Source organism: Gallinula chloropus, assembly GCF_964237585.1.
Source record: "Gallinula chloropus genome assembly, chromosome: 1".
Lineage (NCBI taxonomy): Eukaryota > Metazoa > Chordata > Aves > Gruiformes > Rallidae > Gallinula > Gallinula chloropus.
Window position 1 is genome coordinate 157,279,895 of NC_140085.1, and position 72,089 is coordinate 157,351,983.

At 44.1% G+C, this 72,089-nt stretch overlaps 1 protein-coding gene across 1 annotated transcript; it reads right to left on the reverse strand.

The window, feature by feature from the left end:
• Positions 1-30,188: 30,188 nt before the first annotated feature.
• Positions 30,189-60,434, reverse strand: RAP2A (RAP2A, member of RAS oncogene family; the record flags this gene model as incomplete). Its single annotated transcript, XM_084267185.1, has 2 exons — positions 30,189-30,426; positions 60,121-60,434. 2 exons carry the CDS (start codon positions 60,432-60,434, stop codon positions 30,189-30,191), a joined length of 552 nt encoding a protein of 183 aa, XP_084123311.1.
• Positions 60,435-72,089: the final 11,655 nt, after the last annotated feature.

Here is a 72,089-nt window from a genome sequence, read left to right on the forward strand (position 1 = left end):
TCCTCTGCTGCTCCGCTTGAGTTTCTGTCTTCCTTTAGAGCTCACATTTTTTCCCCTTTTGCAGCACAAGGTCAGCCTGCAGTTTAACAAGAGCTTTAAAATCCCCATTGTGGTATTTGATGGTTTTCCCAGAGCATCTTCCCTGTCTTTTATTCTACTCCTCCCTTTGCTCCATAATTTTTTTTTCTGGAATGTCTGCCTCCCATCCATTACAGAAGCCATTTCCCACTGAAATTATTTATTCCTAGTTCATCCTCTCAAAAACCAACTGCTTTCCAGATCTACTTTTCCTAGGAGAGCACCCCAAACCTGAGTTTCTGAGAACAAAAATGGTTTCTGTCAATTATCAGCATTGCCATCGCTTTGGCTTAATTGATATTGTTTCTTTCTACTTTTCTCCACAAAGAGGGGCTAAACCCACTCTGCTGCACTGCCTGTTGCTCCCATCAACTTTCTGGCACTGTCAGTGGTTTCACTGAAGCCAGAGGGATTTCCTTGCATTCAGCTGAATGAAATAGTGTGTGTTTGCAGGGTTGAGAAAAGGAAAAAAAAAAGTGACAATATCCAAAAATCTTGTGATAATTGATGAGTATAGACTTACACCCCACTAATATAATCCCTGTGGAGGGGCTACTGGTCTGAAAGGGGATCACACAAGCTAAAATAGCTCCACACTGCCTCACTCCAAACTGCTTGGCATTTTTTGGTGTTATCTGACTGGCAGACCTAAGCAAGGGTGCCCCAAAACACAACACGTTTATGGGGAAAAGAGCCTTCTGAGCTGTCTAGCCAAAGAGAATAAGGGGTTAAACCCCAAGAAATCTTTTTATTTGAGTATATCTAAAAACCCATCCTGGTTGCTCCTTCAGGAAACGTGGCAGTGCATCAAAAGAAGCCATATGCCTGTGCTCGCTCAGCTCTCCCAGCGATAAGTACGTTACAAACATATTACTTTAGGGCCAAAGAGATAGTAAATGTGTGTGAGAGTTTCACATGAGCTTCAGAAGGGCTTAAAAAATCACAGGATTGTAATGAGCTCCTCCTCCTGTAAGCCACTTGCTTACTTACTGACTTCTTGTCCTGCTCCTCAGATGTCATCTGGAAAGAGAAGTGCCCAAAGACCATGTGGTGGTCCCTGTTTGAATGTCCAAGGGATGTGTGGCAGCCAGGGGAGGGAAAGATGAAGGGTATTCTGTAGGGTTTTCCATCACAACTGCACATTCATAGGATGACATTGTCCCCTTAGTCAGCATGGGGCCACTTGGGTGCCAAGGGGATTGCCTGGAGGTGCTGGACATCACCCCAGGGCAGTCAGAGGCTGCCAGGTAGAAATCATACCTGGGTGAAATATCAACACCAGTGGCCTGAAACACTCACTGAGTTTTATCTGGTTGCTCATGCTGTTCCTTTTCCTCTGGTTTTATTCAAAGGTCTGTATTTCTGTTCAGAGTTGTAAGGGAGAAGCTTTCTTTAGCTTTGGCGCCGTTCTTTGTAAAATCATATCCAGAATAGGTATCTAATGAGGTCAGGCGAAATACAAGTGTATTCATGTGCTCAGATGTCTGTGACTCACCCTGACCATTCATGACACAGCCCTTGCTAAGGGTGTGACTGTGCTTCAACTACCAGTACCATGCATTGTACCTATCTATAGGTAAATATGAGTCAGCATATTCATACATGTGTGTAAATATATATATACACACATATACACACAAAGTGCACAAGTCTATATTTAAATAAAACAAATATATATGAAACTAAACCAGATGTATATGAAGTTGGTGTTTGATAGCACCATAGTCAAAAGGGTTATATCTCCCCTGCAAAAGTGCACGCTGCTGTCTGCTGGTACTGTGAGCAATTTGACTATTGGTTAGACGGTTTTGTGTGTGCACATAGCTGATGAAGTAAGAAAATTGCTGCTTTCCCTGCATGAAAGGGATTCTCTGATGACCTTTCATTGGAGACCTGGTGGCCAGGACACCTACCTCAGCCTCACTCACTCTTCTGCACCAGTAAATGTTCCTTCTGAGGGACTGAGGAGCTCCTGGGAGACCTCAGCTCTGCCTGTTTGTCTCCCTTGGTGCCGTAGAGGTGTCAGGAGGGAAAGAGACAGTCCTTTCCAGCAAAGCCCAGGGTTATGGTTGCCATTGGTGTGGTGGGAAGGCAACACAGGAGACCTCAGCCAATCCGGAAATCTCAGTGACAGCATCCAGCAGGTTAGGCAGGGCAATTAGCCACACCTCATTAGTGTTTACCTATCCCAAGCAAACATAGTACCCCGGGGTCCCGTTATCAGGGGGTGGTGGTGGGCATAGCTCCCCCAGAACTGTCTTTGGGGGCCTGGCTTGCAGCTTTTTCCACCTCATATGGCACAGGAATTGGCTGTGTGGCAGAGCAATCCTCCTTCACTCATCGTGCTCCCAGGGGATAGAAGTCTCCAAATTCCTCTGTGTGGAAGTCCAAATTTCCAGCTTGTGACATATTCCAATTGACACTGGTTTCGTTCCAGATTGGAAAGAGCTTGAAGTTTCCCCATAGACTGCATTCCTGGTGGAAAAAGAATCTTCTCAGGGTCAGCAAAAATTTATTTTAATTTAGAGCTGGATCTTTTTCATCGGAAAAAGTTTTTGCAACTTTTACTTAGAAAACATCAGAAAATGTGTGTTTCTCTACAGGTACCCATATTAAAAGGAAATATGTCAGAAGGTAGCATTTCAGGCTGCTCAAAATGTTTACTGTTTAGGTTTGGGTTTTTTTCTTCCCCCATTTGAAAAGTGTTCTAGAAGGATATTCTGTGTTTATCAAAATGCTTTCAGGTAGAAAATACCCAGTAAAAACGGCCCCCACTTGGTTTTGGTTTCTAGAGGCCTCCCTAAGGACTTGGTCCCATGGGATGTCCTGGGTCATCCCTGTGGCAACCAGTGCTGCCTCCTTCTGAAGCCCTGGGCAGAGCAGGCAGCTGCACGAGCACCAGCAAGGAAGAAGTGACTGCAGCCAAGTTCCACCTCAAGCCATCACTGCACCTGTAGCTGCAAGGAAAGTAAATGTTGGTCTTGCTGTTCTCTGGGACGCTGGGCTGGCCAGGCATGGAGCTGGGGGCACAGTTTTTACAGGTCAAAAGCTATTAAAGCTATTATAAGTCAAAAGTCAATTAACATCAAGAAATGTCCTTTGTAACACAGGCACCTTGATGAGCAGCACCCTGGCTTTGGCAGGTAGTTCTGGCAAGTACCTGCGTACTAAGCCCCATCTCCTGAGCTTTGGTCTAACAGGGGCTCTGCTGTTAAATTAAAGTAGCAAAAGCAAAAAGCCTTGAAGGAGTACAGCGAGTCTGAGGAATGGGTGTCTCTGGAGCAAGGAAAGGAAGTGAGGGGGCACAGGACTCTCCAAAATCCTTCTTCCAGCTGTCCAGATCTACACGAGGAACCGCTGTGTGTGTTTATGGAGACAGAGCTGGAGATGTCTGCATGGGGTTGGTTCTTTTGTTCTGATACAGTGGGTCAGTCCAGGAAAAAAAGGGCATTGGGGAAATAACCACAGCAATACTTTCCAGATTTTTTCCTACTTCTTTTTCCTTCATCTTATTCTGAGTTGTCTTGATTAGTCAAATCAAGTAGGGTTAAACCCTTAATTCTTTACGTACCTGTTGCCTACATTACTGCTGCCCACAGGGGAGTTATGGCAGGGCTGGGACAGAGCCATGGAGCTCAGAAATAATTGGCTAATGTAGCAGCAGAAGATCACACAGTTCATTTTGATCCTCACTTTGTTGAACAAGGGCCAAAGTATTTCAGCAGTCACATGTAATGAGATGCAGGACAGTCAGGAGGATCAGCCCCATGGAAGTGCTGTGACATACCAGTAGTCTCTGTGCATCTACGTTAGGCTGTAAATACCGTTTTTAAGACACAGCTTTCTTGTGAAGAGTTGGAAGACTTGGAAAATCTTCTGTTCAGACTGAGAATGTCTTAGGCAATGGCAAAAGCCCCGAAAATACCTCCTGGCACACTGTGCACCACTGGTGAGATGTAGAAGCTAGGACGTCCAGGCAGTGGGCACCTCGCAGGGACAGTGAGGGTTGATAGTGTTTCACCTCCTCCTCCAACTCCTGCCTGCACCTCCCAGCACCAGTATCTGTGTGGCCTCGCAGTGCCACTGGTCTCACAGGAGACCAACCAGAGGAAGTGTTTATAAAGCTACAAAAGTTGAGTTAAGCATAACTTCCATGTTAAAGTAATGTCTCCTTAAATGTTGTCTGCCAGTGGCTTCCAAAAAGGAAAAAAAAAAAAAAAGAAAAATAACTCTCTACAGTGGAAAGGAGGAAAGGGTTACTAAAATTTGTGCTAAGCTTGCATATAAAATGTATAGATTTTTCATGCTGGCAAATTCAAAGACTGGGTACTTCAACAAAGTTGTTCAATGTTGAGGTACAGAGCACCAAAAATAAAGGTAGGTCCCTGCCCACAGAGCAGAGCTCAGCCCTTCCTCCACGAGCTTGAGAGCGTGCAGTTCCCTGTTTGCTACAAATGCAGGTCTGGGTTTCAAGTTCCTTTGCTCATCAAAATAAGACATTACCTTTGAGATGGGTGTTTTTATGAAGTTGGAAGTAGTGCCTTTGCATTCACCTACTAGCTTAAAATAACCATGGGCTTTCCAACCAAATTACTTCCTTTTTTTTTTGGATGCAGTTTTGTCCAAGCCCAGATTTACTGGAGTAAGGGCGCTGCTCGTTCGCAGAAGCTGACATACTTGGACTAGGGTAAAGGTGGTCAAAGCAGCCTCTCTCATTCCTCTCATTTACTTATCTCCAGTAATACCGGGCTGCCCTCCCTAGAGCAAGGTGTGTGCCTCCACCACTGTCTTGCCTTGCCACCAAGGCCTAAGAGTCCAGGGACAGGCAACAAATTTGCTCCCAAGTTTAAAACAAGCAATCTGTAGTTATCCCACAGGTCTTCAGACACCAAGCCAGTGCAACTGCCATCTGACTGGCCTTTGGTTGGCTTATGCTACATTTTAGCCTCATGTTCTGCCAATGTCTTCAATTATTTGTTGACTCAAAATTTGTTTTACAGGCTTGTAAACTGATGAGGTTGCATTAATGAGTATGTAAACAACTTGGATCCCTCCCTCCCATTTCTCACATCATCTGGATTCCCGTGTTATCATATCTATCTCTGATTTGATAGATCAGAAATCCTTACTGTCAGGCTGGCAATTTCATGGGCCAGTTCCCTTAGCACTGGGAATGGCGATTACCTGGTCTTTCTAGCTGGAATATATTAAACTGAGTTTAGCTTCAATCTGTAGCAGGGTAATTTCCATTTCTCTGAACATTTCCATTAGTCATCCTGGCTCTGACCCTGCAGTCTAGATAATTATTCTTATTGAATTGCAGAGACAAGCTAGTCTCTTATTTTTTGAGACCTAAATAAATTGTTACTCCTTTTAACCTAAGCAGGAAGCTGAATGTCAGGATCTCACAGATAATTTCATTTAGGAAGGTAAATCAACAGGAGGAATTGAGTGGCTCTGCAGCACTTTTGTTTGCTTGCTTGCAGGGATGTGCAAAATCCAGAACGAAAGGCTCTGATGGGTTCCCAGCTGCCTGGCCCAGGCTCAGATGAACAGCGCTGGAGCTGCCAAGCTGAGGCAAGGCTTCCCACAGGGCCAAGGGACACTGTCACTCTGGCCACCCCACCAGCAGCCAACTGGAATGCCTCTGGTCCCAAGCACTCAAGCTCCCACACAGCATTTTATTCATCTCTGAGAAAATTTGCCTATTAGCATTTTCTTTCCAGATCCCTAACAGGAAGATTAAGCTGCTGATTCCAGCCTGGGTTAAGTAATCCAATAGCCTTTGTTTTTGTCTGACCCCTCACTTGCTGCAAGAGTGGGCCACTTCTTGGTCTAGTTGTAATCAGCATTTTCACATTGTTAAACACTTCTAGGAGGATGCAACAGCTACAGAGGACTCTGCCGTTTCTTGGTTTCTTTGCAAGGTCTAACTAGACCCAACTGTGGTTATTTCTCATGCTGGCCATAGACAGTCTCCCTGGTCCAGGGCCATGATGCAACCATACAAACACCTGAATCAATTCAGTAGGAGAGGTGGCACAAGGCAGGAGCAAGAGCCATGGCAGGATACAACAGCCATGACCACAGAAAGTAAAATTCCACATTATCTTGTTATAGTTTACTTTTGTTATCTTTCCATTAACTCAAACCAAATCTGCTCATGTCCACTTGCTTCAAGGCCATCTTCTACGAGTTGTTCTATATCCAGCTGTATGGCTAACTAAATAGGTTAAGGTAATGTCACCCTTGGTTGGCTTAATGACAAGTAAGCTGCTGCATCCAAGAATACCTGGGGCTGCTGACTATTAGTAGGACTATTTTCCAGTTAGTAACTGTGAACGTTAAGTCCTTGCAATTATGTGATTCCCAAGAGCACCTATTTCTGATGAAACTGCAAAGCTTTTCTCCCACTTCTAATTCCGGTACTAGGAGTGTGCGGCACAGGACGCTGAGCCCCTCTCACAGTCCTTGGTTCCTGAATCATCTCTTGCAAAATTAGCAGATAGTACCACACTCTTCTTTTTATTTTGGTTTCTGTGTTTTCTTATCAGCTGGCATCTTGGTTACTTGTTCTTTCTGTCTGTCTATCCATTATGTTCTGTCTATGTGTCATGGTCGTTGCTGTTGCTCTGCTGTTGCCTGTACAATATCTATATATTCTTCCCTCTGTTCACTCACTGACCAGCTCCCTAATCAGTGTGCATACACTGTGGTTGTGTCTGTCTGATCTTGTCCACATTCCCACCTGCGGCAGGCCCAGTCCTTCACCCTCTACATTTCTGGCTACACAAAAGCTTTTTCAACAGCAGGATTTTCCCTCTGTTTTTCCTTTTCTTATTCCTTTGTCCATTGACATCTCTGTTTTTAAATTACTTTCCTAAAACCAGGTACATGGCTTTCCTAAGTCTCCCATAACCTCTTCCTCTGATTTATTTTTAAAAAACTCTTCTGTTACTATGCTTGCCAGCATTTATCCCACCAGACCGGTAGCTTAGGCATGCAGGCAAAGTCCCTTTGCCAAGAGGAGTCCTGTTCCTGGAAACCTCTACTATTGCAGCAACAAAGTGGTGATGCATTAGTGCCCTGCTGCCATGAGGGATGACACATGAGTTTTCTTTGTCCTGGATCAGCAAGGGAGTGCAACTATTCTTTTTCAGCATTACTATCAATAATTTATAAGAATTTGATTATTATTTGGTGTGAGCTAATCAAGCAGGAAAGTAGATTAACTGCGTTAATTCCCTTTCATTTTGCTTTTATCAGAGTTTACTTCTTCAGCAGTTATTTGCTGAACCTGACCAAACCAATGCATAGTACCCGCTGCTGTATGTGCCTGTGGCTTTTCTGGTTTGAGGCTGTCGAGGCAAGGTGTAGATGCACAGGACACAGCATCCTAACTCATCTGCCCTGGATGTGGCCAGAGGTGTCATGGTAGGACTCTTGTTGGGATTGCACAGACAGCTGCACTTCTTGGGTTGGCCAGAAATAACCCTGTCAGGAAAGAAGTGATCCAAGGAGAACAGGAGCAAACCCAACTTGGTATGACGATGGGAAACCAAACCTTCAGGCCAGAAGGCTTTTGCAGACATAGATTGAGCTGTTTGAGTCGTCATAGGCCCTGGTATTTGACTGCTTCCCCCACTTGCTGGGGTTGTTGCCATGACGTCGGGACCCCATCATAGGGTGTGTGAACACTCATTATCCCTTCATTATGCTAAAATCCCTGGGGACATTGCACTGAAAATGGAGTGGGTGTGCTCGCACAATCCTTTGCAAGGCTGCTTGTGTGGTCGCCCATGATCTCATCATCTCCAAGGGTTTTCCAAATGACTGTGCCTGTAAACCCAGGCCCTTTGTAAACAGGTGGAGGCTTTGCTGCAAGGTCGATCACAGAGCCAGCCAAAGCTGAGGGTTACCCCTCCACATATGCTTGTTCCATCCTTGCTCAGGCTGGAGCAGCTACCACTGCCTAGCCCCACTTCCCACCCCATGGCTCTCATGCTAGAGCACGAGAGACCCTCTCTGCTTGTGCCCCACATATTGTGCTGCAGCTGGGGCAGCTCAGGACAGCGGTGGGGTGGCAGACACAGTGGCTGGGAAATACTCATTATGTCATATTACTCACACTGTTCTGTGTTGGGGTGGGGATGGCATCCGTGTGAACATGCGATCCTGTCCCTCCCTCTGTTAGCTGGGGCAGAACGTCTTGCTGCTGCTTCTCCTTTTGTCCAGCTGAGCCACAAGGGAGGTGCATTTTCCTTGCCATTACTGCTGCCTCCGATCTCTGCTTCAAAACCAGCTTTCTGACACTCGGGAGGAAAAACATTTCCCTCCCTTCTGAGCACAGGTAGGTTTTGCTTGTTGAGGCAAAGGGCTGCAGCGCCTGCCTTTCTGCGCTGCAGTGCCAGCAAATATGTCTGCCTGGTACAGGCATTCAAGCATTTTTCGCTCGGAGATATGAGAACAGGGACTTTTATTTCCACAACTTGAACTGTTTAACCTTGTTTCTCTAATAACAAATCCCATTTACATGCTGTTCTTTTTATTTCAGTTGTTGCACAGAACGAAGTTGGTCAAGAGAGAGGACTCCCTGCTTGTGCCAGAATTACTGAAAAAAAGCAGGTTTAGGGGTTGACTTTCTCTTTTTTTTCATTGCAGAGAGCCCTGAACTATCAGAGGGCTCCTCATGTCCATCCCTGAGCCTTGCAATGATACCCTCTGGGTGATGCATGATGTGCTTAAATCATCCGTTTCCCAAGCCCCTAGTAGTGATGCAGCGGCAGCACTGGGGCAGGATGGCAGCAGGGAGCAGCTTGGTGTCCTGAGGCCACACAGGAACAAGGATGGTCAAGAATGATCTGTGCACCAGCCAGCCCCTGCAGTGGCACCGGGTGCCGACCAGGGCCGTCTGCCATCCATCCCCGTGGGAGACATCCACCCTGGAGGGAAGTACGAGGCCGGCGCATTACCATTTCCATGTGTACGTTAAACAGCGCTGATTGCAAATTAACAGTCTTTTAGGCTGCATTAGAGTATTATCATTGAATAGCTGCGCACAGCGTGAAAATTGCCGTCGATGGCAGGGCAATTTAAGGATGAAAATAAATGCCCTTTCAAGCAGGAGATGCACAGCTACGTCTCCTGCAAGCTGATGGCTTTCCTGGGGTAGCCCGACGTAGTCAGATAATCACACCGAGCAAATGCGAGTCAAAATGCTTTCAATGGATCTTGGGGAAAACAAAGCAATGCCTGGGATTGTTTAACCAAGCACAGACACTTGGCAGCGTGGTCCAAGCACTGGCATGGCAGGTCCCAGAGTCGTGCCGCACCAAGACGAGGTTCCCTGATGCCAGGAACATCATCAAGGTCTGCGCCATGAAACCACTTTGGGTACCTGAGCTTTTGCTCCTGGAGTTCTGCAATGGGCTGGGATGAAAAGCTATTCCGGGGCACCGAGTATTTCAGGAAGTATTTCTCTGTGCAGAAAGCCTTAGCAAAGGGGCTTTGGTGCAGCGTGTCCCTCGGAGTGCACATCGTGCTCATGCAAAGCAGGAAAAGGGGGTGGGGGGCAGAGGCAGGGGAGAAAGGAAACAGCTGCCTTGCATATGAAAAGATTTGCCAAGCTCCCATGGTTAGATTTAATAGCTGGGTGCTGCAAGCCCAGGAGAACAATGTAATTTATGTCATTACTGCTAAAAGGCTGGTTTGATGGTGAGGGCTTCATTTGAGTTGCCTAAAACGTTTAACAAAGGGGAAAGTGAAAACAAACATGAACGTTGTAATAAAAATGATGAGAATTTTGGGGAGACTGCCAGTCACATTTTTCCAGTGGTACAGAGTTCCCTCCTGAAAAGTGGCTCCTTTTTGTCTATTTTAGCTCCAAGATACAAAGCCGGAGTGAGAGGTAGAAGGAAACAATTAGGTTTTGCTTTAACTACACAAGCTGCTGGAACAGTACTTAAATCGCCCTGTTGTGCTTAAATAGCAGAAGCGACAGTGTCCTTTTTTCATTCAGAATTAATTTCCTCTTCTTGAAAAAATGGAGAAAAAAGACTTCTTAAGCATCTTTGTAAAGTATTTTGGGGATGGGAATGGAAGGAGACAGAATGGGTCCAAAGGGAGGAGGTCAGGGTGTTTGAGCTAAACCCAGCTTTTCTACCAGTACACTGAATACGCCAAGCCCGTCCTCGCAGGAGCGACAGCGGTGTGTGTGGCTAACCCCGCTGGTTCGCCGGCTCCTGTGCTATTTTTAATGCACCGTCTTGTCTAGCATTGAGTGCAACGTGGCAGGAACTCGAGTTTAAAAAAAAAAAAGCCACCACACGCAGTCGGTGAAGCTGCTGGTTCGCTGAGGCACCGCCACACCGCCTCCTCTTAAATCTGGCAGGTGTGAGGCCTACGGCGCTGGGTACTGACAGTCCTCTCCCCGCGCAGCAGGGAAGGCCGCTGTACGCTGCAGGGATACATGCCGCAGGGATCCAGGCTGCAGGGTTCCATGCTGCAGCTCACAGGCAGTAAATTCACGGGTTATTTCACAGAATCACGGAATCTTAGGGGTTGGAAGGGACCTTGAGAGATCATCGGGTCCAACCCCTCTGCCAAAGCGGGTTCAGCGACATGTTGCGGTTGGGCCAGGGTGCTTTCCTTGATCGCCTGCTCATCCTCTGCCAGCAAAACACATGGAAGGGCTCACACAACCTTTCAGTGAAAATGGAGGCAGCATCAACCTCTGATTTGCTGTGTGGGCTAAAGCACTTCTCCTGTGTGGTTTTTTTTTTCCCCTGAGCAGAGGGTCAGCGTCATTTGCCACCCTAATTGAGCACCTCCCCTGTGAAGAGAGGCTGAAGGACCTGGGCTTGTTCAGCCTGGAGAAGAGAAGGCTGTGGGGTGACCTCACTGCAGCCTTCCAGTACCTGAAGGAAGCATACAAACAGGAGGGGAATCAACTTTTTAAAAGGGTAGGCAATGGCAGGACAAGGGTGAATGGATTGAAGCTAAAGGAGGGAAGGTTTAGATTAGATTAGCTATTGGGGGGAGTTTTTTACAAAGAGAGTGGTGAGGTGCTGGAACAGGCTGCCCAGAGAGGTGGTGGATGTCCTGTCTCTGGAGGTGTGCAGGGCCAGGTTGGATGGGGCCCTGGGCAACTATGGTCCTTGGGGTCCCTTCCAACCCAGACCATTCTGTGATTCTATGATCACATGGGGTGACAGTGCTTAAATTACCGATATCAGGAATTCCCCATGGTCCTGTGAAGAGAGCTGTGCCTGCCTATATTTGCCCATCATTTGGCATTGTTGGGACTGGTGGGAACAGGCTGGGTACTGCGAGCCCCTTCCCCACAGAGACACATGTCCCTTTCACCACTCCCACCATGAGGCTCTTCTCCCTTGCACAACCCCGGACAGACACCTGAGGGAACATTTGAGAAGATGGCCAGCCCAGCTTTACCCAGCAAGGCCAATCTTTCGCAGCCAACTGGGCAGCAATGATTTTGCAGAAGTGCTACCAAGCCATTCAGATTATCTGCTCCAGCACTTTGAGGGACAGCTGGGAAAGCAAATAGCAACAATTCAGAGAAATTATCTGTGTTTGCCTGTAAGCACAGCACTGCAGTGTGAGGCTCAGAGGAGCCCCTTCTCTTTGGCAAGCAAGGCCAGCGTTGCCTCTCCCACGTGGCGTGTATTGCAGTAAGCCCCAGCCAGGCACAGCGTCTCTTTACTAAGGAGCTGCATTTAAAACTTAGATACGTTTTGTTGCTCTTGACGAAGATCAGCTTGCAGAACGGGCTGGCAGAGCCTTCCAGTTTCATGTGTGCAAATACTTGAATACTTTTGGTGGGTTTTAAGAGCACACTGTTTTACGTTTCCTTGCTCTAAAGACTTGTTGCCACGCGCGGGAGATGGTCACCAGTTTCCCATCAACTTTAACGGTATGAGATGAGAGATGTGTACCCCAGAAAATCCTACCTGATCTTCATGGTGCTGCACGTCCCTTTCCCTCTCCCTTCCCTTCTTACGCAGCTAATGCTACCTGGTGGTTTCTTAATAGAAAAAAACCTTCTGTTGGGCAAGCCATGCAGGCTCTGCAGACCTCTGTAATTTAAGGGTTCACCACTGTTTTTCCGTGCCTGTCTTTGCACTAGTGTGTGCTTTGCACTAGTGTGTGCTTTGCTGTCCCATTCCCCTCTGACTCCCAGGGTACTGTGGTGGCAGGAGGCAGGTGCTGCAGTCAGGACACAGGCAGTGTATAAGGGTATAAGGATCTCGGACTCTTTGCAGTGTGAAGAGACCTGCACAGTGGTGGGCAATTGTGTCAGGAGCCCCCAGGAAACCTCTGCCCTCTGTATCAGCTGCTGCTGTGGGTCAGCCCCCATCCAAGCATCTCTGAGGGTGTTGCCCAGCTGCGAGGGTTGTGCAAGGACAGGCATGGTGCATGCAGCCAGCACTGCGCCAACCTGCTCGCGAGTCTCTGCAGTCTGTCCTCTGGCTGGTTTCTCCATGGAGGTTTCCAGCAAGGAGATGGCTTCAGCATTGGAGCCAGCTCAGAGCAAGCACTGCATGGAGATCTGACTCACACTTGCGAGTTGCCAGATACCCACCAGCTGGCAGAGTATTTTGATCATTAATAATCACAGGATTAAATGCGAAGTATCAGCCATGTTTCCAGGCTCTCAGCCTTACTGCCTCTGAAAACAAGTTGCTTTTCTTTAAAGGATCCAGATCCAGCACTGCTCCTGTGCATTGGGTTTGCGTGGCAAAGTTTTGGGCAGAGGGGCTGCAGGGGCTGTGGCCAAGGCACAGCCCATCAGTGATGGTGGTAGAGCCTCTGGCATAACATAGTTAAGAGGGGTGCGAAAACTGTGTGTAACACCATGAGCAACTGCAGCCAGAGAGAGGAGTGAGAAGAGGTGAGAGGAACAACTCTGCAGACACCAATGTCAGTGAAGAAGGAGGGGCAGGAAGCGCTGCAGGTGCTGGACCACAGATTCCCCTGCAGCTTGTGGAGAAGACCATGATGAGGCAGGCTGTCCTCCCCGCAGCCCATGGGGGACCCCACGCCACAGCAGGTAGATGCACCCAAAGATGGTCATGAATGTGTGGGAAGCCTGCACTGGAACAGGCTCCTGGAAGGACCTGTGGACCTGTGGAGAGAGGAGCCCAGGCTGGAGCAGGTTTACTGGGAGGACTTGTGACCCCTGTCATTATATCTTCTCTCCCCTGTACAGCTGAAGAGGGGAGTGATAGAGTGGTTTGAGGGGCAGCTGGCCTCCAGCTTGGCTCAACCCACCCCATCCTGGAAGGACCTTTCGCTCTCCTTCATGTTCTGTTCATCACATTTGTACCATACCTGTACTGTCACTGTCATTGTGTGCAGAGATCACCAGAAAGGGTCAAGTGCTATACCTGGCATCAACATATACAGTTCATTTGACTGGCTCAACTGGATCATCTCACCCAAGGCAGAGCATTTAGTGGTGCTAGGTTTGGATTTGATTATCTTAAAGGTCTTCTCCAACCAAAACGGTTCTCTGGTTCTGTGCACTTTGCCTTTCCCATGTTTCCAGTAGTGGACACTGAAAGTGCAGGACATTGGTTTGAGTGGCTCTGGATTATTATGACTGCTGTGCTTTTATTCCTTCCCATAACTATCCATTTAAGTGTTGTATCCATTTCAGCGCTATCAATTTCTTGACTGTGGTTATCATGTCCAATAAACTCCACTGCCTTCTATTTATGCTGTCTTCAGATGTTTTCCCTTTTGGTGCTGCTATGAAAAGGTGCATGGACTCTACTGGATCTACTTTCTCTGTGTGACTCACCAATTGCCACATCTTCGCCTCTTGGTCTCATTACATTAGTCTCATCTCCAACTCTAACAATACTCATTTCTTTTCACCACTGGCTGCAGAACCCCGTGCATTGCCAGCCCTTCCTTGCCTCTGGCTCGCTTTGCTGCTTCTGATGTACGCTGCGAAACGGCACTTACCAGTGCTCTGCAGTTCTTCACGTAGGGGGTATAACAAAATTTATAAAGAAGCTCAATTTTCACATTTGGTGCCTTTTTTTGAGGCCAAGTTATCGGACACAGCAAAGCACAATGATGGCTGGATCCAAGCACTTGAATTAGCCTATGATGTATGGTCCACACACAACAAAAGCTTCCAAACCACTCCTTTCCACGTGCATCTCACAAAGGAGCTCCATCCACTGTTGTGCTGGGTATCTTTTTTTCCCAGTTAGCACCAGAGCCCAACCCCAGGCTTCTCTGGTATTTATGAAGCTAAGCTGTATATTTTTCTACCAGCCCGTTCTGCCCCCACACTGCTGTTCCAGGTCATTAACAGCTCTATTAATCACTGTTGCCAGTTTGGAAGGAGAGCATACCCAATTCCTCACCTCTTGCTGCATTAAAATGAATCATTTTTCCCTCCTCCTTTGTCTCCTGCCTGTTTCAGTTGATAATCAGAAATACCTTTTGCCTGTTCTTGACATTTTGGGACCTGGAATACTAAGCAAGGGGCAATGGCAGGATCGACAGTGCTGGGGGCGGGTTGCTGACCAAGTCCCAGAGTTTTTAGCACTGAAGAGAGCCCCAGTGAGGCACGGTGCCTGGCTCTGAGTAGTTTGGGGAGCAGTGGGAAGATAAACTCCTTAGCAGGTTTGTGTGCTGTGAGTAGGGTGGCAGCTCATTGAGGCAGTGGAGCATATTGCCTATTCGGCACTCGCATTACTCTTTCCTGGGCTTACAGCTGGGCAAAAGGTCTGACAGCTGGCCTTGGAGCCCTGGAGATAGTTTGGTCTGTGGTCATGGTGTCCGGGGTAGCTCCAGGTGGGAGACACTCGCTACTTCCCATCCCACAGCCCGGGAAGAGGCTCACAGATCGGAGGTCAGCCTGCAGAAGGTGTGTAGTAGGCATTTGCTGCCCAGAAAGACAACTGGCAAGAGGATTCACATAACAGTGGGTTTCAAATGCCTGCAGAACAGGCACTGGAAGGGAATTTCAAATTCACGTCAAGCACCGGCAGAAGGAAGTTGATTCTAAAAGCCTTACTCAGTCAGGGAATAGATACACCCCGCGACCTTGCATCCCATCAACACCGCCTCGGCGCTGTGAATCTCAATTAGCACCAGTAATGCTCACAGCAAACATTAAACGAGCATCTCTCGGGTTGGAAAAACTCATTGAAAAGGCGTTGGGCGGGGAGATGAGAGAGCACATTGTCACTAAAACTTGTCGCCCATCAAAACAGAAGAGAGTGATGCAGTCCATGAGGGCATCGATGAAAGCTGCCTTCTGCTTGAAAATATGAGAAGTACGATGAAATACAAATGAAATACAAAGCCCAGCTCCTGTCGCCCACTTAAGGAGCCCCCCACTGACTCTGTTTGAAGGGGGTCAGACAGGGAGGCCATGCTTTGCTGCTTACAGTTTCTAATAATTATTGCCTGTGTGATAGGTGGTGAGCGCAAGTTTTGCATGTGGCCTCGGAGGAGCTCGTACCTTCTCTCTCTCCCTCTCTCTCCTGAGAAACAAAGCTCTCTTTTCACTGAAGAAGAAGAAAGTGAGGACATACCAGCACACTTTGCAAAATGACCAGGTCACTTGCTTGGCCTGCAGATAGAAGAGCCTCCCCGAGAACAACTTTCCTGTAACAAGTGGCAAACAAAACTGTATGTGTCAGATGAGGCTTTCACGACAAGCTGTCACGTCAGTGCTTGTCCCACAAAAGGACCAAGTGCGGGGCAACAGAGACCTGACCAGGCCAAGCTTGACAACACCCAAACTCTTTTGAGGGCCTCATCTGGGAAGAAACTTGTGCATGTGCCTTCCTCCTCACCCAACTCAAAGGTGCGCAGGTCTGAAACAGGATTGAGTTTGGCCTTTCCCCGCTCCCCCCCACCCTACTTTCCCCCTTGGAGTCCATTTCAAGCAAATGATTTTATTAGGAGAGGTCAGCTGGCCTCAGCCTGAAAATATGTTTTTGGAAAAACTGTTTTCAGCAGCTCAAAGAAAGTGCTTCCCAACAGGTGGGAACTGCCTGCTTGAGTCACCTCACAAGGACCCTTCAGAGCAGCTCTCAGAGACGGGCAATTGATGGTGAGAGCAGGCATTTATTTCAGCTGCAGCTTTTGCTTTCCTCTTTCAGAAAGAAAGTGTATTTAGAGTGGTTTTTGGTGGATTTCTTTGGATTGCCATGGTTTCTGTGGGGGAAGTTCGCACACTGACTTCTCTCCTGTAGTCATTTTCTTATCGCTCCCTCTCCAGCTGCAAATTTATCTATCAGTTACCATTATTGCAAACCTTTTTCCACCCATCTCCCAGGGTTTGCATGACAACCGAAGCCTGACTGTGGAATCGCTGTTTCCTGGGGCCGTTCAGGATAACCTGCACACTCACAAGCGCACCACACTCGCTTGTTGTTTAAATAAGGGGCTGTAGGAAGATCTGCCTCCCTGGGTAAGGGCTGGGGAGTCCCCTGGGGGGACTCACTATTCATCAGCTTTTACATACGGAGTCTCTGAGATCAGGTTCACAAAGCATTTGCTCTGGTTTTTTCCTTTCTCCCCACCACTTAAGGTTGAGGGAGAGCATTCAGTGTCTAGAACTGAGCTGTGTGCAAGAGACGAGTTCCCTCCTCGCTTTGTCCTTTCCCACCCCCCAAGCCAGAACGTGAAGACCAAAGGAAGGCAAACGCAGCATCTTCCATCCCCTCTGTCCGTTTCGGTTGCAAGCAGAAAGATGTGCAGTTGCACACAAACACACCCTTTGCTGTTCATAACAGCCCTTTAAAAATAATCATAGCTGATTTACTCAGCCTGCCCTCCTGCTTCCCTGGCATCCCAAAGGCCGGCTTTATTCAGGCTGCCCCTTTCCAGGAGATTCCCTGTTCGAGCCCTTGACGTGGTTCTTGTCTCTTTTGCCACATACAGCACTGAAAGGGCTGGAGTAGAGTTTATGTTTACCCAGACTGTTTTGATGAGTACAAGACGTAGAGAGCCACTTCTTGCTGCATCAGGATTTTTCAAACAAGGGAAACAAGAAAAGATGGAAGCTCTGAGTTTTCACAACAAACTTCCTTTCCTCCTGAGTAGCCTTATGCTCTGAACATGCTGATGTGCTTAGAAGCGGTTTGGTTCTGAAACCAATGGTTTGTCAAGTTTCTTCAGTTTCAGAGTTTGATTTTTATTGTCATTCATTGTTACTACAGAAGGGAATTATGCTCAGAGGCATGATTTTGAGGATCCATTGTGCCATGGAGCGCTCCTTGGGGCAAGTAACTGTCTCTACAGCTTCCTTCCTGTAAGCGTGAAATGGGGATGCAACGCATCTATTTTGCTCAAGGGTTTAGAGATGATAGAGACTGGAAATTCAACAAAGAGAAGCCAAAAAAATCATGCCTTTTAAAACAAATTTAACTGCCAGAGACTGTTAACTCATTAAAACAAAGGGTGGCTGATAAACATTACAGAGTCACAGAATTTTAGGTGTTGGAAGGGACCTCCAGAGATCATCGAGTCCAACCCGCAGTACACATCTGGATAAATTACCAGTAAAGGATAAATTACCAGTAAAGGATAAATTACATGCACGTCTGGATAAATTACCAGTAAAGGGTCTGTTAAGTTGCAGTAGAGGCAAAAATTCCTTCTTCCCAGGCTTGAACACGACACGTGTGCAAAGCTGTCTCCCTGCTGCCACAGCAGGAAAAGAGCTGGGAAGGACAAGTCATTTGAGATCCTGTGCCCCTGCCCTGCTGAGTTTAGCTCACCTGGGAGGCACTCAGCTGGTGGAAAAGCAAGTGCTCACCTTTTCCAGTCTTTTTACAATAGTTAAGGAGACGTCAGAAAAAAAAAAATCAGTCTTAGCTGGAAACTAACTTTGTTTTAACCAAGGACTAACTGATACCTTCTTAGGAATGCTCAACAGATACTACCAGGGTGTATTATTTTTTTACAGGCTTTTAAGACAAGCCTTCAAAAGCCTGCTTTCACCATCAGCATCTGACTGGTCCTGGCAGAACATTTTAAATGCTGTTGTACTGTAATCAGTAGATGAGCCTTGCCAAGTTTCACTAGATTTTAATTTGGCTTTTCTGTAGGAGCCTCAGAAACTCTGCAGTCTCTGCGAGTGTTCGGTTAATGACAGGAAAAACTCCTGTCCCGTGCTCTTGGCTAATTGCTTTGGTCAGTATTGGAACAGCCAACACTGAGTGGGTTTCCCAGCGACAGCACTACACCCTGCCTGTGGAGAGATCGGTGGGTAAGAAATGCCCTGTCCTCTGAAGAGCAAGAGATGCTGGCAGAGAGGCCTTCAGGGAGAGAGACAACCTGACCCAAAGGCGTCCTATGGCCTCCTGCACCTTCAGGGATTTGCGAGTGGCCAAGTTATCTTCTTGTGCCCTGAACATCTCCGAGTAGAGAACTGACTTCTGCATCTTGCTTCATGTGAGGGTCCCCCAGGACTGCAACAGAAACCATTTCCAGCACCAGGACATGGTATCTCTGGCTTGGATGGAGGGCAGGCACACTAAGGGCCCCGGCCTGAGCCACCCTGCGAGGTGACATGCTCTACAGCATGACCACAGGCAGCGGCACACAGTTTTTGTTCAGGCTGTCATCAGGGTGGAGCGCACAGGAGGCATACCCAGGAGGAAGCCAGCCAGAAACGCGCCCACAGTGCCGCACTGCAGGCGTTTCACAGCTCTGGAGACCAACACAAGCCGGACGCCATACCCTGGGACATCCAGCTGCTTTGCTCTGGGTGCAACGCAGCAAAATTGTCACATCCAAATATCCCCACAATTCTGACAGCACCGATGCTGAATTACCCCACCAACACACCTCTGGCAGCGTGTTTATCTCGGCCAGTGCACGTTTGTTTCATCAATCAGGCAATGGCCAGAGCTTTTATGGAGTCTGCCCACACAAAGCCAGGGCAATGGGAGGTCTGCTCTAAGGGGATTAGAGGGAATCTCTGCTTAATTAGTCTAAGAGGGCTGATCTCAAAGATTATTTCGTACACAGAGCAAAAAGAGCTACTAGGTGATCTTTGGGTCAGTCAATTACTGGATGTATCAGATGATGTGACAGAAAACAGCACCGGTTAAGACTTTCAATCTGAAGAAATCCAGCAGAAGAGATATTTTGGGACAGTACCGATACGTGGCTGGTCAGGAGCTAGCACAGGCCATACCTACCCCTCTCATACGGTGGCAGAGCAGTGACCTCTGAAATCACAATGGCCCAATTAGCCCAGATTATCTTGAAATATCCTCCGTGGTGGCTTCTCAAGGCAAAGCGTGTGCTCAGCATGCTCTGGTTGTGCAGCTCCCAACCAACGCTTTGAAGAGAAGGTGGCACCCCACCCTTCCTCCACGACAGACAGCACCCAAAGTTTCTTATTCAAGGAAAACATGGGTTTAAAAGTGATGACACAGGTCAGGTAAAGTGGCTGTGTGTTTCTAAACGTACTAAGTCCCAGCTGCGGTCTGCTGGGAAGCTTTGCTAAAGGAGGTGGCTCTAGCAGCTGCTGCGATGCTAATCCAGCTTTCTCAGTGCTCACAGCACTGTTGCTGAAGCGAGCTGCTCGTCACCAAGCCCATGTACAATGTGGTAGGCACTGTTCATCCATACACTTCCTTTCAGGGAGACTTGCATGGGCAGAGAACAGCAAACTTTCTTTTTTCATGAACTTTTCTTATCCCTAGTACCATCGAGCCCACAGGCGATCATCTGCTTCCAGCACCTTCTTTTAATATTTGTTCAAAAATCTTTACAGATTATTTTGAGATTGCCATCCCAACTCAGTGACCAGCCAGAACCCTTCTCTCCTTCAGTCTTCCCCTTTTCACCCTGGTTTCTGGACACATACAAGTAAGAAATAGTAGCTGAAACTATTTTTTTGTTGGAGTTACTGGGATGAGAAAGCCTGAACTGAGCTTGGATTACTTTCAATCCTGTTTGCTTAACTTGTATTTTTGGGGGATATTTTTGTTTGTTTCTTTCTTTCATTGTTTTTTTTTTTTTAAACTTCAGAGAAACATGCTAAGTTTCATAAAAATAAACAAATTTAATCAAGAAGCAGCATTACAAATCTCAAAAAAAAAATGCAGTCTTTGTAATCTCTTGGAAAACATTGCCATTTATAAACAAGCAAACTAGGTTTATAGTTTTAGTGATGCAGAGGCTCTGTAAATTCCTAAATCAGAATGTCTCCCCAGAGCAGGGGTTAAGCAGCTTCTGCCATGAACTATTGATCGAAGAACACAGAGTGGCTGCTAAGTACAAAGCCAAGACAAGATTTATTTATTTCAAAAAAAAAGGAAAAACCAGAGGAAGAATCTTTCTTGTCTTATGTGAAACAAGTTGTTTTCCACATAGAAAAAAGCTGATCATGAGAACAGGGTGTTCACCCATCTGCAGAGGTGACTTGCCTAGGGCAAAGAGCTTGATGGGCAGTAAATAAATCCTCCCTGTTGCTATCCTTCCTCCCTGCTGATGAACATGAAGTTTTTACCAATGTATGTTTCTGGGCAAACCAGAGAACTCTGAAACTGGGGCTACCTTCTCCTAATAGAGAGAAAACAATGTTTTTATTACTTCTTCAGGTTTCTTATAACCATGAGAAGTGATGCAGAGAATAAGCATTTTGCTTTGTATCTGAGGCAGAGACAAGACCCCACTCCCCACTGTCATCTCCTCCAGCTTGTCTCCAGGTAGACAACACGCTGTAAATGCACACCCACACCTCCTGGTCTCTGACTAAGCGTGTTCACAGAAATAAGGAGAAATACCTCCTTCACCAAGGAAGGTGCTTGAGTTCAGCTAATAAAGAGGTGACGACTCCTATGAAAACTTCTGGAAAGCCTAGAATCTTCCCTGAACAGGCAGTTTTTGTTATCTCCCTCCATCTTTTTTGCAGAACTTTTTCACAGTGAGGGTGACATAGCCCTGGCACAGGCTGCCCAGGGGGGTTGTAGAGTCTCCTTCTCTGGAGGACCGTCCAGACTCAAGACCTGTCTGGACGCCTCCCTGTGTGACCTGTCCTAGGGAACCTGCTTTGGCAGGGGGGTTGGACCCGATGATCTTTGGAGGTCCATTCCAACCCCCATGATTCTGTGATTCTGTGATCTTAAACCACAAAGCTAACCATGAAATCAAAACTGCATCCAACTCACTTTCAGGGTTGCCTTCCCCCTATCAAATTTATAATAGAACCACACGGGTAAAAATGTAAACTTTAGCTAAAAAAGCAGTTAAAAAAATACACAGATCTGGAAAGATCCTGTTAGAGCAGCACCAGATACATACAATTCTTGAGGCTCTGTGGAGAATTTGGGAAGTGCATTAACATGTATTGCATTAAGACACCTCATCCATTTCCTTTCTATCAATAGACATGTGTTGACTGCTTGGCTTTGCAGAATCCCATCTTCTTTAGATTAATCAATTACTTGCGTTCCTGCAATTAAAATCTCACACAGCAAATAGTGTAAAGGTTAACTTCTTATTCCCTTACTTAAAGAAATACTTCAAAATAAATATAGGCTGAGGCTTTTGGAAAGCTTTTCTTGTGTCACTGTGTTGGCCATGAGCCGTCAGGCAAGTTATGATGTTTGCACAATCAAACCAGCCCTGTAGCACCGGTGTCAATGAAGCCCGCCTCTGAATCTGCTCCTAGAAGACTTTGCTGTCAGTAAAGCTGATTTCTGTTCCTTGAACAAGATACATTAAGATCTATGGTTGGATATCCTCCCTGCTGATCAGCCTCAGCCTACTCTTTCCCACTCTGCTTCTCAGCTCCTACTCAGTGTGTGCACACATACATATATATATACACACATATATATATGCACAAGGGCTCTGCCTTGTACCTAGCAGTTACTATATATGAACTTGTGGTGGTTTGACCCTGGCTGGAGGCCAGGCACCCACCAAAGGTGCTCTATCACTCCCCTTTTCAGCTGGGCAGGGGAGAAAATATATATTGAGAGGCTCAGAAGTCGAGATAAGGACAGGGAGAGATCATCCCGCAATCAGCGTCACGGGCAAAACAGACTCAGCACAGAATAAAGGAAAGTAGTCTGGTAATAAGAAGTGTGACCAGATCTTAAAGCACCTCCCCCTACCCCTCCCTTCTTAGCAGACTTCACTTTAGTCATGATTTCGCTCCCTTCTTCCCCCCTGTGGCACAGGGAGGAGCAGGGACTGAGGAATTGGGGGGGTTTGGTCAGTTCCTCCCAGGTGGTTTTCCATCTTAGCTGGGGGTGGAGGTCATTTCTCACACCCTTTCCCTGCTCCAGCATGGGGTCCCACCCATGGGAAACAGTCCTCCCCTAACTTATTCAACTGAGTCCTTTCCCACGGGGCTTCAGCTCTTCACCAGCTGCCCCAGCATGGGTCACTGCCATGGGGTGCAGTCATAAAGCATAGCATGTCTCTCAATTTCAGACCAGGACTCCAGCCTGGTCCCCAACGAGGTCACAAGCTCCCTCTTCCCCACAAACCTGCTCCGGTGCAGATCTCTCTCTCTTGCTCATCTCTGTGTGTCTCTCTCTCCATGAGCTGCAGGTGGCATCTCTGCTTCCCATCACCTTCCATGGGCTGTGGGGGGTCACCAGCTCCACCAGGGGTTCCTCCACAGGCTGCAGGGGCATCTTTCCCTCTGGCACCTGGGGCACCTCCTCCCCCCCTTCACTGACCTTGGTGCCTGCACAGCTCCTTACACCTTCTCACTCCCTTCTCTGGGGGCAAAAAGCAGCTGCTGGTGTTTTTTTCCTCTAAATGTGATTCCCAGAGGTGCTGTGACCATCACTGATGGGCTCGGCCTTGGTCAGCAACAACTCCAGCTTTGAGCCAGCTGGTGTTCGCTTTGTGGGGCCTGCAGAGAGCTTCTGGCAGCTTCTTGCAGCAGCCACCCCTGCAGCCCCCCTCCTCCACCAGAACCCAGCCACACAAAACTACGCCAGAACCGCAAAAGGCTGATGAAAGCACATCTGGTGGCAGCCAAAGTTTGGATGCAGACTTCTATCCCTCTTCATGTTTAGACCCATGTACTAAGATAGTGGGGTTTTAGGGAATTTTCCCAGTCATGCCAGGTCTTAACAAAACATTTTCAAGAATTTAGTATGTGCAGAACGATGTGTGTTCCTTTGTTTTATCCTTAGAAACAGCTGAACCATTAAAAGAAAAATAAAAACAAGAGACCACCCACCCGCAAATCTGGGACAGATAGGTCACCCTGAGAAAACTGGAGTTTTACTAGATGGTTTGGAAAGCAATAAAAAAATCCTAATCACATTGTCTCATATTGGAAAATGCCAGGTGACCTTTATTCAGTTCGATTATGTGTTCTGTCTGCAAGAACAGAGGGTGAATAGTAGAAAGAAGCCTATGTAATGGCCAGAAGACCTGTAACCTGGAGTATATTGTCAGCTGCAGCATGAAAACATGTTTTGTTTTCCTGAACTCAGCTGTACACCTGGAAAGCTGAGGTGCCATGTCTCAAGTATTCGGGGATAAAGTCTTTTGGTTATTAAACTGTACAAGAAATCTAAAAGAAGGGGAAAAAAATGCAAGTGTGCATACTCTTTCCCTTCAACAGCTCAAGGAGTGGCTTTATACTGCTTTCAGCTGAAAGAACTGTCTTGGAGGAGGCTACTCTCAAGACACAGTTCTCTGATTTCCCTGTTAACTTTGGCTAATAAATGTTTTTCTGTGTGGGAATACCCTTAATCCTGGTCTGTGAGAAATGCCATATTTGTCTTATTCAACATGATCTCTCAGTCTGCCTCTGTATTTTTCTTGAATGATCTTTCAGGGTTTTACATTGTCACCTCTTTATCTCGGTGCATCCCCATTCCCCTCTACTCCTGCCAGCAAACCACCACGCTTCCCCACTCCTCGGTGGGATCCCTCCGTGTCTGACCTTGCAAACACTCCCAGTTGCCAACTGGGACAACTGTTGTCAACTGCTGACAACTCACAGTTGTCTACATTCAAGATCACAGCACCATGAAGAGTTTGAAATGAATACTCAGTGCTCCCCAAACGGCTTCGTATTCAAGTCAAACCAAGATGCATTGAGCTTGGAAGTACGCAGAGAAATGGTTCCAGCAGAGTGGGATGAAGGTTTGCTGCTGGTAATGATTCCAGCCACGTGGTTTTTTCCTTCCACCCACTTGCAATCCAGCCAGTAAATGCATCCCACCACCCCAACAGCGGTGCAGGCTCGGCCCTGGCTGTGTCTCAGAGACACAGGCAGAGCAATGCCAGCTCCTACTTCCAAGCAGGGTGAGCTTTGCTAGTTGAATAGGCACAGAAGTTGAGTAAAGCTTGTGCAGGTACAACTCTGAAACTGTTAGGTAGCCCAGACATTGAGAAAAGTGATTGTGAAAGCACTATCAAGTGAAAGTGCCACGTGAAAATATTAAAAGGCTGCATGATGAGTGGAGCTGTAAGAGCAGAGGCAAAAAAGTAAGAGAGTTTAAATGTTAAATTAACTGGAAATTTTTTACCTTTAATGTGAGAAGGTGAGAAAAACGTCTTGTGTCAGCCATCAGACAACCAAAGCCCAAATCAGTAACCACCAGACTGAAAATCCAGATGTGCTCACACAGGCGTTAGCTGACCTCCCCATGAAGAAAGATGAGAAACCTGCAGCTCAAAATCTCTGCAAATCCAGTGACCACAATTAGTGGGGGAAACAGAAAAAGGTCTTTCTGCAGGTTTTATGGCAAAACCAAAATTATGCACAATAAGGCGCATGGCTGGGGCGCCGGTGCATTCAACAGAGCCAGCAGAAGCTGGGAACTGGTGTTTGTTAAAAGAGAATGACCAGGTTGGTGCCTGCAAAAGGAAGACAAGACTACTCATGGAGTACACTCACGTGAGCCAGGCAGCAAGAGGAAGAGTTGTCAGCAGTTTCAGAGTGATTCCTCCCGCTCTCAGGAAAAGGATGAGGCTTCAATGGAGAAGAAAGCACATGGCAACAGCTAAACAGCAAGGGGGAGAATGCTACTGAAGGTAACTTGGGATAGAATGCAGTCCAGTGACTCCCTGGTCAAGGAACAGAAGAAGTGAACAAAGAATGGTGGTCCAGTAAAACAGGCACCCGTGGAGGACAGGTATTTATTTCCAATCAAAATATTTTACAAAGCTTTCTTAGAGAGTCAAAAAGTTTCTTGCAGCAGAAAGAGAAGACAAGGGGGAAGGAGATAAAGACGATGAGTACCCAGGGATTCAAAGTTTTCTAGTTGTTCAGTATTTGAAAAAAAACCCCACACATTGCACATGGCTTTTTTTTTTTTTCTTTTTTTTTAACTGTTCAGAACAGCACAGTGAATTCCTGTTGTCCCTGTACAGGTGCCTTCTTGGGAGAAACAAAGGGACATTACTAAATTAATGGGACTGCGAGAATCCATCAGCAAAAGTTACCCAGGAAGTGGTTTACAGAATGAATGGGCAAATCAAACCCCTAAAATTAGCAGTGTCAGCCTTCTATATTACCCATAGAATTAGCAGCTTTTAAGATGCGCCAGCCTCAGGCTTCTTGTCCCTTATGGCATGCGTGACAAAATCAAGAGACTCCCCAGCACCCATCATTACTGAAAACAGGACACTTTAGTGATACTGGCATGACTAAATTGTAACTGCTGATCAGTGCCAATTAGCTAGAATAATCCTGTTAGCATTAGCTCAACTGTTCATTTACAAGCCTCTGACAAGCTAATTGTATTTGAAGTTCTTTCTAACACTAACTCCTTTTGTGTGGTGCTGAAAGCCTGCAAAACACTCATCAATTGAACAGCTGATATAACAAACAATCCTTTCTTTAACCCTTCCCAACCTCGGTGTTATAAAAGTAGTTCTGCCCGTTAATTATATCGTAGGTTGACCAAGTGTGTGCATCAGAATTGTACCTTACAGCAAGCGTTATTCTCTTGCCATAGCAAGAGCCGTAGCCCATCAATACCGAGCCTTGCTGCTTTTTGTCTCTAAGAAAAGGGGTAAGGAGAAAACCCCTTATAACTTAAATCACAACATGCATCCACCCGTAAAAACAAAAGTACTCTTGGCTTTTCACTTATTGCTCTTTAATTTGTACCAGCAGAGCATTTTGGCAAGAAATACTTAGCTGAACCGCAAATAGTTGGCAGCGGTGTTTGAAATTACTGGGTAGCCTTAGTCAGCTTTGGATGAACTTTTGGAGCAAATCAAAATAGACAATACAACAAATGCAAGGGAGGTTTCATTAAATAAATTTATTTGTTAAAATAATTTAACTCCAAATACAACTGCTGAGTTTGCATTGAGTTCTATGTACAATTCTTGTTTTATTTGAAACATCAAGGTTTAAACAACTGACATTGTTACAAAACAAACTGTTGCCCCATTTTTAAGTTGCCAGTTGTATTAGAGCTCAACAATTAACTGTGAAATACATTGATTCACCCCTGGGAAACTCCAAAAATCAACAGCCGCCAAAGCCTGATTTCAGAACCCACTTCAGTCTTTCTTCAAACCCTGATCAAGAATTAACAGATGCACAACAATGCAGATAAAAGCCTCCTGCAGTTGTCAAACATTTGCTTTTTGTTGCGGAGTTTCACAATTAAAGCCTAACCAGCGCTTTGACGGCGCGCTGGGAAAACAAAAATAAAATTTAAAAAAAAAACCAAAACCAAACATGCACAAAACCCCCCAACCAAATGGCTGACATCTTTAGGCAACATTCTATACAGGAAAGCAAATACCAGTAGTTTTCCCACAGAAAAAGTAATGGCAACTGTAGCACTGGGGTTAGGGAGAGGCTAGAACCTGAACGGAAAATGTCACCAAAATTGTTTCTGATGCTCTGAAAGGGCGGGCGGGGGGATGGACATGACAGGGGGAAAAATAAAACAAACCCGAAACTGAAACAGAAAACCAATGCAGTTATGTTTAATACTCTTGACCTGATTCTGGTTTGTTTGCGTTGACTAGTCTTTGTGTGTGTTTTTAAGGAAGGAGGACAGAGTTGCTCCCACTATCATAGCTTAAAAGAATAAAAGTTGCAACGTTTTAAAAAAACCCAAACCAACGGAACCGGGGAAATGCTGTTTTTGCAGAAAAGTACAAAGCTCCACAAGAACAGCCAAAGGAAAAGCGGGTCTTTGGAACAAATCATAATCTTTTAAGGCATGTTAGAAGAAACTTTCAAATACTATAACTGGTAATCCTACCAGGGTACAAACGAAACGGTGACCCAAGACCAGTGACTCCCACAGGGTGGCCACGCAACTGCGGCGCGGCTCACTCACCTCCCTTTCTGCTACCCCTATAATTTGAAAAAAATCTCTGTCGAGTGCAACTGTCATTGATTCAAGCTCCACTACCTTCACATTAGTGGAAATACAAATAGTGCATAACTACTTCCTCAGAACTACACAACGAAGAACAACACTTACGCTTCCCCGCCCCCGCCGCGTTGTGTGGCAGCTCGCATACGGCCTATGTTTTTGGAAATGTAGGAGTGTAATGAAACAAAAACCAACCAAGACTGGGAGATATTTTCATTAATATTTTCTCTGTTAAAAATTTTACTGTGCAATTTTTCTTATATTAAAAGCCCATCTGTTTTATCTTATGAACTTCAAGTTAGGCTGTTCATATTGTACTTCATGCTGTTTTCCCGGTGGAGGAACAATCTGTGAGGTAAGATGTTAACATCTCTGTAAACAGCATTGCATAACATGCATTTCCAACTCAAGTCTCAAATTTGAGATTGGTTTGGGGTTTTTTTTCCCCCGAGCACTTATGCAGTGGCTGCCATGCTCACAAGCTGTTTTACAGATAGGTTGTACTGCTCAATAAGCCAGTTCCCAATCTAGGTATTTTAAACATCAAGATATCGTTAATCCAACATCTTGCATCTTGCTTAAGGATGGTGTCTGACACACTGGGTGGGCGGGGGGGCAGGGGGAGGGGAGAGAACATTCATACCATCTAGTTTAGGCATAGAAGTTGCGTGACTCAGAGGACCAAAAGTCTAAGTTTGCTCTATTGTCAATGGGAAGAGGTAGGTGCCTCGAGGAGGGCGATTCAGAGCACCCAAAACGGGCATTCAGATGCCAGAACTAAACGGTGTGCCTATCTCCCTAAGAGAACAAAGTACAGTAACAAAAGCTCGGCAAGGTAGGTGGGAAACGGGCTACATTTACGTTCTAGTAAGGCTTAATGTTTCGTGACATCTAATGCCCTTTGATACATTGGTTGTGGAAAGGTCTTGAAGGATGAAGGGCAGAGATGGCCAGTTCTCTTCCATTCACGTGATTTCCTTTAAGTTATCATCCACTGAACTATACTTCAAAACGTTAAGGATACTGATGTATGAAAATCTGCAAGGCGATTTGTACTCAAGTTTCCTTTGTAGCAGATGAGAGCGATTTTTAGGAAGTTCTGCAGATGGAGGCAAAACTCTCGAACCTAACTCCAATTACAGCATTTCTAAGGGCCATATACACACACACATACACACTCAACACACGCACACACACCCCAGCACCCCTGGTTTCACTCATTTAAACACAAGGAACTACACTGTTACTGCACAAGATTGAAAAACTAATAAACGCATGGTGTTATTTAGACCACAGGCTCAGTGACTCTGTATTTTTATGGCCAATTTTACCTATATAAAAAAAAAATCCAGCTCAAGACAATCTCTCCAGTATTTAAAATCTAAACATTGTGATTGAAAACTCTTCTATACTTTGATTGTAAGACTTCGGAATAGGTATTTCTGTGCCATTAGTCATGCAAATGATAAATACTTCACTGCTATGAAACTAGCAAGTCAGAGCTCGAGCATCCTTTCAAAATAAAATATTTGCTCCCCCCATTTGACACTCCAATAATCGGGGCAACCTCTGAACAGTGTGTCAGGCAATTAAAGAGCCGTTTCCACACTCACCTAAAGAATTACAACCGTAACTATTTCACCTCTGAACCAAACGATTTCATGTGGTTATTCAATTGAAGATTTCGACATTAAAGCTATCAAATAGCAAACTTGATTTTTCAAAGGTTAGTTAGGGATCACACCAGAGAACGTAGCCCTTAAAGGCAAGAAAAACTGTTGTCTTTAACAAACTTAAAACTGCAGGATGTTCATACTGTCCCACGAGGTTTCTGCAGAAGGGAACATATGGATGCAACATGGCTTAATTTTCCTTACAAGATGGTACTAGTTAATCTATTAAAGTGTTCCTTGTTAGTAAGGCTCAGCAATTTTTTTTTTCATCACAGTTGCTTCCTCCTGGTTCAGTAAAGTGATAAATAAAGATGCTTCCTGCTTTGTAAACAGAGGGTTTGTTTGGCTTTTTGCAGACCAAAACCTGAAGCGATCCTCCATTTTTGAGCAGCAAAACGAAAGATTTAAAACATTCCAATGCCAGACTGTTTCTTCACCCGTCATTTGTTCTCAGATCTTGCCCCTCACTTCACACACTGATGCAATGCTTTCTTATTTCAAGATGTGGGATAAAGTGTAGAAATAATAGCATTGATTTTGAAAAAAATCCAAACTATACAGGTCTCTGGTAGCCTCTTCCTCTAACACTGTCAGAAGTTCTGGTGAAATCAACATATTTGACTGAACAGACTTGGCCACAAGTGATCGCGCACGTCCCGAAGCACGGTAGTTAGATGCTGAAAGACTTGGCTCTCCTTTCACACTTACACTAGTTGTGAATAGTCTTCAGAGATCTTCTCTCCACTGCTTTTGTTTCCCGTTTCCAAAAGTTTTCCAGCTTCTTCGGAAATAGTTGCTGTTGTTGCCGTCTGAGAAGACAACACGCGTTACACTTGACCGGAACGACCCTGTAGATAAACTGGCTATGCCATAAAATTGCAGGTGCTCAAAGGGGAAAAACGGGCGAGACGTGGTCATTTAACCCAATTATATTCAGAGTCAGTGATTGACTTCCAATGCTCAGCTCTGAGTTAATGTTGCTACTTCACTACAGATGTATTTCAAGTGACCCACAAACCAGGAAGTGAAGTAGACAGTTTTACCACCTTACAAAATATCTGCAAATTAAGTCCAGGTTAGGTCATTCTTAATGCTATTGTATATTACATGCAGAACAGCATGGATCATCTTTGTCTGGCTGTGCTGCATAGTTCATTTGTCTAACAATTTCTGCAAAGAGCTCATCCACCATTGTTTTACTTTTAGCAGAGGTCTCCATAAAGGGGCAGCCCCATTCTTCAGCTAAGGCTCTGCCTTCGCTCGACGATACTTCTCTCTCACTTTCCAGGTCCACTTTATTACCAACCAGAATTACTGGCACCTTCTCATACCTAGAGTTTAGAAAAACAGAAACAACAGCAATAATTATATATGTATTTTTTAAAATGGCAACATCCTAAATGTAAACATTTGCAAACAGTACAGACCCAACGGGAAAAAGACATTTGGATGATCTTAAAATTTTAGGTTGAAGAAATGCTTCGCATATTTCAGCATCTAGCAATTTGTTGCACATGTCTCTCTCCCCCCAGAGCTTTCTTAAGAGTTCTAGAGAATGCTTCCTCCTCTGAATTTTCTTTCCCACCAGACATCTGCCAGGAACGCTTCCGCACCACAAAACCTAGGAATATAATATTCTGTGTATGTTGGCAATCTTGCTTAGGATGTAAGAACAGGATGGATGTCCAATCCTCCCTTCAGCATTATGTCCTCCTTCTCCCTGAGCAGGCATCATGTTGTATTTCTTGCCTGTGATAAGGATGCCTCACTCTCCCCTTCAAAGGCACATTTATCTTTGGTTAATATATACCAAACTCTCAGATTTGCAATAAAAAGGAGAAAGACAAAGGGCCGGTAAATTAAAGTTTCAGGACGTGTGGCCCACTTCAAGTACTGTGCACACACACACAGAGAAGTATTGTTATGTAAAAGCAAGTATTAGCTACTACAGAATATATAACTCTTTCTGGCAGCATTCACTTCATTACGCCAGTTAAACAAGCTGTAAAGGAAAGAAAAGTTCCAGGCAATACTATCACAGCTCTGCTTCCTAATCAACTTGGACAGCACAATAGATCACATAAGCTATGAACTTTGCAACTCCTTGTGATGGGACCCTTGCCAATTTTATTTAAAAACTAAAATGCCTTCCTTATTTTTTTGCCATCCTCGCATGCATAAACCCTTCTTCAGACATAGAACTAAGTAAGTGTTCAGTTGGGTTTTAAATTTACATATTTGCCATAGCAGAGAAGAAAACACTGGGCCTTTTTCCAAAATGCCCTTACACGGGTTTTCTCATGAAAGAAACAAGGACTGAGAAAAAAAATGGATTATGGCTTTTAGCATTTAAACTAAACAAAGATCTAAGTGAAACAAGATGACTTCCCCTTTAATGCAGACTAGAAAATCGGGTTTAATTTAGCTTAGTAGCACTCCTTCAAGTCAAATTACTTGAGTAAGACCACACTGTGGACAGACACCAGTCATAGCTGACACCTGCAGCAGTTGAAAGTGTCACTGACCTTAATCCACCTACCACTCCTCCTTCATCCCTCCCTGTCACCCTCCCAGGCAGGGCAGGGGAGCGGAGCTGGTGCACACATCTCAGCTGCTTGAGGAAAACATCCAGCAGCTTGGTCTAACCTACCAGCCATGATGAATCTCGGCTGTCAAGACTCTCCGCTGTGTTCCTGTCATCTCTACTTCAGGGACAGTGGGCTGCCACACAGTCAGAAAGGAGAGAAGGGCAGAAACTTCTCAAACCACCTCAGCAACTCAAACCACCACAGTGGTATCAAAAATTGGTCTAGCCACGTCGTAAGATGCAGGTGAAATTCTAAACTGTTACATCTCTCTGCTAACCACGGGTAAAGTCCTTCAATTCACAGTTAAGGGCTGTGGTCAATAATCATAGCAAATTCCCCTCCCTTTCACCATTTATCCTATCCTTGTTTACCATCTGGAGAGACACAATGCATTTCTTATTCAGTGGCTGTACGGTAGTTCGCACAACGATACCTTTGGAACTCTTGCAAGAGCTGAGCTGCCATTAATTAAAGCACCAAAACACACACCAGCATCTCGAAATCTGTCCTCCCGCATTAAAGCTCACGATAGCGCAGTCTTTAATTACATAAGATGGATGGCATTCAACAGATAAGACAGCAGTTCAGTATTCCTTTTTATCTTTATTGTTCAGATGCACGTGTCCTACTGCCTTTGCTGTACAGCATTACAAACTCTCCAATGAACATGGCATCAGGTACACCACCTTCACTGCATTTCTGGACATACGAGGGCCCCAAACGTCCCCCCCCACCAGCTCCTCCAGGTATTCTGGATCTTCTCAATTTTACCAGTGGGAAAAATTGAGAAATTCAAAGCAGCCACTTGAGAAGCATTCAGTGAAGAAGCAGATGAGCCAGAATTAAAACACAACATCACCACGCTACTTGTTCTGCAAGATCATTCCAATTTGTTGAGAAACATATGAGGAAAAAAACTCCAACCCACACTTGCTGCAGATTTATAGCCAGTTCCACTGAAATACTCAAGTGCTTAAAAAGGTTTAGGAATGCTAGCAAAGCTGGGCAACTAAATATCTGAGGTTCCACTTACTAGAAGTACTCCACACCTGGGACACGAAGCAGTGGAAATAGTGAAGCTTCATACTGCAGAACAGCAAGAGGAACTGATGAGCTGGTAGGATAGATGTGAAAAATCTAATTTAACTTATTTGCACGGGACCATCTAGGAACTATTAGGTAGAACAGATGGAAACATTTGTCTGTATTGCCTTTTCCTGCTTTTGCCTCTTGCATCTACCATATTAACTACCTACTTTCACTGCTTAAAGTGAGATGGGAATCCTACAGTCAATAGCTTTACTTGCCTTATAATCCAGATTTGTCCAAGAACCACTTTACAACATTAAATTGTGTAAGAAAGCATTTCTGATTATGTCATCTTAGCAAGTACCTCCTCACAGGGCAAAAATAAAGTTCCTCTTGTATTAGGTAATACACCCTTGTATTACCTAAATTTTGAGTAGTCAATTTTGACTATATATATATTCTATTTGACTATATATATAAAATATAAAAATATTTAACAGTATGTATGCTTATGCCTGCCTGTAATATATATAAAAGCCATCTATAATACAAACATATATCACAATTTGTCATTCTCTATAGAAAAGTCAGTATCTGTTATCTACAGTAATGGAGGCTGCAATATGGCAAATAACAGGAAAGCAGTCCCTGGGTATGGAGCAGAAGACTGGCTCCAGTATGGGCTTATGAACTCCAGTTTGGTATCAGTCCTGTCAGACCCAAGGTGAGTATGGGAGAGCCAGACCAGATGTCTGTGCCTCGTATTCTCCAAATCTGATGATGCTGATTGATTGACTGTGTGTGGACTAATAGGTCTTTACACAGACTACATGGTTCCATGCAGTGATCCCAACCCCTGCATGTCTTCATTCTGAGTCCCTAAGGGTCTCCACACTGTAATTCCCAGCTTTCAGGTTCTGGTAAGACACCATGGAAGAGCCCTAGCTCTCAAATAAATCAAGCTCTACAAGCTCTGAAGTTCTAGCTGGTCTCCAGCCTTTACTTCCCAACACTGCCAGAACTTCCTGGACAGTATCCTGGATAAATTTATTTCTGATGAGCATAGGGGAGACCTGTGGTTCAATGCTTTCCTTACCACAGCTGCTGATCTTGCCAGAGGTGACTCCTGCCAGCCCCTGGAAGCTCCACTCACTATTTCCAGAGGCTGGGACTGGCCAGATGTTGGCACACCTGCCGCTGAGGTGGTGTGCAGTGGTACAGGCCCACAGTAGGAAAGGCTGTTTCTCAGATGTGCCATGTGTTACATGACTAATGAAATTTGAAGGGAAGAACAACATCTCTTCCTCACAGGCTTTTCACCCTGTTGAATTCCAGTGACCCAGGAGGAAAATACCTTCTTCACAAAGGGAAAAAGGAGCCGCCTTGTGATGCTCAAGCAGCAACGCAGCTGCCCTTCCATACAACCACCAAAATCAAACTCAGGAATTCACAGATCCTTCCAAAAGCTTCAAGCAGGATCTAACCTATTCAGAGATATTTTTAGCACAGCAAGAGAGGCTCTACGACCTATACCAGAGTCCTGAAAAGCCAGACTTCTGCTGCCATCATGGGGTGTGTGAGATGGCGGCTCAGCCCACCAGAGGAGCCGGGCAGATGTCGTGCCTTTTGGTGTGGCCCATTTAACCCTGCCTGTCCTCTTGGCACAGGCCAAGTGGCACAGTTCTGCTCCTAGTTCTCAGAGCAGGAAAATCCAAGTTTCTGAGGAGAGCTGCAAAGCTTTGAGCAGCACTGATCATTCCTAATGAAAAGCACGAGGGTCACCCGAAAATGAGAGCTGCTGCCAGCTTCCCGTGTAGCAGTGCAGCACAGTACGCATTCTAGGCCAAACATCATAGCTGCACGGGAAGGCCTGGCCTTTCAAGCCCTCTTCAGGAACAGATTTTTGCAAGGCCAATTACACGTGTTTGCAGAACACGTTTAAAGAACAAGGTACTTCACAGCGTTTAAATGATCTCACTATCTCAGGCTCCAATATGACAGATACTGAGCAGCAGCAACTCCTGAAGAGATAACATGACTGCCGTCATTTATAGCCCCATCAAAGACACCGGGGCAGAGTCAAATATCATCATACCTAGGATATTGCTACAGCCAAGATACAGCTGTTGCTCCATAAAAGACAACCAGGATGTATTTCCCAGTCCCAGATGACTATTCAATGCTAAAAACCCACCCTGTTATCCATCTTTAATGAGCTTCTGGGACAAACAGGCCACAGTAAATCCCTCAGTTTTCTTGAGGATGGACACCACAGCTGTGTGGAATCAATAAATACATGGCCTTTAAATGTTTTATGTGGCCCAGCTATGCACCACTGACCACACAGCTTTACATGCCACACATCGATAAACAGCGCCTATATGCTTTATCATATCTCACATGGCACAGGCATCATCCAGGTTTAGATTAATAGCTATGCTTTGAATAACAGCTTAAAACATTTAGAAAGCCTCAAGATGAATGAGAGGAAAATCCCAGGCAGTACTTTACATCATTTTCTCCCTAGTGAGAAGTGATAGGACAAGAAGAAATGACGTCAAGTTACACCAGGGGAGGTTTAGATTGGATATTAGCAAAAACTTCCTCAGAGAGAGGGTTGTTAGGCTTTGGAATGGGCTGCTCAGGGAAGTGGTGGAGTCTCCATACCTGGAGGCATTCAAAAGATGGTTACATGTGGTGTTGAGGGACATGGTTTAGTAGTGGATGGTATGTTAAGGTGATGGTTGGACTTGATGATCTAAAGGGTCCCTTCCAATCAAGACACTCCTATGATTCTGTGATCATATCTGAATCTCTTTTACCTGGTACTTTTCATATTTCTTGGTAGAACTGTCATTGGACAGTACATTTGGCTGTACTGATCTGATTCCCTAAACTGTGATAGAGATAGCTCTGTACCCTGACACTGGGGGTGGGAGGAAGAAGTGAGCTGGACCAATACAGAAAAAGACATTAAGGTTCAAATGGGTTCTTGCTTTTTATTTTCTCATTCAGGCAATGCTGCATCTTTTCTAAGCTTTTTGCCTGAGCTTGGTATCAGGGCCAAACGTGTTTAAACAAAATGCAAAAACTTTCTGTATAATAAAAACAAACTGGGGGGGGGGGGGGGGGGGGGCAGACAACAACCATATTCTTAAAGACTATTTCTTACAACTATCTTATGTTCTGTTGAAGTTTACAGAAAGATACATGATTTCTAGCTTTACATGTCAAATACTGGAACCACTGAAATCTGGAGTTATCTATGATAACTATTCCCAATCATCACAATGAGTCTTCAGTACTAAACGACCTTTATTACCACCTTCTACATGTATGGTGTCTTTCTCTGCTTCTCTCCCAACTTGCTAGCCCCTTTCTTTTTTTAATGTATTTCTGGCATTTTTTATCATATTTCAAAAAGGAAAGTAATTTAAGTGATAAAGATATAGGGACAATGATGGTGCAAATAAGATCAAGTGGTCAATAAAAATAATTATTGCTCCCTTTAGACTTACAAAAAATTTGTGGTAAGAAACCTACAAAAACACACAGCAAAGGAATGCTGGGCAATATGAAATAAAGTATCAAAAATAACAGTTAAATCTATTAGATTGTTCACAAACTCACACATAAATATTACTAAACGTAATTTTTTAAGGTAACTAGCAAACGTTGACTGCCTGCAGTAAAATCTGTCCTAACTTGAAGGTTCCTTACACAGAGAAAGAGCACATTCCAAACACAGCTACCAAGACCATTTCTTATCCCTTACATGCAATTCTTTGGATGGGTAATGCAGAATCTTCAATAGTTAGAACTCACATCAGCTTCAGAGGATCAGAAGAGACACAGAGCGTTCCCCAGTCTGATTCTGAGCCTCTCAAAGGTGAGGATGAGAGGAAGCAAGACTACAGAATCCTCAAGGGGAAAACAACCAACCTTAACCCTTTGTTGAAAGCTTCCAATTCTTGAACCAAAGCAGCAGGAAAAATAGATACGTACTTCTCAAGCAATTACTAACCTGTCTTAAGAAATGAAGGCACTGTACTTTTTCCAAACTCTGATTCCTTGTATTTTGGTAGCTTTAAAATTTTAACACTATGAGTTAAATCAACAGCAGGGGCTCAATCTGCAGAGCTCTATCTTTTTTTCCACTGAGTTCTGCAAATATACATCAATGAAGATGTGCCTGTACCTGTGCAGAATGTGTCAGGAGACAGACATCTAGATCTAAAAATAAGCAGGTTTCTGCAAAGTTTGAGCACTTTGCTCTCTAATGGAAATTATTACAGCTTCTCAGGTAAATCCAGAGAGGACAGCTATAAAAGCCCCACCATTCTGATGCAAACAAGTAATTCCAGTTTACCAATTAATTGCATTTAATATTCAGTTTTGTAAGCTATATTGCGTAAGAGTTTAATTACTTAAGCAACAACTCCCAACTAAAAGAAGAGTCTTAAAATCATTTATATAAATGAGTAGATATTAAAGAGCTTATTGGAAGTCCCACTGCAATTAGGTGGCTGAGTCATGAATTATTTTGCTATAAAGAACAGCGTATGGCCTAATTGCAGGACTGGGGATCTAGCAGCTTATTCCAGGCTTTGACATGGACTCCTTATATAGCCTTGGGGAAACAAACTCTTCAGATGGATAGACTGAGGTATACAAAGTCAGGATAATTGTACTTACTCATCAGACAGCAAATTAAATAATAACTGTAAAACAACCTGAAGAATAATATTAGAATAACAAATAAACACCACACCATATCGCTTTTGTGGAGGCTCCAGAAACTTTATTCCTGTACGTGAAACTTTCTGGAAATAACCCCCTCTACTTAAATAAAATACTTCAAAGCCAGTTCAGCCCTGTGGTTGTTATACTCTGCTTACACTTGCCAGCTTGGTTTCAAGGTCTAGGAAAAGTCCCAACCAATGCCAGTTCTGCTGAAATTGTTTGGCAGGCTCACCCTTGGTACTGTGCTTGTAAGTAATTAGAGGAAATAGTTTTCTTCCAAGCAGAAGCCCAAGAAACAACAACACAACTCAGTGTAATGAAACACTATATATATATATTTGCTTCCCAACTGTAACTATAAGCACTTTTCAATCAAAGCACTTGAACACATTATTTCTAGGCAGATTACAGCTGAGAACTTCAAAGGGACAAGACCCATGGATGGTGCCATCTGATACACATACTCAAAGGCTATTTAGCCTCTGCAGCAGAGGAATGCAAGTTTGCAACAGGATGACGCATGAAGGACACAAAAGAACTTCTCAGGTTATCTCCAATTACTTCAGAGAGAAATTCTCAACTAGAGTGTTTTATGCATCATGCCCTATGGGAGAAGGCTTCACTACTCTGTAAAGGGAAGCCCTAAAGAAAAAATCTCTGATCATTAAGATCTTTTTTCTCAGCATGTCTGCAGAGCACCTTAAGTTTTTAAGCTGGGTCTTAGTTCCCCTCACAGTGAGGCTCTGACATAAGAGGTGAAAGGTGAACAGTACTTTGAGCGCTGGGTATGACAAGGAGCCTACCACAGGAGTAAGAGAACAGCAGTTCTCATCCACTTCCATTGCAGATGCTCAAAAGCCTTTGTACACAAGAGGTTAGCTTTCACCTTGAACAGGACACTTCTTGCAAGTATCTATCATGACAATTCATACCTAACACTCAAGTCCCTTATCAGGACGGAAAAGAAACCGATGCTGTGTGAAACATAACATTGACCTGTTCAGTAGCAGGTTTTCTGTGAGTGTATCCAAACAATATTTTAATCCTTGGGTCCCCTCTCCATGCCCATCAAAATTCTCATCTTATATGATCAAGCAGCAACATTTTGTTGAAAACCTGAAGTCCTGGCCACAGTTGGCAACTTGGAAACACTGGAACTTTCAAATGAGAATTTTCTGGTCTTTGGTACAGTTTAATAAGCAATAACCACAAGTTTCAAGTCCACGTAAAATGGAAGACAAGTGTCTTACCTCACTTTTTCCCATGGTGACTAATTCTCGTTTCTATAAGCCACAGGAAAAAATCAGAACATCCTACAAATCTGAGATTCTAACAGGTGCATCGATTTCATTTACTTGCTGTCTGTAATACTCCGTTCGCATTGGAAGAAGTCTACTTGTCCAGAAAAACATGAAAAGATTATGGCTGCTTAAGTACAAAATTCTTGCTCAAAATTTCAAGACACTGAAGCTGAGCATTTGATTTTTCAAAAGCTGCTGCTACTAGATGTAGGAGTGGCTGAACATATTGAAAATTAAGCGTACATATATAATTATTTAAACTTTGGCTCCATAATTAAAAATTACCCTTAATGACCATATTAGTTCTCTGACCTTAAATATTTTTAAGCCATATGCCATGCTATTATATTAATATTTATTCAATTATAATGAGCATATCTGGGTTTGTCAAGGTTTTCAATACCTACCAAATGCACATCCTATGGAAGATACTAAAATTAAAGAGACTACCATCTATCTTTTATTTGTATTTTTAAATCTTAAAACACGACAATTTTTTAACATGACAGGTTTTTTTCAGACATAAATCCTTATAATTAAACTTTATCCCCTGATACCTTGCAGAAAACACATTAAACAACAAGTGAGAGGAATGCTGACACACAATTTAAGTGATGTGGGTTTAGTTTCATACCTGGCTACAGATTTCCTGCACAATTTCTAGCAAGTCCCCTGAATTCTGTACCTCTGTGCTCTATCTGAAGAAAACAACTCAACAGATTTAACCTTTGATTGCCTATGGCACGTATACACTTGTGAGGGCTTCCATCCTTAGCAACCAAGGCAACCTGAATGTCTTGAAAGATGCATTAGCAGTTTTGCTTGCTCTTCAAGAGAAAAACATCCCACATTCCACCTAATGTCTGGAATGGGCTGTGCAATGCCACAGATCTTCAGGTTTTCTTTACAATCACGGAGAACAGATGCATTAGGGCAGATTCTGTGCCAACACCAAGCTTGCCAGCAGAAAGACCAAAGCTGCTGGATTAGGCGTGCCTCAGACCAGGAGCAAGAACACCAGCATGGAGGACAAGTCCAAGGTTGTTACCTCACTTCAACTCTACCAGCTTGAGCAGAAACTGCAAGGGCTCACAGTATCTTAAAACAGATGCTGATATCAAGGGATTTCTCCTCCTCCTTTCCTCTTCATACAAAGCTTCTACACAGTCAAAGACCCTTCCTATTCTGATGCTGTAGGATTGAATTGGTGCCTTTGCAAAAATCAATGAAAAATGCAAGATACTTGTTTGTGCTGGGTTTGGCTGGGATAGAGTTATTTTCTTTGCAGTGGCTGGTATGGGGCTGTGTTTTGGATTGGTGCTGGAAACAGTGCTGATAACACAGGAACGTTTTCATCACTGCCAAGCAGCGCTTGCACAGAGCCGAGGCCTTCGCTGCTTCTCACTCCACACCACCAACGAGTGGGCTGGGGGTGCACAAGGAGTTGGGAGGGGACACAGCTGGGACAGCTGACCCCAAGTGGCCAAAAGGATACTCCATACCATGTTATGTCATGCTCAGCATATAAAGCTGGGGGAAGGAGGAGTATGGAGGATGATGACATGTTCAGTGATGGCGTTTCCCTTCCCAAGGCACCGTTAGGCGTGATGGAGCGCTGCTTTCCTGGGGATGGCTGATCACCTGCCTGCCCATGGGAAGCGGAGAATGGATTCCTCGTCTTGCTTTGCTTGTGTGTGCGGCTTTTGCTTTACCTGTTAAACTGTCTTTATCTCAGCCCACGAGTTCTCACTTTTCCAATGCTCTCCCCCATCCCACCCAAGGGTGGGAGCGAGCAGCTGTGTGGTGCTTTGCTGCCGGCTGCAGTTAAATTACAACACTATTAAAAGCCACATAGGCCTTTTGCATGTCATAGAGCGAATCTACGAGTTCTAATGGTTTCATATTTTTAATTTTGTACATCACTGCATTCAAAGAACTGTGACCCTAATGTGCATTACCATTTATATATCAATAGATGCTTTGTCACGTGAAATCTCAGAAGCATATTTCTTGTCATGCAAGCCTTTAGATTAATTACTTTTTAAAGATATACAGTAAACCTACTGTGCAAGGAAGCACTGACAACGGTGGGGAGTAGAAGGAAAGTAACCGACCAGATTTGTATGAATTCAGATGTATCAAAGTTTATGCCTGTAGTCGGGCTAAAGAATAATCTTTGAGACAAATACATTGTTAATATTCCATTTGGAAAAGCTGAAACAGCATCCAGCCCTCCGTTGGCCAATGCTGATATCTAAAGCTCTAGTTCTGTCTTCTGCCTGTAACTCTTCCCCTTGCCATTCTCCACTCCATAATTAGGGTTGAGCACGTGTCACAAGTTTTTCCACAACTACAGCACTGACAGGGTCTCTTTCCCACCAACAATTCAGAAAAAACTTATTCATTATTTAGAGTTCTAATTCATTCCAGACTTCAAACCACAGAACTACTGGGGTGGAAAGGGATCTCAGGAGGTCTCTAGTCCAATCCCCTGCTCAGAGCAAGGTCAGCCGGCAGATATCAGGGTTACATATGGTTCAGTCTTGAGAACATCTAAGCACAGACCTTCCACCACCTCTTTGTGGAGGAACTTATCCCAGCATTTAATTTAGTTTAACTATGCCATAGAATTTAAAACTTACTGGCAGGTAACGGAGAAAGATTATACAAGCAGAAACCTGAGCTGCATAAGGCTTGTTTCCATAGAAAATGGGTTGAGAAACAACTAGCAAAACTATACAAATATTTACAGCTATTCATTCACGTAGAGGAACTGGTAATCATAGTCAAAGGACTCAGGATAGACGTATACCCCTAGCATTGTGAAAGCAAAGTGAATTAATTAGATTTTACAGAATTAACTAAAGCTCAAGAATAAGTTAATGACAACTTCAATCTCTTTTTCCTTGGTTATTGAAACTGTAGAAAGCAAAATGTTCCAGAGGATTTGGAAAGTAAAACTTTTGGCTAGCAAAAATATTTAAATGCATATGCATTTTAAAAGGGCCAGAAGACCCTGTAAGATACTCACTTTTCACAATGAACACACCCTTATATTCCTTTAACCAATTTATAATCACTGATAAAAATCCCCATTGCAAAACTTATTTAAACTATTCTAATAGGATTTTCTCCAGCTCATTAAAATTACACTTTTACAGTCTTCAAGAACAGGCCTAACAATTAATTCAAAACCTTCTTAGCAGCATCACCTGCTTCCAAAGGATTAGAGTTCAGGAATGATCGTGTTGTGCTGTCCAGTTAGAACCACAGAAAAAGCAACAGCTTCTCCTCCATGTCAAGGTAGGAGCCCTCTCACTCTAAGGCAACAGAACTGACAACTTTCACCAATGTAGCCTCTGAAAACGTATGCAAACCTGGACCACAAAACTCACCTCTGGCAATTTGTGTGACTATCTGGTCTGCAGAGCTGAGCATTATTTATGCACGTAATAGAGTATGTTTGGGCTGGAAGGGACCTCGAAGACCACCGCTTTTCCAACCCCCCTGCCATGGACAGGGACACCCTCCACTAGACCAGGTTGCCCAAAGCCCCATCCAACCTGGCCTTCAACACTGCCAGGGAGGGGGCAGCCACAGCTTCTCTGGGCAACCTGTTCAACGAATGATATGAACTGCATTTCCATAGTGGGCTTTATTTATTTACTTTTTAAAAAGTTTTTTTCTTAAGTAAAATAAAAATAATGGAATTAAGATGCAAAAAAAAAAAAGCTGGAATAAATTTCTGCACTGTCATCAATCCCTATGTAGAAGTTAAGGCAGACAGATACCAGAGTTTATATGATATTGCATAGCCTGAAGTAAATTTGTGTGTCTCGTATGAAGCAGACTTCTTTGTTGCCCTAGTAACCGAAGAAGAATACAGCTTAATGTCCTTCAAGCAGCTAATAAAAATATCCTACAAAGCTTACAAGAAAACTTTGCAAAAAATGCTCTGTTGAGACAGATTTCCCCTCACAATGTTACGATTAGGTTACAACTCTGGGTATTTTTCAGAAGATAGGCTATTTTAGAGAAACTCCAAGCCAGTGAGTGGCCAGGCTGGCACAGTAAACCAACTTAGGAGAAAATAGTGCGTAGCTCTATAATTTGCTCTTTTACTTCAGAAGAAGTGTTATGACTTCATATCCTTTTGAATTTAGTTAAGCTCTCTTTTCCCAAAATAAAGTTTGTCACCAACAAAGAAAAAAAAAAAAGATATGTGAATTCTAAAGCCTTGACTAGTTTCATTAGCAGATACTCTGAAAGCCTCCTGCTGAGTTTCTACCAGAACATTTGACTTGTAGCTTAGGAAAGCAAAACATTCTGACATGGCTTCAGAACGTTGGTGGCCCTCATCTTATAGAATAATTTACCTACTTACCATAAGCCTGATTTAAATAATTGGAATGTTTGAACAAACAAAGCACCAAGAAGGTTTTCTTCTCCAGTTTCCAAAAATGACTCCCCTCTATAACAGCTCAACTTTGTAACTCTAGAACTTTGATACAAACAAGTACATCAGCTTTTAAGTGAAACCCTTTCCCTATCTAAGCACGAATATACAAAAGTAAGAGCTTCAAAAGTCCTGTGGGATCTTTTGTTTGTATGGTTGGTTATTTGTTTGGTTTAAAACAAGTTTTAGTTCATCTTCAAGCATAAAATACTGCCTCCCAGCACATTACTGCTATGCAGCAAATATAAAGTATGATTTACTGATAGCCTCTCTCCTAAGCTTCAGAAACAGTTTTCCTGGGAACAGTTTTCATTCTTCATACAATAAGACAGGTACCAATTACATTAAAAAAAAAAAAACAAATAACACACTACTTCATTCTACACCAGCGACCTGAATATACTGGAAAACTTGAAACTAAAGTTTATCTGTTCTAGCATCCAGAACTTTCCTAGTAAGGACTTGTTTATAAAATGACATCAGATATAGAACAGCTAGTATATAAAACAGTAAAATCTAAACACTTTTCCTTGTGTGTGTATGTATCTCTTAAATCTAATATTTGAGTAACTATTAGAATGAAGTCAGCTAGAATGAAGAGCTCAGATATACTCATCATCTCAGATGTTGAGCTATTTATATTTTAACTACTGCATAAATGTTAATTTCTCTGGGTTTACTCTAGGTTAAAAAAAGCTCCCTTTTCCCAGCAGAGTTTTATTAACCTGTCTGACAGCTATTTGATTTTCTGTGAAGACACTTTGTGACACTCACCCACCCCGAAGACCGCTTTATCTTGTGCGTATTAACCCTATCAGCTACTGGGTCATGCCTGTACCAGTGAGGTTAGCCTCCAGGACTCCATCACCAAGTAGCTGCCCATGCCGCTGCATCTCCAGGGCTTTATGCACCTGGCTCCTTTGGTCTGTGCCAAAACTGTGTCAGCAGCAAAGTGGGTTCACCAGGGTCAGAGCCCAAGGCTCCTGGCTGTCAGCATCCCTGGGGCACTGAGGCACCTCTGTGCTGGCATTTTGCTGGTGGCTGTATGCTGACTGATGGCCTGTGTCACCCAAAGAGAAAGTTACTCGGCTGAACTGATGGAAAGGATGGGCTTTTCTAGCTGATAGAAAAAGCAACACATGCATGCATGAAATTGGAAGGGAGGGAGGAAAAAAGAATGAAAAAAAAAAAAAACAACATCACAGAAGGGTAGGAAGGTAAGGGTTGGAAGGAACCTCTGGAGATCATCTAGTCCAGCCTCCCTAATGAAGCAGGATCACCTACAGCAGATTCTACAGGTTCATACCCTCTAGGGTTTTGACTGTCACCAGAGAAGGAAACTCCACAGCTTCTGGACAGGCTGTGCCAAGGGTTCACTATGACCCCTCACCCAGGTCATGATGAATGTGTTGAACAAGACCACTGACCCTTGGGGCACACCACTGGCTACAGGCCTCCAACTAGACTCTGTGGGGCTTATTGCAGCCCCCTGACCCCTGCCATCCCGCCAGTTCTCAACCCACCTCACCGCCTGCTCATCCAACTCATACTTCCTAAACTGGCCGATGAGGATGCTATGGGACGCACTGTCAAGAGCCTTGCTGAAGCCAAGGTAGACAAAACCTACTGCTCTCCCCTCATCCACCCAGCGAATCATGCCACCATAAAAACTTTCACAACAAGAGGCTATGTCAAAGAGGGAAAAAAAAAAACCCAAACAAGTCAGGTCAACCTAAATAATTTCTTTAAAGTGTTGCAAATTCCTACATGGACATCAATTTTATTGTTCCCTAAATTAAGTAGGAAACAGTGTGACTTAACATTGATTTTAGCAAACTTGTTCAGAAAGTCACAGTGACAAAATTTTCAGATGGGGACAAAGCCTATTTTAAACTACTTAATATAAAAGATTACTGCAGAGCCTGATGAAACCCACAGTTTGGGTTTTGTCCTATCTACTGTGCCCACAGGATCAAAGACTAAAAAATCCCTCTGCATCTATATGCATAGATTTGTGTATACATGTATATTTTAGCTGTCTCTTTAAAGCTGCAGCATTTAGGTAACAGTTTGTGGAAAGGACTACACTGTACTTTGGTTTATTCCAAGAAACAAAATATCACCCAAGTATTTAAATATCTGTTTGTCACATTCTAGGTACAGAAAGGATTATAGTTTTTATGCTTAACCCTCAAAAGTGACAGTAATAATGGTAAGAAAATATTTGAGAAGGTTGGATTTCTTTTAAGAAAGAGCCTATATTTAAGGGTACCACACACCCTAGTGTCCATTACACCTTCTTCATAGAATCACTAATTGGTAACCAGAATTTCCTGAAAATAGTCCACTAATTATTTTTTCCACATTAAGTTGTCTTACGCAGAAAGGCCATTTCAATTAGTATGAAGGTGTGTACGGGGGTGTGAAGCCCAGACTGTTCCCAGTCCTTTTAATCTAACCACATTTCTTGCTGACAGACAGAAAGTCTTTCAAAGGAAGGTGTTTTGATCATCTCTGGGAGAAGAATGTAGACTTCAATTACCAGTCCAATTATCCCAGCTAGGAAGGCAATACAATTGCTTAATTTTAGAGTAATAAGGGACTTTCAAGGTGTGCCTTCTCAGCTTTCATCCAAGATTGAGCTTTCCATTGTTCCTCTCTGGCAGATGAAGCTACCATGATGGCAGTCACTATTTCCGACTAAAAGCCATCTGGAGGGAAATACAACATATGCCAAGTTCAGTGATTACACACCTTTAGGTGATTTGTTTTCTTCCTTGAATATGCTCATCTCATTTTTTAAAAAGGATGTATTGTATATGTTACCCAAATACTGTTTAGTAAGAATCAAACAAGATAAAGGGAAAAAGGCAATATCCTATAATTAATGGCAAATCATATTGAATGACCAAGTTCTTCAGAATCCATGAAAAGAATACAAACTAAACTTTCCCCTCTCCCCTCAATTCCCATTTTCTTTCCTATGGTGAGTCTTCAAGGTAGCAACTCTTCCCAGAGGTAAAGACTTTGTAGCCACGGGGTTTTTTTTCCCCAATGTGACCAAATTAGGACTAGGGATACACCAGTAAGTCCTATAATACATGGTATACTCACCACTCTCCTTCCTTTTTTTTCTTATGTACCAGAGCAATCTCAACCTTTTAAGTTCAAGTATCCTGACCCCAGCTTTCCATGTATTTTATTTTCCCTTTCAGAACACAGTCATATTGTAAACTTGGGTAATTATGTGGATTTGGTTAATTAAACAGCAATGGAAGTAGTAAAAGGAAGCAGTCAGTAGTCTGTGATCAGCTTGGACTACCATAATGCTTACCTCGAGCTTCTTGTGAAACCATTTTTAGACAGATGAACACATTCCCAGTAGTTTAGTAGTATGACTGAGGGTTCATATTATCTGCAAGCACCTGTCACCTCCTTCCCTGCAGAAAGGGCCCTGCTTTTAAACGCTCGCTTTATGTATCCTGTCTATAAACCATTACAGCTGCCCAGTAGTTGAACTCTGGGTGATTACAAACATAACCAACATTGTAAATCAAAAAGATGGGAATAACAGTAGTTCCAGTCTATCAGGAGGCTGTCCAAGGACTGCATGGTTCCTGAAAACTGCTCTTACACAGGTGCAAAGCAAGTCCTGCTATCCTCCAAATACTTGGCCAGCGAAGAATCAGAGGAACAGGGCCTGGCAGCAGCAGGAGTATTTCCAAAATATCACCAGACCTTTAAGTACAGACTGGTAGTCGGAGTGGTAATAGGAACAACATTCCTTGCCAACAGTTGCTGACAGACACATCATCCGATGGGTAGCAAGCACCTGACTTTGGTTGCTATGAAATCTGGTTACAAAGAGCACTAGAAATAAGAGGTTTACAAGAGGTTTGACTGAAAACTACTAGATGGTGAACAGACTCATCAGCAGCTACATAACACTTCAGCAAGCAACAGAGGCTACACAATCCCACATGGAATATAATGTACATGGCACCAGACTAGAGGCAAGATCATTAGATATCCATTCACACAGTTTAGGCAAAATTAGCAGATTCATAATGTTATCTTCAAAGACAGCAGCAGGTTCTTCAAACTTAATCCCATCAAAACGTAGCCACTCAAATTCACCACATCAACAGGCAGCCTAGCTTCTCCACAATTTGAAACGAATTTGGAAATACTTAGACTGAGTGGAATTCCAGCAAACGCCACCCTGCCTGTATTTTATAGAACACTAGAATTCCTTCTGCTCCTTGATTCTCATTCTCACATGGCTAACCTATAACTACTGCTGGAGAAGCAAATGATATGCAGACAACATTAAAAGCTGTGGACACTCAGCAGGCTAAGTGAGGCAGCAAACCCAAATGAGGGGAAACACAGAAGAGCAGCCTATGCAGACTAATCAAGTTTCTTCACATTTGATATTTAACATTAAAACTCTGTGGACTCTCAGCAAGCTATCTTGACATCATCTGCTTCTCCAGTTTCTTCCTAGGAAACAGTCTATCATCCCTTAGACAACTATTAGTATGAGCATAGCCACCTTAAGGAGATTCTACTCCAAATACAAATGTTATAATCAGCAATATAATAAAACCTGTGCATAGAACTCCATTTTTAGAGAACAAAGATTTCTGATGTACAAGTATTGTCAAGCTCAATCTCTGGAATACTCAATATTCTGTACTAACAAGATCCATGCAAAGCCGTTCAGGAATTCACTCCTCAAAACATAAGGAATGAAAGTGATATGAAAAAGCTGGGGGTCAAAGAGGAAAAGCATTCTGATGGCAAATATTTGTAGGCCTGAATACAAAACTAAGGTGGGTAAACGTATGGGAGTCCAAAAGAATATAGGGAACTGATCCCAGACATAGATACAGACTGGGAAAAGAGCTTCTTGAGACTAGCCCTGCTGAGGAGGACTTGGGGATTCTGGTGGATGAGAAACTTAACATGAGCCAGCAGTGTGCTCTTGCAGCTCGCAAGGCCAATGGTATCCTGGGCTCCATCAGAAGCAGGGTGGCCAACAGGGACAGGGAGGTGATTGTCCCTCTCTACTCTGCCCTCATGAGGCCTCATCTGGAGTACTGTGTCCAGATCTGGGGCCCCCAATACAAGAAGGATGTGGAACTGTTGGAGAGGGTTCAGAGGAGGCCACAAGGATGATTAGAGGGCTGGAGCACCTGCCCTACAAAGAGAGGCTGAGGGAGCTGGGCTTGTTCAGCCTGGAGAAGAGAAGGCTGCGGGGTGACCTCATTACAGCCTTCCAGTACCTGAAGGGAGCTTATAAGCAGGAGGGGATTCAACTTTTTAAAAGGATAGACAATGGCATGACAAGGGGGAATGGATTAAAACTAAAGGAGGGAAGGTTTAGATTAGATATTAGGGGGAAGTTCTTTACAGAAAGAGTGGTGAGGTGCTGCCCAGAGAGGTAGTGGATTCCCCGTCCCTGGAGGTGTTCAAGGCCAGGTTGGATGGGGCCCTGGGCAACCTTGTGTAGCTCCAGGCCTGAGGTTGGTGGCCCTGCCTGTGACAGGGGGGTTGTAACTCTATGATCCTTGGGGTCCCTTCCAACCCATGCCATTCTATGATTCTATGAACTGCATCCAAGAGAATGCTCTGCAAAATTTCTACCTACCTACTTAATTTCTTGACAGGCTATATCCAAGGTTTTTGTCCCACCAAGGTATCTATCTCCCTGAAGGCCTACATCTGTGCAGGCCCAACTGAGCCACATATTGGAGCCATAACAGGGTCACACACTTAAGCTCTCTTAAGATTTATAGTCGAGGCGTGCAAGCAGCCAAGTCCCTTGAGAGGCCTAATTCACAAAACATTTCTCTATGAGACTAGTAATACACCAGTAGTAAGGCATTCAACAAAAAACACACCAGATATCACTTTCACACAAAGCCACAGAAATACAAGCAATAGTGGCAATGCTGCTTCTTTCATTTAGGTGATTACAGCACCAATTAAGGAGGTGAAAGATCTGCCCCATACACCTTCTCGGTGGCAGGAGTTTCACATCTGCTTCTCCCAGAAGGCTGCTCTAACCACTAAGGTACAAGTGAGCCTGAGAAAATGCTCTTCAATCTTCCTGCTGCAGATGCACCACTATGAAGGTAAATACAAGTACAAGAAGGCAAATTCACAAATCCTGAGTGAACAACAGAAGAGGATCAGGTGTACAGGATGAAGAAAGATGCTAGGGTTTGAAACCCAAGGATTTCTCAGGACTGTGTATTCACTTTAGATTAAGAAGTCACTGCAAAAATGCAAAATCAATATCCCATACAGTTAATGGTCAATAATCAGTAGATACCTCTAGTCCAGTTGCCCACACCATTTCAGGAAAGGTCAGTTGCTGCTCCATGATGACATAGTGGCTACCATTTTTCTCCCATTTTTTTAGAATGTGTTTTGATGAGAGGGTGTGCCTCACAAGAGGAGATTCTACAGACATAAGGGTATTGTTTGCTGTAACAGGACTGCACCTCAGAGCAAAGCAAATTGCTAAAGAACTGACATAGAAGGAAACACTAAGATATTCTGCAAAACCCATTTCTCATTTATTTCTCAATGAAATGCAAGAAAAAGCTGACACAGGAGGGGGGAAAGAAAAACAAACCAAACCAAAAATGAAAAAAAATCTCCTCCAGTGCACTGAATATTCAGAAGATCAATGCCAGGATTCCCTGCTTTGGACAGCATCCTGCACACTTGGTACAAAACCAAAACCAACCCCTCCTACCCCCAACCCTCAACTGTATACCAAGGAAGCTATCTGTTAAAGAACACAAGCAGATTTAACAGGTTTCAGTGGTGCTACACTGACCTCTCCCCTCCTCCCTTCAAAAACCTAACACTCCACCCAAATGGATGAAAGCAATGGGAGAATTCATTCCAAATTACTGCTTGGATTTAGATTGTGGATTGCTGCATTAAGCCAGCAGAAGGTGACTCATGCTTCTCTCTTCCAGGCATTGTAGGGAGTAACCTGCTTGTCAGCTACCAAGAATCTAACTGCTTCTGAGACTAGCAGAGCAGATGCCTTCTTCAAGCAGAGATAGGGAGAGCCTGGATTTGATCAGAGACTGAGAAGCATTCAGACTAGTCTGGGTTTTTTGGGGTGAGGTGTGTATGAAAGGCTTCTCAAAATACTCCAGAAGAAATACTTCAAGATGATAATTTTCTGCCCTCCAAATTATTTAAAGAAAAAAAAATTCCTAAAATAAAAAAAAACCCAACCCTAAACCGCAAAGAAAACCCACTACAGTTTGACTCATTTTCAGTAGAATTATTACAGCAAAAGGGTGGCAAATTTTGAGCCTGGAGATAGAAGATTACTACAAGAAAATCCCTTTAAAACACCAAGTCCTTTTGGCAGTAGAGAGTAATCCAGACTGAAAACATACCTTCTGACGTACAGAAGTCTTTACAGTGTACAAATCATAGTACACTGCTGTCATGTAGTTAAAAAAAAAAAGGCATGTGTCCAGGATCCTGCATCATGGACAAGTACAGTAAATGCAGAAGTGAGTGAAAAAAACCCATGGAATCCAATCCCCTCCTCCTACCCCCCCTTGCTCATTTATAACTTTTGGGGAAAGCAGTATAAACTCCACATATTCATTGTTTTGTTCTGACAAAAACAACAAGCTTCAAAGTTTAAAAATTAAATTGAAAACATGGTAAGAAAATTTCTAAAGAAAATCAGTTCTTGAGGAAAGACTTAATTTATGCATTTCTAAATAGGTCTTGTAAAGTTCATGGCTTTTTCAAAAGTAAAAAGCATTCCAATTATTTGCACATGTATAAAATGTTGCAAGCAAGATTTTGTACAGCAGTTAAAAAGATACAGCAATGCTGGAAACTACAACCAGATCTAATCAGATAAAGTAGATTGATCAGTCCTGGCTTATCCTCTATACTGTAAAATATATTAGGAGTAAGAGGGCAAACAGCACATTCTCCTACCAGAACTTGCTCATCACAGCAAGCACACATGTAGCCTAGAGGTAATGATGTACGTAGCTATTTCTTGAAAGCATCTTTTCTTTCAATTAATCAGAAATCCTGCCCCAAAGTTCTTCTTCACAACATTCAGTGCCCTTATCCAGTTCATTTCCAATTTAAATTAAACTGTAGTTGAGTTGATACGCACATGGGAATCCCAAACATTATTAATCTTTTTAGTTAAGGTGACTACCTCCTGACCAGAGCAATAACAGGAAGTCACCAATCCATTCTAGAAAGTTATATCTCACCCCAGACCACTACCCAAAAAAGTTATTACATTCTAATCTTCTGAAATGCTTTGATGCCTGCCTCATTACCCTGAGTTTTTGCAGAAGATAATAAAAATATTTTAAAAGACATTAAAGCTCTATCTACATGACGCAAGAGATGTTTCAAAACAAGCTAATCAACTTGAAAAAGCACTCCATTTTTTTTGTCCTTCACCTGATCTTTCACCTAGTCTGGGCCCAGTCAAGACAAGAATTCAATTATTGTCATCACTGCATTTTTTTTCAAGAGGACAACACCAACTAAATGAGCTAGCCCCGTGACATTATTGTTGAGAAAGGATAACGTGCTCCTATCACACCTTTAATTCTCTTGTCTAGACTAGGATTTAAGGCAACACAGCTGCTAAAATGCAACCCATTGACAAAGAAATCGTTCGAGTTGCATTTGTCATCGTAAACTGTATCTAGACTATGCTGTTTGCCTGAGTGAAGCAAAACCCAAATACTTCGTCCTGTATTGGAAACCTCTGGAACAAAAAAGCCCCAAACAACCAAAGCAGACCAGCAGGAAGCTAATAAATCAGAGAATATGAAGCAGCAGATAGCTATAGTTCTTGTTACCTTAACAATCACGTAAATCTTTGTGCAAGTCACTACGTGCCAGGATAATTTAGCACTGCAGTCCCAATTGCTTCCCTAATCTCTCTCAAAACGTTATCATCACATACCACCTACACAATTTACAAGGAGGAGGAAAAAAGAAAAAAAAAAGAAAAAAAGGGAAAAAAGATGTTCATGCAACACTTGTGATATTTGAGAAATTAAATAACCAGTAACTCCAGGTTTGTGCTTAGGTGCAAAAAATAAAATTCTGATACTGAATTAAGGGAAGAACTAGAAAAGAAAAGGAATGGATTTAATGATTTTTGGTTGGGTTTTTTTTTTTTTTTTGGAGAGCCACCCACTCAAGACTTTTCAAATTTTCATCTATAAACTTTCAATTGCCAAAGAATGTCTATTTTTGAAATTTCAGTCCAAGAAGTATGCATGCTAACATAAGAGTTTTAACTAAACATACTGCTATCCAGAATGTTTTATGTATGACCAAACAACAAAATTTGTTTCTATCCATATCCTATCCAACTGAAGAGTAGAAAATCATGGTTATTTTGAAAGAAAAGATGCAAGTTACTGCCAACTGTGTTGGCTATAAAAAATGGTATTTAAAGAATTATTGTCCTCTAGGCAAAACAGAAATTCTAATGAGCAATAATTTTTTTTCCCTAAAATTTGCCAAATATTCATTGCAAAAATCTGTGTCAAAACAGCTTAATGAAGAGCAAGATAGAAAACATTCAACCCCAAGCATTAATGCTATATTATTGTACTACGCTATGAAAGCCATTAAAGTCACTGTTATATTTGGTCTTTTAACACATTAAATAGCATTTTTACAACACAGACACGATCAAGCAACACTGCACAACTGAAAACAAGTTTAAGAAGTCTTGCCACATACTGTTCTACTATTTGACAGTTGTAGCTATCCATATTTATTCACACACTACTACAACAACATGAGCTACAGCAGCAATTAAGACCTGAAAAGGCAAGGTGATGCTAAGTGATACAGGCATCATAAAGATATACTATAGTCTAAACTAGCACAATCTAAACTAAACATGCATGCAAAAGGAGCTTGCCTACCTGTCTTTTTCAATAAAAGTCCAAAGAACACCTAAAAAGCAGGAAGGGATAAAAAGATTTATTTTCAGTGCCCACATACAGAAGCTATCATGTCACTTTACCTTATAAAGAAAAAGAAATGAAACTTGGAAAGGAATACCTATCCAATCAGATGGGAGTTATGGGAGGGAGGCCGGGGGGAAGCACACAAAAAACCCCACCAAACTCTGCTTATAATCGTCTCAGATTTTTGTGGTTTCCACAGAAAGTAACATAAAGTAGAATTAATATTCCAGAAATCAAGAGAGTGAGGGCAAAAAAGGTGTCAAGATAACTCTGTAAGCACGGAATTTAACTAAAAGGTTTCTACAGGAAAACATCAATGGTAATATGTTCTGAAGATGCACGAGCACCTTCAAATACCTGGGTTTAAGACTAAGCCAAGCAACCTTAAATTAATCTTCTATAGCTTAGAATTGCACACTGTCAAAAACATTTTTTAGAGAATTGTCTATGTATTAATTCCCCATTTAAATCAAGAAACCTATAATTTTGTCTGACAGAATTAGTTCATTAATTTCAAATTAAAACAATGGTAGATTCACTAAGGAAAAAAAAAAATCTAAACTCTATAGAGCCAGAATGAAGTTATGTAGATTTATTTTAAAAGCACAAGAGCACAAAGAGAAACTAAAAATCTGAGTCTAAAACTAAACAGATTTCAGAGTAACGTCCTGTATCCTGCAATTTTGTACTCTTTTTCTATTACAGACACTTTATAGGGGACAGTTTATGTATCAGCTCCCCAGGAAGACACTGGAGATGGCCATATAGCTGAAATCTCTGATGTTATATACAGGGTCAGTTTGTTACGACTGGCTAATTGTGTTTACCACTTCCTTACCTCTCTACAGATGTTTAAAATATTTGCATTTTCTTCTTGCAAATTGATAATGTTCTCACCTGAGAAACCACTATCCCTAGGTGTCCCTTTAAGAGAAACCAACCAAAAACCAACCAAAAAAAAAGAGAGGCCAGTATTGCTCTTCTCTTGTTTTTAAGAATTTTTAACACAATGGACGATGCCTGCACCATTTGACTTCCTGCCTTTCCTCAGAAATATGTACAAGTGTTTGACAGGATTTAAAATATATTAATCTCTTCTTGTAATAAAGTGCTAAATTTCATCTGATGGATGCATAAGAGTGGCTGGCAATTTGGCCTGCACTCCTCTAGAGAATGGGGGCCAGGCTTGTTATCTGCCCTGCTTTTTTCACTTAAAGATGAGCACTGCAATTAATCAGCTACATTGAGATTACTGCAAGGTGAAAAAAAAATTAAAAAAATCCACACAACTCATGCTGAAAAATACTTCAGACCGTTGTTATTTCTACCATTTCTACACAGTTAATGCCTATGGAAGTCCCCAGGCATTCCTCAACCTTTTGCATACAGTACTTCAGAGGGCACAGCGTTTCCCAAGTTTCACTTCTGAACACTTTGGTATTTCTTCCTGGAAGGTTGGAGCCCTGGTACTGGTTTAATGTATCATTGCAGTGTTTATGATTAGTTTTCTATAAATAGTTCTCCAAATTAGACAAATATTTTCTTAAAATAAAACAAACAAAAATATGAGAAATACATAGAATTTCAGAAAACTGGTAAATACAAACTTGCTTAAAGACTGCTTATTACAGTGAAGAGCTGAAGAACTAAAGTAGTTCATCTCCTCAAAACTATTTACTGAAAGCCATTTGTATGATCATGTCATCTAGTTTTAAGGAAGATCTGGACCCCATGTGCTAAGTAACATATTTAGTTTTTTATTGAAAGCTTTTCATAGTGCTTGGAAAGCAACACTTTCAAACTAGACATTTGAGCAATTTGTAATCTCAAGTATACTTTTTCAGACTTAATCAGCATTAAGTCACTAAATACATCAATTAACATTGACTCAAGATGCTGATTTCACAATTAATAAATTTTAATAATTACCTCTCTTGTATGTTTTAAATTACCACACAGAATTCCTAGACTGAGAGACAGACTTTCATCCTGTTGATAAACACCACGACAAAGAGCATTCTCAACTCAAGAGACATTTCTGTGATATTTCATAGCAGTATACCTGTATCATTTAGTCTGTATTTTAGACAATCTAAATTAGTAAGTTCTCTGGTGTTTGCTTCCTAGAGAAAAAGCAACAGATTGATGAAAAGCTTTCTATTTAGTATTTTTTCACTACTTGAAATAAAACATTTCTCAAAAATACTATTTTTAGTAGAACCTGTTGGATTGTCCAAAACACAAACACAGCGTTCCTGACTTTAAAACACTGGTCAGATGTCCAGAGAAACAACTGTACGTTAAGAACTTTGAATTAACTTTGATAGCTCTTTTTTTTTTTTGTTTCTGCACTTTAATTTTCTGCTTGAATAAAAGTAATAATGCTTTTCTATTTCAGAGGGTTCCACTGAAATATATGTATATATTAAAGTCTGCAGGACAGAATAAGAAATTGTAATACTGAAGTCTGCATAAACACCTACAATACATACCCAATGAGGTTTAAACATACCATCATGGGAGAAAAATATTGGCAAAGTCATACCCAAGATTAAAGTTCAGTATATTGTAAATATCAGCAGATTCTCTTCAGAGAGCTTTCTAATCACACAAAAGACAAACACAACAGCATTAGTAGTTACCCAACTCATTTTTCCACAAAACAAGCTACATTTCTTAATCTCATTACTTCTTTCTAAACGTTGACACCTAACTGGGGCGGACCACTTCCAATCTGTTTCGTTTGACAGCTTCTGTTCTTACTTCACTGCAGACCTTTGCTGGCACATCCAGTTTAGCCTTTCTCTCAGAAATAAAAGGTTTCACTCTGAAACCAGAGCAAGTTCTGTCTGCAGCCTAAACAACAAACAGTTCTTTGCTGCCAAGCTTGCAAATCCATTTCAGAGGGAAAGAAGGTCCCAGAGTTGCAGGACCTACAAATGCACAGATAACATATTTTGTGTAATGTCTCACCAGGAGGCAGTAAAGAAGCACTTGCATCCCTCTAGCCTCCCTGTATACAGAAAGTAAGGAGTATCCTTCAAAGCTACCACACAAAAAAAATATTATGTGCATGTTCCCTCCATCTTCCCAATAGCACAAACCCTCCACATCTGCAAGAATCAGAAGAAACAAGGCTTAATGGATGTATGTGGCACAAGTGGGATCCAGAAATCAGTACTAGGCACTTGAAACTCTAAGATCATGGGGTTGGAACAATGCATTTCAGATAAGCAGTGAATTGTATGGTGAATGGTAGCTCCCAAACTGTTTACTCAGCTATCATCATCAGTGATAACAGCTTCAAACAAGTATGGAGACACCCTCAAGTTCCTAAAGCCAGAGGCCAACCTTGTACCTTTCGCCTCATTTGCACAATCCACTGCCCTACGTTAGGGAACAGCCCCTCTTGTCTTCCTACTCCTTGCCCAGTGAAACAAGGCACCCACAGCTTCACTCAACTAGGGCACATCCCCTTCCACAAGTTGCCTGCCCCCTACCACATAGCACGGGGCCCAGATAAGCAGGGCTAGTTGCAGGCACTGCAAGAAGAGATGACAGCAGAAGCGATTGCTTAGTACAACACGAGCTAAGGCCAAGCCACTCCTGGAGTAGAAACTGCTGTAAGATGCAGCATCTGGCGGAAGAAGTACGGCAGCTGTGATTTTTGTACCACTGAGATCCCTCATCCAGCACTGGCCACGTTCTGCACAGTGGGAAACTGTACCACAGTACAGTGAGCACTTCCCAAACCTCTTCCTTCTCCTCATCCTGTGTCTATGCACAGCTGTTGGGGGTGTACCCATCCACTTGGAACTGACAGGGCTCCCTCAGTTAAGGTAAAGCACCTTGACTCATTCTTAGAATGATCTAGACGAAAGTGTTTGTTTACTATGAAATGAAGGAGACTGTTTATATTTAAACCATTTCCCAGGAAAGAACTTTATAATTACCTGTGTAAAAGCTATGCAGGCATCTTCCACTCTTGATAAAGCTGTGCATCATTGCCTGAAAGGGATGCAAGGCTCCCACGTTACACAAGGAAGCTTGACTTCACAATTTTGGCATTAGGAAACTTCTCTGCAGACTGAGAGACCTGGATGTCAGTCCTGTTTCTAAGTCTAAATATGCTTTTTTATTTAAAAAAAAATTAAATAGTTGTTTAATGATAAAAGAAACTATACTGGCAAGAGCGATCTCAACCTCTTTTAACCACAAGCTTCAGACTTAAGTGAAGGCCCTCTTTTTCCTCTCTTTCAATCCTCAGCATGTCATTCATTCCTGTAAAGTAACTCAACTTCATCAGGTGGAGCAAAGGACTCCCTTAGCTTGCTTTGGCCTGGCATGTGGTGACTAGACCAGGTAGGCAGAAGGCTCAAGTGTGCATCTCTTAACCTGAAGAGGGAATTTCACCTAGCTTTTCTACTTCTGGGGAAGGTAATTAAAATTATTCTCTAATTATGCAACAACAGAGGGATTCTTTCATTTAAAAAAAAAAAAAAAAGGGACAACATGTAAAATGCAGACACACCTACCAGTTAGAGACCTGGCCAATTGGTTTTCAGGTACAGTGAAAGACCAGAGATTTTTCGATTATGGTTTTGTATCAATATAAGCATACAGTTGCCCTTTTCAGGTACATCTAGTCCAGAATCCCCAACTAAACAGGACTACAATTATTTATCTCCCAACATGGATTAAATGCGTTTGTGCAACTGTAAATTATAATTCAGAAGTCCTCATGCAGATACATATATCTGCAAACACGCATGCTTCCAGTTTAACGCGTAAAAAGGGATGCAAGCTTAAGTCAACAGCACATTAGGCCTTACGCTGCCTGTGAACTTAAGTTCCAAAACATAACACCACCGCCCCCCAAAACCAAGATGAGGTAAATTGACAAGGAAAGATCTGGTATGCTTGCTGAAACTACATCCGTTTTCATATCTCAAGTCAACAGCACGTCCCTGTCAACTACAGCTCAGTTACAATTTTCAGGATTTCAGCTGCTTTTAGGTTACTGTGCAAAAGTGAAATTTAGGAATAAAACGCTGGTCATACAAGTACCTAATCCAAAGTTGAAGTCTCACCACAACAGAGCAAGAGCAGCAGCATTTAGACTCAATCTCAAGCAGGGCCGAGACAATGCAACTATGGAAGTACAAGTTGCTGTCTATTCTGCTTCACCTATCTACAGCTTGCCAGCTGGGGTCCGAATGCAGATGCTCCGTGGTGAGGTACAACGCAAGCTGCAATAGCCACAGCCAGGCATTCAGAGGCTAGCTGAATTTATACCACTGATTAAACACAGGAAAACCAAAAGCATTTCTACGTGAACAAAGTCTAGCCTGGCTACTTCAAGAAAAAAAACATTCTTCTATAAGGTATGGGTGGGTGGTAAGGGTCGCAAGGATATGGAAAATACATTTTCCATAATAAATTCAAAGTAACTTCATTACACTGGTCTTTAGAAATCTCCAATGAAAAAGTTAGGACACACATTAAGAAATGCCTACTAGGAGAAAGTTGCAAGTCTCTAAAAATAATCAGCGCTTTGTCTCCTCCCTCCCCTTTCCCCTACTCACCCTCCTCCCCAATTTCAAAACACATCTCTCCCCAGGCCTTGGTCTGGAGCAAGCGGTACTTTCTGTGAGCAAACCATACCGGGCCCTTCCTTAGCCATTATCGCCCTTTATGCTCCACTCTACATTAAGATGCAAATCCAACAGCTCTGGTCCAACTAAGTGAAGTTATTTACAAAGGTTTCCCTCTCAGACGTCCGAGCCAAAGCTACAACCAGTTCTGCGACATAATCACAACCCCTCTCTCCACGGGCAATAACAGATCCCTGTCTGCGATGACCTGGGTAGCAGCGCTTTCCCATCCGCGCTCGGGTCCAAGCGGTTGCTATGATTTCAGACGGTGCACCTACCCTGATTCCACCAGGGCCGGCTGCGTCCCAGCTGCCAGACATCGAACCGACCGACGCATATCTGAACAACGCCGCGGCTATGAAAACACGCCGGTGTTTCGGCACCGCGGGTTCCACTCGCAACCGAGTGGCTGGCAACCCAACCGTGGGAACTTTGAGAGAGGCAGCGCGGCGCCTGAGGCCCAAGCGCTCGCCCGTGGCATCTCTTTCCCAAGAAAGGGGTTTCGCGCTCCGCACTTCGCACTCCTCCAGGAGTGGGAAGTTCACGGGAACACCTATGCGGGTAGCCGAAAAGGCAGGATCTCCGCCGGCCTCCGGAGACGCGTGTGCTGCACGGAAACACCCCGGGCGCTCCCCTTGCGAGCCAGCACATCCCCCCAGAAAGTACACTCGAGGACTTCACCGATACGATCGATATTCGGGGAACCGCTTTTCCGCGCCCCTACCCCCCCCTCCCCGCCCCCGGTTACAGCCGTGGCAGAGACTGCCGCCTGCGGCCAGCCCGTCTGCCATATTTCACGCAGGAGCACCCCAAACTTACCGCGTCGTAAACGCAAACGGGGGGAGGGGGGAAGAGAGGGCAGCGGAAACCGCCGGAGCCCCTGCCTTCCCCTCCGCCACCCCTGCGGCTGGCAGCCGGCATCCGCCCGGGGCCGCGGGCGAGGCACCGCCGGGGGGGAGGCAGGGGGTGTCCTGCCGCCCAGGGGAGCCACCGGGGAAGGAGGGAGGGAGGGAAGGCGGTGGGTGAGGGAAGGGAGCCGCGGGGCAGGCACCTGAGCGGACAGCGGGCAGGGCGTGGGCAGCCCCCGGGCCGGAGATCCGGGCACTATGGGGCAGCCCGGCGCGGGGGAAGGAGGGGACGGAGGGGGAAGACGAGCGGCCCGCAGGCCCCGGCGGGCCGGGCCGCAGGTGGGCGTCGGGCGCGGCCGTCGGAGGAGCGGTCGCCGGGCAAGTCACCTCTTGACGCGGATGATCTGGTCGCGCATGGGTCGGATGTCCTGGAAGCTCTGCTGGTTGACCAGGCTGTAGACGAGGATGAAGCCCTGCCCGTTCTTGATGTAGAGGTCCCGCATGGAGGCGAACTGCTCGGTGCCCGCCGTGTCCAGGATCTCCAGGACGGAGGGGGAGGCGTCCACCTCGATCTCCTTGCGGTAGAAGTCCTCGATGGTGGGATCGTACTTCTCGATGAAGGTGCCGGTCACGAACTGCACCGTGAGCGCCGACTTCCCCACCCCGCCCGAGCCCAGCACCACCACCTTGTACTCGCGCATCCTCCCGCCGCCGCCAGCGCGGACCGCCCGCCCGACCCGCACCTGCCGACGGCCCCTCCTCACCCCCCCGCCATGGGCCGCCCCGCCCTGCCCTGCCCTGCCCTGCCCGCCGCCGCCGCCCCCGCTCCGCTCGCCCGGCGGATCCGCCCGGCGGATGCTCCCGGCCGCGGCGGCTCCTGGGCGGCGCTGCCGGCGGCGGGGCCGCGCTCACGGGCTGCGGCGCGGCTGAGGTGGGGCGCGGGCCCCGCCCCCTCCTTCCCCTGTCGCCACAGCAACAGCCAACCCGCCGGCGCGCGGGGAGGCGGAGGGTGGGGGCTGAGGAGGAAGAAAGAGCGGGGAGGAGGACGGGCGACGCCTCGTCACGTGGCGCCTCCCAGCGTCTTCCCCCCCCCTCCCTCTCCCCCCTACGCCGGAGGGCGCCGGCCAACCGGCGGGCGCGGCTCGCCGCACGTGACGCCGACGGCAGCAGCGACTCGGCGGGTCGCGGCAGCGGCTGCTCGCCTCCTCCCGTCCCTCGCCCGGCGCTGTCGCCGTGGAGACAGCGGCCCACCCCCGCCCCCGAACCCGGTCTTTGGGGCAGCTCCGCGAAACGCGCTTCCCGGAGGGCCAACTGGCGGCCGCGTAGCGGTCACGCGCCGGGTGGGATGAGCCAATGGGAGCGCGGGCTGGGAGGTGGGGGGGCGCGAACGGGGTTGGGCTGGCGGCCGGACGCTCGGCGGCCCCGCTGCCGGAAGTGCCTGTCAGGGGCCCGCGGTGGCCGTAGCGCGGCTCGGTGCCGGCGCGGCCCTGCGGCGCGGGCAGCGTAGCTCGCCCCGGGCCCCGGGAGCGGCCTGTAGCCCGAAGGGGAGCTGGCGTCGCAGCGGGCGGGGGGGTGCAAGGCGGTTGGGTGAGGCGGCAGCTGCCTCAGCGTTGCTCCCTGTCCCGGTAGTGCGGGAGTGTGTGTGTGTGTGTGTGGGGGGGGAGAGAGGCCTTTACGAATCGCCCGAGGGGAAATCCCCGTGCAGGCTCCCCGGTTCCCCTTCCCGGTGTGCTGGGGGAGGGGGCTCTGGTGTGGTAAGTTCCTGCTGCTTTAAAGCCGGCAGTTCTCTGGAGACGGAAGGTTTCTGCGGCTGGGCCGCCACGGTGCGTGTGGAGGGCCCGACGCCGTCCCCTTAGTCCCACTCGTCTACGTACAAGTACATGGGGTTCATCAAATCTGCTCCTGTGAGGGCTGCCTTGCAGTGCGTGGTGATCGCTGTGCAGGCGTGCTCTTGCAAGGGATGCTGCTGCCTGTCTGGTGCGAAGGAGTGCCTGCCTCCTTACAGCGATTGAGACTGAGGGCTAGGAAACACGGTGGTACAGTCTGAGGAAAAATACTCCATGTAAACATTAATGAAAATGAAGATGATTGATGAGAAGACATAAAGCAGGTTTTAATGGCAACCAGAATCACTGGAAGGGTGCTTGTCTTTCTGCTATGAGACAGGCTCTTTAACCTTTTTTTTTTCCTCAAACATCACTGGTTGGAAGTACTTGATAGAGGGGGGGAGAAGTCTGTATTTCCATTAGAAGCTTAAGGTGCATCCAGAGCCATTAATCTGCTCTTCAGATACTTTCCAAAAGCTGTCAGAAAAGCAGCTCGCTCCTGCAGTTGCGTTTCTTACTGTGCTGTTCTTTCCTCTGCACTGTCATGTCTTCGTCTTGGGTAAGGCCTGAGGTGTCAGCCTGTGTTCCAGGCAAGTCAGCCTGCTTCCTTCTTGACCTATTTTCATGTTTCCTAACTTGGAACTTTTGAGTGGCAGATGTGTTTCTGGCTTTTTGGAGGTCCCTTGTCCTCTGAGTCTTTTGGTTAAATGAATGCTCTGCTTTCATCTGTTTCGTTTGGGCCTTCTGCTTTTATAGTTTGGCTGTACTCCTGTGTGTTGTTTGGTGGTTTTTGTAGAACTGCAAAGCTTCAAAACAAATTAATATTAGTAGGGTGCCCATAGCTTTGGTCTGTCCAGAAGAAAGAGGATTGTTCACTGGCTTTTTGTAGTGTCCATGTAGTCAAAAGCCACTGAAGCAAAAACAAAACGCCACAAATCTGTGTGATATAAATACAACCAATACCGAAGAGATAGACAGAACTTTTTTACAGGACTGTCAGAATCCATTTGTAAATGTTGTAGAGCCTGGTCAGTCTTGTCAGAAATGAACAATAATTTCAATGAATAATCTCATTTCTGTTGGTGCAGTTAGACATTGAACTAATGGAAATGAGTCTACGAGAACATGTAATGGCACAAAATGCAAGATACTGCATGCATGGATTATTTGTAGTAATATAAATCCAGGATCCCTCCAGCAGAGTAATGGGAAAATACCTGAGTTTATTAGTCAACACTGAAAGGAAGCTGCGAATTTTAATGTGGCTGCGACAAAACAAATGTCTGTGGTGTGTACAGTCAGGTGTCTGGGTGACTAGTGAGACATCACTGTGTCCAGTTCTGATAAACCATGGCCAGGAAGGAGGAACTTGTATAGAAATACACCCAGGAGGGTTACGGGCAAAGAACAGAGCTTATCTACAAGAGTACACTAGGAGTATTTGTCTGATTAACCTGGGGAAAGCCGATGTGGAGGAGGGTTATGAGTAACCAGTAAGCCTGGGTAGAGTCAGGCTCAAGTAGGCATTTAAGCTAATGAACAATATTGATAGAAGAGCGTGGATCCAAACTGATTATGATCTAGGTAGAAAACTAAGAGATATCGAAGAGGATTGAGCGTTTCACCTTCTGTTAAGAACAGTGAAAGATGAACATGTCGAACAGGCTTTAAAATGTACTGGAAGATGATGTGCAATCACACAAAATGGGTTTAAGTAATCTGTGTTAAAGGGAGGAGATGTGGGCCTTTCTTTTTACTCATCCTGAGAATGGAACAATCTCCTGATCTTCACTATTTCTCAGATAGAAGCTGTTGACTGCTGGTTTGTGGTAAGGATGATGATTAGAGTGAGAAGGCAACATTTCAGAAAGAGGTATTGGTAATGCTTCTGCTGGAAAGATTTACACCAGGTGTTTGTTCTCATAAATAGCTGAGCTTGATAGGCAGCAAAGTGTTTTTTCACTTAATGATGGGGAAGGGGGGGAATGTGTACAGACACTAAATAAACATGAACAAAACTGTGTGAGGGACCGTATATATAGCATGAAGGGTGGAAAAGACAGGATGGTCAGCTGGAGGAGGTGCTGGATGCCTTGAGTGGATGACCTTACCAAAGGATCTCAGCCACTTCACTTGTGAGACTGAATGCCGTACTATTGATCTGGTTTTCACCCTTCATTGGTCAGTTGATTCATCTGAGCAAAGCAACATTGAAAATTCAGTTGATACGTGCTGGAGGCTCAACCCTAAAAACAAATACAGTATCAGTTATATGAGGTTATTTAAAGTGAGGTGGAGAACACTAGGGAAGTTGAGGTGTTGCAGGTGGTGGTTTTTTATCCATGTTACTTTTGATGTGTCTACCAAAAAGTTGGGGGGAAAGAGTTACATTTCAGTGGAAGAAAAACTTCCTGCCACAAAAGATTGAACTAGGCAGGACTTGCAGGGCAGATGTCTCACCCCCCAGCATGCTTTCCCAGGGTGACTTCATTTGCAGCTTCTCACAGGAGTCATCTAGTCCCTTTGTGTGCTGTACAGCTGGGTGTTTGCTGGCTTCCTAGGATTTAGAAACTTCAGTTTTATCACCTCTTTGCAAGTCTTTTTTTGTCTTATTTCAAGCTATACCAGCCTGCAGCTAGCCACACTGTCTTATGATAGGCTGGAGTTCCTCAATAAATACTGGTCTATTCTTTTTATCTTGTGGAGAAACCAACATCCAGTTTCATAAGCTTTTTTTTTTTGCTGCCTGTTTTAGCTTCTGACTGGACATTAGGGTATGTATAGGAAAGAGGAACAAGGTCTCTAACGTCTATTTCCATTCCAGAAGGCAGGATTTGCTAATTCTTCTGTAGTAACAGTACCAGTGGCAAGATATGAACCAGAGCAATATAAAAATGGGCAATTCTGTAGCCCACTCCCTCTGAGAGCTGATGATGGTCTCCTGACAGTGAAGTATAGGAGAACATGTGAATTAGAGCCTGTCTACAAATGATTCTAGTGTATTTTCCCTGGTCGAGAGCTCTCTTAAGTGCACGTTAGTAGAATAACAGTGATTTCTTGTCCTTGCTTACTGTCATATTTTTACATTCAGGCTGTCAGTGCAGTTCTGCCATCACACAGATTGCCCCCAACCATATGTCATTACAGTATTTTAAGAAGTGTAGCCAGGCTTACGATTGAGATTATGTTTAGTCTTTAATGTATCTTGCTCAATTAATTTATTTGTCCATAAAGTTGTTATCAAATTCAAGATGCAACTAACTGGAGTGAAAGGTGATTGACTTTTCTTACCTCATCCTTAGCATTTTCAGGTGATCACACTGTTGATTTCCCTTTCATCCCAGCAGTAATAGTGTCCACCTTTTTTTTTTTTCTTTCCCTTTTTTTTTTCCCTACCAACTGCAAGATTCTAGGTGTTTGTCATCTTTGTTCCTGAAAACAGCAGCTTTCTAGAGGAAAACAGGAACCTGAGTGCACTTCTTAAGGGAAAGGGGGTTGGACCTCCTCTCTCCAGTTTGTCAGCTGTCTGGTAGCAGCTCTGTTTTTCCAGGAGCCTGACCTGTGACAGGGAGTGCTGTCTCCAGCCTGGTGGAGGGCATGGAGTGGGATTTAATTTACTATGCTGGAAAAATCTGTTACGGGAGCTAGTTTTCATTCACTTCACTCCTTGCAGGCCGGTTTGTGTTTGCTGAGGTTTTTAATTTTGTTCTTAAGGAAACCTGAATGCTTGGTTTGGAGGTATAGTAGGTGTTGTGGTGGTGAAGCCTAGTGTGAGCTCCAAGTGAGATGACTTTTGTGCTTGCATTACGCCTTACTGGTCGGGGGAGCTGTGTGCAAAAGGGAGATAGCAGCTCTTCTTAGAGCTCCTTGTACAATCAGAGTCAACACTGGCAGTGTTGAGTTGCAGTCATCAGTGTCTGCACTGATTGGGGTTAACAGTTCTCTGCCTGTGTACCATCCCAGGCTTAGCACCCCTATCTGGGAAACTAGGGTGCATGGGGAGTGACGCTCAGGTGACCCACCAAGGGTACTAAGTGTGATGGTGACCAGCATTCCTGTGCGTTAGTTCTGGTACCTGATTTTGGGAAGGTGCTCACAGCGCTGAGCCAAGTGCTAGGAGACTCTTGGTGAAACTGAGACTTCAGCGAGCGGGCAGAACAGGGAGATCTGAAACCAGCTCATCAGAGATGTTGTGTGGGCAGCTTTTTTTCTTCTCAGTTTCAATTGCTGTAGGCTCAGTGTAAGTGTATTTGGAGTCAGGGAGAGACAGAATCTGAAATTCTCTCTTGCATGATCTGCAACTCCATGGGGTTTGTAAGCAGACCCTGCCTGCTTGCTGCCTTAGCTCCCCTACCCTGCCCAGACCTGCATTGCCTTTCTCCCTCTTGCACCCATGCTGGTGCTGCCTGCCCCTGCACTGGGCCAGTTCAGCTTGCTAAATCTGTGGAAAGCAAATCCAGACTAGAGATGCAAATTGTTTTATAATTGCTAGCTGCCAGGGACTCAACCATGAAAGGAGGAACAGGGTTAACTCCGTCCTCAGCTTGAAACAGTTTAAACCCCCACCTATTGCTTCCCAAGAGACTGTTTTGTGTTGTGAAGGAAAACAAACTAGATTACATTCCAGCAGAACAAGATTCAATTAGTGCATTTTACTTTACAACTAGAGAGGACAACTAGTGTGAACACAATTACTGTGGCTCCACCAATAGATACTCATTAAGTTGCCATACCTGCCACTTTCAGTTGTGTGCTCCAGTCCCCAGGGCTTGGGGAGGGAGGTCAGGGGTTTTTTTTTACAGTTTGAAAGAGACAGAGACAATGGCAGTAGGCACACCAAAGTCTTCTCTCAGTCATAATTTAATTTTCTAACCCAAAAGGAACATTAAGGCTCCGGTCCCATGGGTTCATTTCAGAGGGTGGCCAGTTTGGTAGCTCTGCAAATCAGGACAGCTTTCTGTTCTTACTGTCTCATGAATGTTCTCTCTTGATGTTGCAGATTAACCGTTCAAAGGAAGGAGGTGACTCGCCGAGGGTAGGGCCCGTGTTTTTCAACTACTTGATGCAATCATGTAGCCATCCCTGTCACGTAATAAGGTCGTTGTGTTTAATAGAAGATGGTGGTTAAATTTAAAAATAATTGCTCCTGGCCTCTCTTTTTATTAAGAGTGAGAATTTGATCGAATCATTCCCCAAAGCACCAAGAAACCAAAGTGAAAACATTACAGTTCAGCATGTGACTTGAGTTTTACTATTTTTAGTGGAGTTGTGGTGGACTTCTGCTGATGCATTATGGCATTTCACAACAGAGTTTTCTTTGCTTCCCATAAGGGCAAACAGGAAACCTTGGTGGTGGTGGTGGTATTCGTTTTAATGAAAAGCTGCATATCTGAGTTTTGTAAGAAATACTCATCTGTCAATCAAGTTAAGTTAAATAGCTGTCATTCAGATGTAGGTTCGAAATGGGCAAAGCCAGATTTGAGATATAAAAGCCCACAGTAAAATAAACTAAAACCAGCTAATTTATTATTCCATGTTACTCTTTCTTTCTCCTTGTGATGTTCAAAAATAAATCCATTCAATCGCAAGACATTAAGTGAAGAGAGTGATAGTCTGTTTTTATCAAGGTACCAAAGTCTTCTGTCACAAGTCATGTAGCCCTTTTTTTTCTGAGTCAAACTTGAAATAAGTTTAGCTCCTCCTTTTTATCAACCAGAGTGTAAGCATCAGGGTCATGTGTTTCACCAGCATTAGATTTCGTAGGTATCGATAAAAATTTAGTACTACGGTTATGTTTTCTTTTTACATATTTAAGCAAAATATTCATAACTGAATTAAATTGTAAGATGTTATAATTGCTTTGAGTTATACTGTAAACTAAATTCAGATTTCCAATACACTTTCCTAATACTTATTTCTTATATATGCATTTTCTTAAAAGAAGTGATATTTAATCTTCGTCTCTTGAGTGATCAGTTCATAACTGAGATTAGTTCAATTCAGTATGTGCACTAAAACTGAGTTGGTCATTTTGGGTGTACATCCTAGTATCCACATTTGTTTTGGATGTTTGGATTTACGTCATCGTTCTGGACTGAGAAGCTGGGTGTTCCATGGAGTGTCCAAAGCAAACTGTGTAAGACCCCTGAAAGGTTCTGGAGGAGACACAGGTTTTAAGGGCAGACTACAGAGAGGTAGATTTTAAGGGGGCTGGACACTGTTAGGGGGATGTGAAATCCCCTGAAAAAGATTCAGTGGCCAGTTTGTCAGAATTGCTGACCCTGACTCCATACACAAATAGATGGACACGTGTGCCTGGGTCCAGTGTGGGCCCACACCCCATCCCTCAGCAAATGCACAGGTATAGATAGGAAGTAGTTTGGGGATAAGGGTGTGGGGAGGCAGGTCTCACCTGTAGAGTAACTTCTGTCTTTCTACCTGAAGGTCTTCTTCTGGAGTTCCTACTTCTGGGAGCTTGTTGTGCCTAACCTCTAATTAGTGGAGCAGGAAGTTTTAGCTAAATGCTTCAGAATTGTGAATTTTATATCTGATCTTTATCAACATAAGAGTTGCTAACTGCACACCTTCAAAGGTAAACGTTAAAGGCCTGGAAACCATGAGGGTTTGTGTCCTCATTGGATTTGCCTTTTAGCGTTTAGATATTGTTGCTTCTTTATGCTGCTTCCTCATACTTTAAATATTTGGGGGTTTTAAACAGAAGTCTGGAGTCTCATGTTCTTGATTCCAGTAGCTGGTGCTTTAAGAAGACCCAATATCATAAACATGTGAGAAAATTGGAAGTTTTGGTAACAGTGGCTATGGATGAGCTGAACGTGCTCAATATTCATTCTGAGCCTGGAGAAGAGATGTGTGCGAGGGAAAACTGAAAAGGAACTGAGTTTGTGAGGTGTATGAAGCTCTCATACTCTTCTTTAGATCTCCAGTGCTGTACATGAATGCAACCCTGTGACTGCTGCTTTGGAGTGAACTTTCAGAGCTGTGGTGCAGTGGGAGGCCTATCCTGCATGCACACAGTGTGCATATGCTGCTTTAAAGACGAGACACAGCTCATTTGCTTGAGGAAAATAATACAAAGGATTAGCTGCAGTGTCTCTTTGCATTTCTTCTTAGGATTTGAGTGGGGACTTACAGAGTTGCAGGCAGATTCTTGCAAAATAATTTGGGAGCAACTCAAGTCATACCAAACAAGTCAATAAAATTAGATTTTCGAGAATTATCTAGGAGCTTTTGTATAGATCTGGTCCCACTGCACAGAGCTGAACTTGATCAGAATAGCTTTTCTGGGGCAGATTCCAGTGAGATTTCCTCATGGGTTTGGGATGAACACAGTGGGCATATTAGATGACTAATGATTCTGCCAGGGCTGCTCAGTGACAGTCTTCTCAAGGCAATCAGTGTTTGCTAGTTTCTCTCTTCTTTCTGGTTCTCCTGACGTCTTCCAAGTCAGTGTTTTTCTCATGCTTGGATCTCTCTTCCAGTTCCACAGCAGTGGGGGAAGAAACATTTTGCATTTACTTAAGGAAAGAGTTTGATGCAGTAGTGCAGCAAGGGGGTTATCTCTTGGTAGTGGTTGTTTTCATGGTGTCGTAATTCTTGGTTCTACACTTGCTGCAAATGTCTCTTCCTCATGTGGCTTCTTCTTGCTTTCCTTCTTTTTTTAATGTAGTGTCCTCACAATTCCTTTTCCCCAGGGCCATGCTTTCATGGTATGTTAGCACTGACAGGGAAACTAGGTGAACAAATTCCTACTCTCCCTCCATAGCTACTCACTGTATCATACTCCTGTTGTGTGTCATCCATTTAGCACAGAGCCTTTGGGTACCAACACACCGTTGCTCCTACTTTTTCAATCACTGCCTGTGGAGTTATTGCTGTAGTTTGAATACTTGTGGGAAGAAAATCAGCCCTATTCTATTTTTTAATTGTGACTGCATTTATGTGATTGGTATTTTCTACCTCTTGGTACAAAAACCCCACCAACGCTTTGATTAAAAGTTCAGTAATTGCAAATCCCTTGGCTGTGTCACATCCTGATATCCCAGCCCGACAAACATTCGCTGGTTGGTGTAGCTCTCAGTTTCTGAAATTGCCCTCGAAGGGGGGGTTATTTCCACCCCTACAGAATGGCAGCACTGAGGTATCATACTTAAGAAGTGTCAGGGTCACTGCCATGAGCAGCTGCAGCTGAAACATGCTGGAATTAGAGCCATGGGAAAAAAACCAGAGTGGATTTCATGAGATCACATAGCTCGTGCTCTGCTGTGAGGCAGTTTGAGTGTGGGTCAGTCCTGATGGACTTCTGCATGTGGTGGATCTCATTTGATGGAGATACTGTAACAACTCTAAGGAAGTTGTTCCTGTGTGTTGCTGTCTGCAGTGTGAGGCTCAACTTTAATCTCCCTTTGTGTTGTTTAACTCTGTCACACCTTGTCCTGTCCACTTGGGTTGTGAAATCACGTGTCCCCCTTTCAGCAGACCTTTAGGAACTTCAGTATACCAGGATAAAAGTGCCACGGGCAATGCTGTTTTGACCTCTGGTCAAACTTGCATCCTCCTGGGAGCTCTTCTGACTAGAGCATCCTTTTCCTGAAGCAGAACATCCCAGGCTGGACACGGTACTTCAGCTGAGAGCTTCCCAGAGCTGAGTAGGTAGGATTCACCTTCTTGGCAGGGTTGTATTGGTATAACCTGGAACTTCTTTTTACAACAGAACCGTGGTGGAATTAATTTGTGTGAAACTTGTGGTCTGTAATTAGCTGCTCCCACCCAGCTCCTTTGTGAAGAACTTTCGCTCAGCTAGTTCGTCTCATCCTCATTTGTGAAGCTGATTATTCTTATCTAAGTGCACTACAGTTCACTTATCTCCACTGAATTACATCATAGTTTTCATACTATTTTTTCCTGATTTATCAATAAAATTTTCAATTCTGATTAGGTCCACCAGTGTACTTGCAGGTCCTTCTCAGCTTTGTATCATCCTCAGATCTAATAAGCATCATCTGTTCCAACAGATGTAACATACCAATAAGTGACTGCTTGCTGGATTGTTCCCTAATCCAATAAGTGTTTATCTTTACTGGTACTACATAAGAAACTAGATTTTACTGTGTTCAGCAGCAGCGTGTTATTGGGTACAACTTAGGGCCATCTGCTTTGTGACCACGAAACTGACAGCGATGCAGAGGAGAGAGACCTGAGCCAGCTAGCTTAGATAGCATGTAAATACTCACTAAACTTGAAATAGTAATTAGCAGCATAATTTGCACTGCTTTATCTCATTCTGTAGGTAGTGGTTTGATTGGCTTTTTCCTGAGAAGCTCATATCTGCAAAAACTGTCTGTTTAGATATGGCTGCACCGTTAATCATGGCCCCACTGAAAACTAATTGATTTAGCTAAAAATTGTGATAGCTCAGCTTTTTCATGAGGTGGGACTTAAGTCACTTCAACAGTCACATCCCACTTCAACAGTCACATCCCATCTAGGCAGCTGTTAGTGATATCTAATTGTGTAGTAAAGAAACTTAATTAATAATACAAGTTGCCATGTAACTTCCTAAAATTGGTGTCACTGTGTCATCAGATGTACCCTTGCATCAAAGCTACTGATAGGGTACAAATCAAATTCTTGTTTGCATCCATGCAAAGGAAGGAAGATCCTGAAAAGTCCAGAAATATGTTTGCTGCTTTCTTTGGATAAAGATGCAAGACTCAGGTTCTGGTGTAAATACACTGGACCCTGAAGGTCCTCTAGTTCCACCCTCCTGCCATGGGCAGGGACACCCTCCACTTGACCAGATTGCCCAAAGAGAGGTATCCAGAGAGGAATTGCGGAGTGTGGTCGTCCAGAGAGACATGTTCATGTGTGTAGCATGCAGCAAATGAGATCTGCTTGTTGGAGGAGAGCTGGCAGTGAATTGTTGCAGATTTGAGCTGGGAAAGTGCCAGGGTACAGTCCCTCACTTTCCATGCAGCCCTCTATGGAGGGGGCTGCTACACTACCTCCCAGTGGCTCTTGGCCTTCATTCAGTGCCTAAATTGCCTGTGAAGGTGGTTCAGGAGGCCCTAAACTATTCAGGTGTTTGAAAAAATCCTATGGATTTTTTTGGGTGCAGCAGGGTATTTGTGTCCCTGAAGCAATCTAAAAGTTGTTTGGAACAGAAATGGAAAAATAACCATTTAGGTCTTCAGAATAAGTCTTTACAAGAAGAAATAGCTGGAGTTTAATGTCTGAAGAAGAGAATTTAAGCCAGAAGCAGCTCCAAATCAGCCAAACAAATGTGAAATGCCCGACAGTGATCTATCCAGAGCAGCACTGTACCTATACTGTGATGTAGTTACTACTACAGTTCATATTAGGGCTAACTGCACCTGTGGGGACAGTGGCAAAGCAGCCTGTTTTAGAGAAAAATATATTTCTATCAGATAACCTTATCTTTTTCCTTATGCAGAGGGAGATAAAGCAGCAAAAATTACTGGTTACCATGGCCTTGACCTGTTCTCTTCACCA